Genomic DNA, 72,089 nt, shown 5'->3' on the forward strand with positions numbered 1-72,089 from the left:
AGTCTTGTGCATTATTGGAAGCATTAGATATGCCTGTTAATCATCATCACCATCATCATCCTTTCAATGTATTCCCTGGAATCCACATCCCTCCAAATCTCCTTTCTCATTTTTAAAGGTATTTTAGTTTGTGAACCCTAGGCTTGACCCTAGATTATCACTGACATAAACTGATCTGTGAGATTACTTTTGGCTGAAGAGTCAGATCGAAGTGTGCTTCAAGAAAATGAATTTGTTGGTTCACACAGAATCATTTAAATAATAGATTAAAAAAACTTTTTGGTTCTATTTAATCACTTCCGGACTCTTGCATTTTTTGAAAATTACAGACTGTAAATATGGAGGTTGGTCTCCCATAGTGAGAATGCACAGTGATAACTAGTGCTGTGCCAAAGCCTGTCTTCCAGTTTCTAAAAGATTTTCTTCCCTTGTGGATACATATTGTTTCCTTTTATGATGATGATGATTAAAATTAAAATAACAAACCCTGCACTGATTCATTTCATAGCAAAATGTGATGGACTTTCAAACTCCAGAATTCACGCCATCAGGTGCTGGGGATAAGCATTAGGGAAATGGAAAGACTTGATGTCTATTCTGAAAAAAAATCTGCATTACAGAGGAGGCTTCATGGTGCATGTTGTTTCAATGGCATTTTGTTCCAAAACACTTTACCCTTCACACTGTTTCTATTAAAAATATCCCTGCTTAAATGTACTACTAGTCTCTCAAGTTCAATGGAACTTATTTGAAGTTCAGAGTGTACAGAGTTGCAGCTTTCATAGGTCTGGATACACTGATGATGAACCTAAAGAGAAAAACAACTAGCAGACTTTTAGAAGACATCTGAAGGCAGCCTTGTTTAGGGAAGCTTTTAAAGTTTAATAGACTATTGTATTTTAATATTCTGTTGGCTGCCTTCAGGTGTTGTTGATGTTGTTATTGGAAATATGAGGATTTGAACAATTCTTAAATCAAGTGAAGTGAAAAGATAAAGGAAGAGATGAAAAGTAGGTGTGTCAAAGTCCTATGAAGAACAAAAATGCCCTGATGAATCAAACTTGGAGAAATCAGTGGGGATCTGGCTGGGATCAAACCAAGAACATTCTGCATGCAAAGCCTGCACTTAATGGTGTTAAGCTATAGAAGTCCTCAGAATCCCTGTTGCCTGTAGAGGCACTTATCTGGGCTATATGAAGATAGCAGGAAGTTTAAACTTGTTTCCTGTTTTGTGTGCATGTGTGTGTTTACACTTGAAAGGTGTCAGGACAGACACCTCTGTGAACAACCAAACACCCCAATTAATGTGAAAAAGGCAGGGAGACACATGCACCAGGTAGGGGCAGAACTCTGTGCCTCCAAAATATGTGTGTGGCAGAGAACTCCTTCTGAGCAATCACTGCCAGGGAGCACAGAGGAAAGCCCTTCTCCCACAGCAGCTAGAAAAGGCAAGGAGAGGTGGAGCCCATTGGGATTGCCAATATAGCCACCTTCTGCAGTGATCAAAGACAAACAGCAGGAGAAGTTCATGAAAGCCCCTGCAATCCTCAAATACAAGTTCCTTGTATGTTATTCAGGAGACGTTAGTGATAGGCAACAAGAGGGAGGTAAAATCCTTCACCCAGAGCCCAGCAGCCAAACTGCTCAAAATTAAAGTGGGAAAAGATGGGGGGGGCCCGGGACACTTCACATAATGGACAACTTAAATGTATGGGCAGTGTCATAACAAAACTGTCCAAAGCTGATCAAAAGATCCCCTCCTATTCTGAGGAATTAACCATTCATGACAGATTTGATAAAAGCAAAAAATGGAATTTCAGATTTCATGGCAGATAAGCAAAAACTCTTAAAGAAGTGAAAGTGAATTTTATTGTTTATACTGACCTGTGATAATTTTATTCTGGATACATGCTCGTTTTAGACCTGCCTTACAAATGGAGATTCTGAATCTAAGTCTGATTAACCTTGCACAAAGTGTTTTGAGGTATCAAAGCTTCACAAACCCTGCATAAACATACAAACTCTTGTGAAGAAGGCAGCCTGAGGCAGCAACACTGATGGAAATACCACATATACTGGGATCTTGAAGGACTTTTTAGGAAATCTCCTTGTAGATTGTCCTTCAAGTGATTTTGGCAACAACAACATTATTATTTATACCCCATCCATCTGGCTGGGTTTCCCCAACCACTCTAGGTGGCTCCCAACCAAATATTAAAAACACAAAACAGAATTAAACATTAAAAACATTAAAAACAGATGTCTTTAAAAGGTAATATAGTTGCTTATTTCCTTGACATCTGATGGGAGGGAATTCCACAGGGCAGGTGCCACTACCGAGAGGGCCCACTGCCTGGTTCCCTGTAATCTCAGTTCTCACAGTGAGGGAACCTCCAGATGGTCCTTGGAGATGGACCTTAGTGTACGGGCTGAACAGTGGAGGTGGAGACGCTCCTTCGGGTATACAGGACCAAGACTACTTAGGGCTTTAAAGGTCAGCACCAACATTTTGAATTGTGCTCAGAAGGCCTCCCTGAAAACGCATGGCAATTTGGTCTGCTCAGTGTTGGAATATCATTGATCAGTCTAAGCAAGCCTTATAGATCTCCATCATGAGCCAATGATGGCACAAGGTCTAATAATTGCAACCTCCACTTGTGGTTCGTGGTTGGCATGCAACTTCTGAAACTCCCTTGGTATGGGGAGAAACAGCAGAAATGATTACAATCCATTTGATTATTAGAAGAGAGATAAATGCTACTCCTGAACTGAGGGTTTTTATGACATTCCAAAATAAAATCATATTTACCTTATTATAGTTAATGTCTCAGTTTGTCCTACATAGTAGTGAAAGGAAGAAAGCTGTAATGTGTTTCATTAAAGGGAAGAAAAATAAGTTAAAGAAAAATGTCATCCTGAAAACTGAGTACATAAAAAGAAAATATAAAACCAATTTAAGTAATTATTCCTAGACTTGGAATAATCTATTCACAACTTAAAGATGGGGAAGGACAGGAATACTGTTTGTGAATAAAGCTACAAAGCTAGCAACAGATAGCTTTGTTTTCCATGAATTTATCTAATCCTCTTTTTAAACAATCAATATGACACAAAAGGGGCAATAAATCTCTTGAAAGCAACAATACAAGAAACATGAAAGTTCTTTTGGAGAATTATGATTTATTGGAATTGAACCTTACTAGAAGTAAATAAAATTGCTGGCTAACACTCTTCCAAGAGACACTTTGATACATTATTTCCCAACTTTCATGGCATCATCATTCCTGACTTAATGGAACACATGGTTGATTCAACCATTCAGAGGTCCCATTGCTTTTGTAAGCTGTGAGGGTGTGCCACGCTTCACCAATCAATGAAATTTAAAGGTAATGTCATTTAGATAATTTGGTTATGCTGATTCTTAGTTTCTTCTAGCTAACTGTCCCCTGGTGTTCAGCTCGGGCCTCAGCACAATAACATAGCATTTGGGGGAAAAGATGCAGCCTAATATCCCAAAGCTGGAGGCCAAGATGGAGAAGATCTCCACAGCCAACATATATTTTCCTTTTGTGCTCAGGTAGGATGGGATGAAGGTCAGCCAAACACTGCAAAAGATCAACATACTGAAGGTGATAAACTTGGCTTCATTAAAGCTGTCAGGCAACCTCCGAGCTAGAAAAGCCATGGTAAAGCTGATAATAGCCAAGAAGCCCATGTAGCCCAGTACACAATAAAACATGAGGACTGACCCCTCATTACAGAACAGTACAATTTCCTTCATCATGGTATGCATGTCTAAATCTGGGAATGGGGGAGAGGTTGACAGCCACAAAGTACAAATGGTGGTTTGAAGAAGAAAGCAGGAAAGGACTATGGAGGTGGACAATGGTTTTCCCACCCATCTCCTCATCTTGGATCCTGGCTTGGTGGCCATGAAAGCTAGAACAACAATGCTGGTTTTGGCCAATATGCAAGAAACTGCCACTGAGAAGATCATGCCAAAAGCAGTTTGTCGAAAGAGGCAGGTCAGTGCGTCAGGCTGGCCAATGAATACCAAAACACAAAGGAAGGAAAGCAAGAGGGAGATGAGGAGAGTGTAGGTGAGGTTCCGGTTGTTGGCTTTGACTATGGGAGTATTCCGTTTCTTCAAGAAGATTCCAAGCACCAAAGCAGTGAGAAAAGCAAAGGAAAGAGCCAAAGTGGCCAAAATTATCCCCAAAGCTTCTCCATAAGACAAGAAGGTTATTTGTTTTGGAAGGCATCCATCCTGATCATTGTTTGGATACTGGTCGCCAGGGCATTCAAAACAGTCATCCATGTCTGGAAAGGAAAAGACAGGTTTCTATACATGGAAATCTTCTCTGTCATGCTTGGCAGAAATAATGCATAAAATTGAAAAGCCTTGAATTATGACTCCTAGGTAAGTAAAGGACATAACCTTATATTGAGCAGCCACTTTTGGTTATGATCCCCAACAATTAATATATTGGATCCATGTGAAGGGCTATCATGGCCCTTTCCTGGGCTGTGATCGCTTCCCCCCTGTTAATGGTCGTGCATAGCTGAGAGCACACATGGCCATTGTTAATATATCTGCACTGCCCAATCATCAATTATCAAGGAAGATTCATGGTTCTTGTACTAATTTACAGAGCCTTAAACATTTCAGATCAAGAGTATTGGATAGAACTCTTCTATTCCAGCTTGATAATTGAGATGATCTATAGGAGGATTGCTTGTTGTAGCTTGAGTTATTGGGACCAAGACTTTATTGAAATTAGACCACTTCTATGGTCTAATATAGGAGAATTCAATAGAGAATATAGGAGAATTCAATAGAGAATAAACAGGAATCTTCTACAGTAAACTTTAGAGATATGTTGAATAATTTTATTGCTGTCAAGTTTTTGAAGACAACTAAGAAAATAATATACCCTGTAAGAAATAGCGCTCTCTCTCTCTCTCTCTCTCTCTCTCTCCCTCTCTCTCTCTCTCTGTGTGTGTGTGTGTGTGTTTGTGTATTCTGTATATTCATGACTATCTCCACAGTAATATCAATCCTGATATCATTTTTAAAGAAACCCCAGTACATCTCCTACCCCTCTGGTTTGAGATCTTCCCTTCTGGACATGGATGGCAATCATAGCAGCAAGAAGGTTTCCCTTCCTTCTTGGCCCGGGTGTAACCTAAAGTGCATTTCTCATTACACAAAGAAAGAGGTGGTGTCTGTACAAAAATAAAAGAAGATAATGGTTTCAGTGATTGCATCTTGCTGGCACAACAAAGAAGGCGAAATCTACAGTTCAGAAAAGCATAACAATATAGGAAAATGCCACCTCCAGCCCCTGATAGCACTTTTCATGCAGCTGCAGAATCAATTATACCATTGGTAACACTGCCTTTACCAACACATCTTAAAGAGAAGACTCAAAACACAGTATTTTGGGAAGAAGTTTATATCTATTGAATATAATGATGTGCAAATCAAACTGAATTTGGCAATCAAAATAGAGACTGGGCAGAAAGTTCTCTAAGGCAGGAGGGATCAGGTCACTCCACTCTCCTGGACCTGTTTACAGCCAATGCCTGCACCCTTGGAGTGAAGAATTTGAAGGAATACTTCCTTCTTGTGAGAAGCAGGTAGCAGACTCACTGGCTCAATGTTTTCCCCAGTTTGCATGCCAAGTCAACAGGGCTCACCCAGTGACCCAGTGAAAGCTAATGTAAGGTGATGAAAGTGTGCCCTTCACTCACTACTGCCTCAGCTATTTACCACATCATCTCTTGATTTGTCTTACTTTCCTGGACTAACACCCAGTTAAAACAAATAAATGAAAGCACCACTCCAGCAAATTACTCACACCTGTATGAAGTTGGTGGAAAAGATGAGTCTTGGCCCCGAAATTCTTACAAGCAACTACTGTGAGTGAAAGTATACACAATGTATAATTCTTTTTAAAATTACTATTATTTAGAATATTAGTAACATCGTAATGAATCAATAGTTATTTGGCTTCATCAAACTTCGACTATGCATTTCAGTTCATGAGTTCATGTTCCCAGATGTTTTCAGGCCTGTGTTAATCTGTAATTATTCCCTATCACAGTTGCCATAACTCATTTGGAATGTATATTTTTAGGTTGGTGAAATGACGCCCAGAGAAGAGCAATTTCAATGGATTTTCTAGCCAAGTCTATACTGATCTGAGAAGAGAGCAGATTAAACACTGGGGAAATGACTGGATAAGCTCTAAAATGGAATTTACCTGGTTAAAGCTGCTGGGCCACACAATAGCATCATCATTAATTGTGAGCCCCTTTTCTAGGGGAATCTGTGGGTCCATTTTTCCAACTTTGACTCTAAGAAAGGACTCATTTTGGAATGTGACCCAGTTGATAATATCAAATCCAACTACTAATGCTCCCTTTTGGTCAAAGGAAATCTCTTCTCCGGCACTATTGTTGAAGGAGACACTTCTCAGAAAGTGTTGGAGCTAAATTGGGGGTGGGGAAAGATAATGATGATCTACAAACGAATTCCTTATGACATGAGTGAGATTATATTTCACACCTGAGAGCTTGGTTCATGATTTGTTTAAAAGCTGACACATCATTATATGGAATGACCAGTTGACCTACAGTGCATTATATTAGAGGCTACCATACTCTTTTGCTGTGAAGATTCTTGTGTGTAGGTAAAACTTCTTTCAAACTGTTTAACAGAGTTTGTCTTCTTTCTCTTGGAAACGGTGAACAATGACAAAAGTTGTTTTGAAGATGACTCACCAAAACTGTGAAGTCTCGGTCAAAAGTTCTTTATTCCCCAACTGGGTAAAAGCATCACAGTAACAAAGAATAGTTTTCAACTGTTAAAATAAACAGCAATTAACAGCACACTTTCAAAAAAAATAAATCTATCTTATCTCGAGTATATCGTAAATAACAGGAACAGTCCTCCAGTAGCTTTTACAGGCAGCACCTTTCGGTTAGACGTCTGCGATCAGGCATCTGCAAACTACAGGCTGATACTTCATATTTTTATTGGCACTTGCAGCTGACACAAAATAAGCTCAGAGTGTCACTCCCATATATAAAAGAAAGTTCTGGAACCTTCTAGAAATATCCAGTTGTTTCTGATAGAATGATTCCCCAACACATTAGTATTGTCCCATATAAGTCTCAGTTTCCCAACACACATTCAATCCACTGTCATCTTCAAGCACAGTGATGACTGTGAACATCTGTTCTCTCCATGGCACGCCACCCATTTTGGCTTGTGATGCAGTTTCCCCTAAACTATAGCTACCTACCACACACCTGTTGTCCAAGGCGGGGGGGGGAGGGCAGATACTGATGCAGGTCTTTTGATTTATCTGCTGGTTTGTAATTTGGGATGGTGCTTCAGCTAGGTGAATGATCAAGATCAGTGTGGCATGGCCCAATGGATGACACAAAGGGAAGATGGAAGTGCACCTGTTTTAATCTTCTGAAAGAATGTGTAGCAGGAAAGCTGATAGGGGAATACCAGGTTGGAGCCTGGGATACATTTTTAAAAATGTAAGATAAAGGTAAAGGACCCCTGGACAGCTGAGTCCATTCAAAGGTGACTATGGAGTTGTGGTGCTAATTTTGCTTTCAGGCTGAGGGAGCCGGCATAAAAGGTTTGTGTTGGAGATGGGGATATGATCAGCATGGAATGCTACAGAATGGGCTTGAAAGGAAGGAGACCACAAAGAGAAAGGCATTCCAGGATAGATCATGAAAAGAGAAGTCTGAGAAGGTTGCATGGAGAGGGAGACTGAAGAAAGACAGTAGAGAGAAATCAAGGAACAAGAGACACATTTTGGGACATGCACGATGAGACAAACCTTTAGTTTCCTGCATATATGATGACATGGAGGTACACCGAGCAGGAATACATGTGCTTGGCCTCTGAAGATATAATTTAAAAATATGCAAGAGGAGACCCCACCATTAGCTCAATGTGTATATATTTATATAACTTTTGCATTGATTGAATCAGAGCATTACCTGCCATGTATGTTGGTTTAGCTGGTTCCCCATTATTCCATCTGCCATTGCTCTGTGTTTGAATTTGGAGCATTGCATGGTATGCAAAGCATGTGCCACAGTATATAGAGCATTGTAGACACTGTAGCTTTGTGCAGTCATGCTCATTTCTAAAACAGTCCCAGGAAGGGTGTCAATCTTCTCCTGTCCAGTGCAGAATGTCTCATGGTTCTTATCCAAATGAGTATGGGGGAATGAACAGATGAATGCTTCTTCCCAGAAAATCTTCAGAAACCCATCCTCTCTTTCTATGGTAGGGTTTCTCGTCTGAATAAATTTCTGGAATCCTAAAAGATCCTTTGAGTAAACTGCCAAGGATAGAGCCCCATGGAGGATATCTATTTCCCATCCTCTTTGAATGGGAAATGATGTGAAATCCATCTGTGCAGTCATTATCCAGATTTTTGATGTGGCCTTAAATGGTACATCATCTGCTTCTGCAAGCTTTGGCACCATTCTCATTACCATAATGGTAAAAATTTCACCATGAACCACCACAGCGCTGGCAGTGCTTTCCTTAACAATGCGGATTATTTCAGAACCATCAGCCACCATTTGACTGAACTCTCCAGAAAACTTAACTTGAGGAAATCTTTCTATAAAATCAAAGCAGATGCCACTCTGTGCAAACATGGGGAGAACATTTTGTACAAATCTCTCTCCAGTGTCATCACTCAGAGAAAGCACCCCAATCCACATCCAGCTGAAATGCAGCAGAAGGTGGAGTATCCCATTGTACTGATGTGTCCCATCTGGGGACATCCATTGGGAGAAAAGTGTTTGCACATTGTTTTCCATCATGGGAGAAGAGCCATAGATTAGCTAAAAGGAAGGGCAACAAAAGTTGAGCTAGGTATAAAAGAAAAGTGCTGAAAAAATGTGCTAAGAAGCACCAATTCAACAGAAAATCAAATTTCATTTTTTAAGTAAATTTAAGTTAATTTGATTAGTAGTTATCAGTAGGGATAATCCACCGTTTCATTCCTTTTCGTTAGCATGGAACTGTTAGTATTTGTACTTTATCTTTTAGAAAATGTATTTTACAAAGAATAAATTGTACTGGGGGAAAAAGAACCTATGCAATATAATGTAACATCTGCAAAATCTTGTGGTTCCCATTAAGGTCACAGACATGTTGAATCATTGTCTTGTTGTTTTGTTAACTCCCTTTAAAAGTGTGTGTTTGTGTGTTAGTCTTAGTTAGGAGGGGTGGCAGTTGGAGGTTGGCTGATTGTTTCCACTCTTGTTTTGCTGAGTGTGGAAACTTAAAGAACAGCTACATTATTAGTGCAGGTAATTATACTAATTTTTAATACGGTGTTCAGTGCAGAATTGAGTCCCTTAATTTTCTACTTGCACTGCTATGCTTTCAGACTGCTAGATTGGAAAAAGTTGAGAAAAAGCAATGAGAGCTCACCCTGTCATGGGAAATTGAACAGCCGTTATCTTTTTAACCTTGGTTTTACCTTGTTTCCCCTAGGTATTCCACATAGGTTTGCATATATATTAAAATCCCCTTTTCAGTATCCATGGAAATACATTAAAATATTACCAATGACCTATTCTTTTTTAAATAACTGCTTCAGCCAGTATCAAAATATCCCTGTTCTCTTGAGGCCAAAATTGTTTTATCCTTGAGGTTTGTGATTTATCTCCTATTTTAAAAGATGCTCAAGTACAAGTACCAATATTCAGCCTGAAGGGATATCATCAAAGACTACCATCCTTGCTCTAGGCACACACATCTTACCTGGGGCATCTTGTACCTGCACAGGATGGTGGCCATCTGGAGACCTGAGTCTGAGTTTGATCCCCCAATGACAGCTATTGGAATAGTTTCAGCATCACACTTGTAATTAGGGATAAATCTGCCTTGCCTGGATAGAAGTTCAAGAGAGGCTTGATAGGTCCAACTTGCAATGAAATGGTTGTTATAGATGTGGAAGCCGAGTGTGACATTGGGTAGGATATGTGGATTCTCATTTATCTCCTTCACAGCAAACGTCAAGGCCAGCACATGCTGATAGAGTTGTGTCATTGGCCTGAAAGAAAAGCAAAATATATTGTATAACAGTGCATGCCCAGAAAAATAGATTGTTTGCTCATAGTCCATGGAAATTTGATCAGATTAGATAGATAGATGTGAAAATTTGGATTTCCTGTACATAGCTTTGATCAATGCTTTTTTTTCCTCGTGGTATGCAGGGGTACGCATACCCCTGAACATTTTGTGAATCTAATTTCAGCCTCATTGAGTGGCAGTATTTCAATATGAATAGGAAAATGACAGTACCCCTTAATATTTTTTTTAGAAAAAAATGCACTGGCTTTGATGTTGATAAGTAACAACCTCTTTGCGCAGATACAAGCACAACACTCTGTTTCCCCTGCTATTGTTTCCTGAAAAACTCAGTATCAACATATTTCCCTGTCTATTTGTCAAAAATCACACAATACTGCCAATGAATCCTTTATTGAACAGATTCAATCCAGTGAAATATGTAATGAGCATGGGAGAAATCACAAAAAAAATTACTTTCCCCCACAATTTTATTATTTTATTGTGATCACCAATATGGCAACAGTTTAGGAAAGAGAAAGGTTTCTACCAATACAATGTTATGTTAGTATATGTATATTTTGTGCATATACCACAACAGAATGTGACCTAGGGCCATATTTCAAGTAGGAATGAACTTTATGTTGCAGAATGTAAGTAGTTGTTCCTGCCAACTCTACTATCATTGTTGTTATTACTGTACCTAATGATGATAGTAATAATATATTATACTGTTTAATGTATTGAAAATGCCTGGTCATCCATTCATACAGCCCTGCCCAAAGCTGGTAACAAGGTCAGTTCCAAATCTTAGTGATAAACCATTCATGGCAGGTTTCAGAAATGTCAAATATGGATTCTCAAATTCAAAGTTTCACATGGGTAATAGCTCCAAAACCTTAACAAAGCGAAATTAAATAATATTGTGTCTGCTGTCTAGTGATAATTTCATAATGAGTATGGCAAATTTGACCTACCTAATAAATTGAAATTCTGAATCTAATGTTGGCATAATTTGCACAAAGAATTTTGAGGTACACCTCAAGATCTTCCACCCCACCCCCAATAAGCATCTAAACTACTAAGAATGAGAGAAGTCTAGTAGAAATCATTGCCATCTTCTTAATCATCATATGTCAAATGCAGAAATATACTTATTAAACATATATTTAACATATAAAAACCACAATTCCTTACAAAATGTCATCAAAAAATTCAGGAGAGGGAGGTTTACGGAAGGTTAATATACTTGAAGATATATAAATCTGAGACATGATGCCACCAATGATGAAGTCCCCAGACTGATAATATTGGTGCAGAATTGGAAGTGGATCCATAATAGAACACTGAGCAATAGGAAACTTGCACATTATCATTCAAGTATTCTTGATGAGAAAAGTCTCACTGAAATGCATGTGAAAATGTGGTCCACTTAGGGTAAGGAAATCAGTGATCAGTCTGAGAGAGCCTTGGATCCAGCATGAGCTGTGAATGGTACAGGGTCTGGAGATTGCTTCCTCCAGTTTTGCTTCATAGTTTGCATGTGGCTATTTTCACTCCCCTGGGATGGAGAAGAGAAGCAGAAATGTCTGTGATTAATTTGATGATTACACAAGAGATAATTGCCAGTTATAAGATGAAGTCTTTCTCTCAGATGGCAAAAGAAAATCATGTTTACCTTATCACAGCCAAAGTTTCATCTGGTCCTACTTAGTAGGGGGGGGGGGGTTTATTGGGTCTCAGCATAGAAAAAAGCACGTTAAATAAAATAAGCCAGCCAGAAAACTGAGTCTGTGAAAATAAAATATATCACCAAAAGTGACTTATTGGAGGTAATTGTTCTTGTATGTTGAATAATATTTGCACAATTTAAAGATAGATAGTAATCCATTGTTTGGGAGTTATCAAAGATTTCTAATATTCATTTCCCTTTACAGAGATCTGCCATGAGGCCCACAAAAAATGAAACTTCCGCAAATGAACAGGAGTGTCACTGTGGACCTCTGGAAAGTGACAACCACTTGTCTATTTGGCCTACAAATTGACACAGCCTGGCAGATTGGTGGGGGTGGGGGTCCAATAAACTCTTTATGACTAGCTGCTTTGCTTTCTTTCATTAACTCTAAGCCAGAGGAACATAGTCTGCTTGCTAGTCACCTTTTCCATGCTACATTTGCTGGTGGTATTTGAAACCCAGTCAGATGGGCAGGGTATAAATAATAAATTATTATTATTATTATTATTATTATTATTATTATTATTATTGATTAATTCCTTCATGGTGCTCACTTCTGAGTGTGATAGGCTTCATCTTTCAAATGTGCATAGATTCAGCTCTTCAAGGGCAAGGGGGACATCCAGCTCTTCCAAGACAGAGTCTAGATGTTTTCAATTGCTGTTTGAGAGACTTTGTTTTCCCATGAGGAAGTACAGTTTCTGATAGATCTCTGCCCATCTCTTCATCTGCTTGCTGCAGTCTGTGATGATCTCTCTAGGCAAGGTTTTCAGTGGTGCAGTTTTCCTATTGCTTCTAATGCTGATTCAGTTCCTTTCTATGACAGTGTTGCCTCTCAACAGTGTTGTCCCTGTTGAGTTGAAGAGTCTGACACAGTTTTAAGCAGTAGTCAATGGCACATTACCTCACAATCTGCTAGGCATCACTCCTTTTCTTTCCCAGTGCACACTTGCAGTTCATAAGAACTTTGCACTTTGCAGCGAAAACAAGCTCCATATTCTTAATGCTATCCTCAAACCAATCAGGGATCTGCTGCTCTTTTTTGCTGACATAGCTGTGCTGTTGGCTGCCTCTCTGATGTAGTTTCACCTTGCTTCAATGCACATTAATAGTGCCTGTTGAATGGAATCCCAGAAGCATTCACAAAATTCTCTGGCAGCAACCTGCAATTTACCTCAACTCCCATGTACCACCTTCTCTAGCTCTCAGGCAGCCTTTCTCAATGCTGGGTCCCCATATGTTGTTGGACCACAACTTCCATCATTCCTGACCACTGGTCCAGCTGGTGATCATATCAGTCTACCCAAGCAGTTTCCCACTCATGCATGTGCTGATTTGATAGCCTTCTGGCAACTGCTTACAAGTGGGTTTCTAACATAGCATTTGCTTGTTTGTTTGCATTCTGTATATGCTACTATAAAACAAATAAGTCACTTAGTATTTCATTTATTTATTTTTAATAAGTTAGAAATGACAATGAAATAAATTTCATAGGTGCTCAGTGTCAAGCCAACCCTAGACATTCTTTGAGATTAAATCTACAATTTTACCCCCTATAGTCAATTCCATACTTTTTTTAGCCAGTGATTTGTTGCATGGTTAAATTGTAGCTGAACATGGCTTTGGCAGTACAGTGGTACCTCGGGTTACAGACACTTCAGGTTACAGATGCTTCAGGTTACAGACTGAAAACAGATAACGTAAAATGGGAATGTTTGGAAGTCTTTTTAAAACCTCAACTACTTTTTCTTCATATATGTATGTAACCCAAGGTACCATACCACTATATATATATATATATATATATATATATATATATATATATATATATATATATATATATATATATATATATATATATTTGCTTTCGTAGATTTTCACGGGTACAGGAATGCAGGTTTTGGTGTCCTCGGGTGTCTTCCCGTGTAAAAGTTGGGGTGTCTAGGCGACGTTTCGACGAGGTCTCACTCGTCATCTTCAGGCTGGTGCTTTCGGCTTCTTGTTACTGGAACAGAGCAGGATCTCAGTGTTTGAGTTCCTATAAATACTGTTGAGGGGGTGTGGTGTATAGCCTCCAATGTTCTGGGCAGAGAGGAAGTTCCCAGGCTAGTGTGCCTTTTCTTCTTTTGTTCCTTAATTACTTGAGGGATATCTTGAGTGATTTCTTGAGTGATATCCTGAGTACCACTTAGGTGGGTCATTAGGTGTGGATTAGTTGCTAAAGTCTTTGTGTCTTGACCTCTTGAACTTTGTGAAGAGTTTTTATGAGAAGATGGCTGTACTGCACTTGGTTGTGCTCTGGCTTGGCTTCGTGTATAGGGGCGAGCTGTGGTTTTGTGGCCTGTGTCAGCCAGATCTGTGTAGGGATTGCAGGGGGGTGCAGCATCCGGAGGTGCCACCATGGTTTGGCTACTGGATGGTGTCTGTAATTTATCTGTGGAGAGGGTCTGGGTTTGGGTCTGGTGTGGTTGATTGGTGATGGCGTTCTGTGTGCCTCTGGATCTGGTGTCAGTTTTTGTGGGGAGGGCTAATTTCCAGATGTCTGGCAAGCGGGATGTGTCGTCACGCTTGTTCATGTTGTGAGGGTGTTTCTCTATCTCGATGGCTTCCATGATTATTCTCTTGTGGTGATGTTCCATGTTAAAGAGCAATTTGGAATCTGCAAAATTAATTTCGTGTCCTGTTTCTTTCATGTGTTGGAAAAGAGAGGAAGTTTTTTCTTCTTTTTTGACGGCATTCTTGTGTTCTGCGATACGTGCATTTATTCGTCTGTTTGTTTGTCCAATGTACGTGGCTGGGCAGACTTTGCAGGGTATTTCATAGACCCCTTGGTTTTCCAACTGGATTTTATCCTTGGGGTTTCTGAGGATATTGGCTATTTTTTGGTTGGTGCAAAAGGCTGTTTTGATATTGTGTTTATGGAGGATTTTGCTAATTTTATCTGTAGTGCCCTTGATATAAGGAAGGAGGGCCATGCCATTGTTTTCTTCTGTGTCTTGGTTTTTGGGGGGTGTTTCTTTTTGGATTAGCTTCGTAACCCAAGATATCCCTCAAGTAATTAAGGAACAAAAGAAGAAAAGGCACACTAGCCTGGGAACTTCCTCTCTGCCCAGAACATTGGAGGCTATACACCACACCCCCTCAACAGTATTTATAGGAACTCAAACACTGAGATCCTGCTCTGTTCCAGTAACAAGAAGCCGAAAGCACCAGCCTGAAGATGACGAGTGAGACCTCGTCGAAACGTCGCCTAGACACCCCAACTTTTACACGGGAAGACACCCGAGGACACCAAAACCTGCATATATATATATAATATATATATATATATATATATATATATATATATGCTTTCGTAGATTTTCACGGGTACAGGAATGCAGGTTTTGGTGTCCTCGGGTGTCTTCCCGTGTAAAAGTTGGGGTGTCTAGGCGACGTTTCGACGAGGTCTCACTCGTCATCTTCAGGCTGGTGCTTTCGGCTTCTTGTTACTGGAACAGAGCAGGATCTCAGTGTTTGAGTTCCTATAAATACTGTTGAGGGGGTGTGGTGTATAGCCTCCAATGTTCTGGGCACAATATCAAAACAGCCTTTTGCACCAACCAAAAAATAGCCAATATCCTCAGAAACCCCAAGGATAAAATCCAGTTGGAAAACCAAGGGGTCTATGAAATACCCTGCAAAGTCTGCCCAGCCACGTACATTGGACAAACAAACAGACGAATAAATGCACGTATCGCAGAACACAAGAATGCCGTCAAAAAAGAAGAAAAAACTTCCTCTCTTTTCCAACACATGAAAGAAACAGGACACGAAATTAATTTTGCAGATTCCAAATTGCTCTTTAACATGGAACATCACCACAAGAGAATAATCATGGAAGCCATCGAGATAGAGAAACACCCTCACAACATGAACAAGCGTGACGACACATCCCGCTTGCCAGACATCTGGAAATTAGCCCTCCCCACAAAAACTGACACCAGATCCAGAGGCACACAGAACGCCATCACCAATCAACCACACCAGACCCAAACCCAGACCCTCTCCACAGATAAATTACAGACACCATCCAGTAGCCAAACCATGGTGGCACCTCCGGATGCTGCACCCCCCTGCAATCCCTACACAGATCTGACTGACACAGGCCACAAAACCACAGCTCGCCCCTATACACGAAGCCAAGCCAGAGCACAACTAAGTGCAGTACAGCCATCTTCTCAGAAAAACTCTTCACAAAGTTCAAGAGGTCAAGACACAAAGACTTTAGCAACTAATCCACACCTAATGACCCACCTAAGTGGTACTCAGGATATCACTCAAGAAATCACTCAAGATATCCCTCAAGTAATTAAGGAACAAAAGAAGAAAAGGCACACTAGCCTGGGAACTTCCTCTCTGCCCAGAACATTGGAGGCTATACACCACACCCCCTCAACAGTATTTATAGGAACTCAAACACTGAGATCCTGCTCTGTTCCAGTAACAAGAAGCCGAAAGCACCAGCCTGAAGATGACGAGTGAGACCTCGTCGAAACGTCGCCTAGACACCCCAACTTTTACACGGGAAGACACCCGAGGACACCAAAACCTGCATATATATATATATATATATATTGGTACCTCGGGTTACATATGCTTCAGGTTACATACGCTTCAGGTTACAGACTCCGCTAACCCAGAAATGTTACCTTGGGTTAAGAACTTTGCTTCAGGATGAGAACAAAGATTGCGCAGCGGCAGTGTGGAGGCAGCAGCAGGAGGCCCCATTAGCTAAAGTGGTACCTCAGGTTAAGAACAGTTTCAGGTTAAGAATGGACCTCCAGAATGAATTAAGTTCTTAAGCCGAGGTACCTCTGTAGACATTATTTTTAGCATTTAGCAATGCTTTGTTTTTCCAAAGAAAATGGCCTCACTCTGACTTTCCCTTTGGCATTTGCTCTTTGGAGAAAATTGTAACCAATCCACAACTTTCTGTGCCACTAAAGAACAGAGGTGGCATATGGACCAACATGTTTTCTATCAAAAGGGCCACTCAGGATCCAATCTCTGAATAAGTGATTTTCTCTCCCTGCAATTACTGTATCTAAATCACAAAAAATGGGCACTGCCCAGAGACTGCCCAGAAGGCATCATGAAACAATCAACAAGTAAGCCTGAAAGTGCTTATAAATAATCCCCCTTGGACATAGGAGCATAAGGCAGACAGAGCTTTGTTAGCAGCCTTCCTGATGTTTCTTCTGCCCACCCCTATAATACTGGTCAGATGTCATATCAAAGTGTTTGTAATCTCAGCAGTTAATCAAGATGTTCAGAGTCAATCATTTAATAGTAAAAATACAACTGATAAATTATTCTTCTGCAGCTGTATTGACACACTCAGACATCATTCAACAAAACCTATTTAACTAAGGCAGGTGATATGGATGGGGAAAGGAAGGACTGTATTTAGAGTGAAACTTTGTTGACAGTATGTTGCCACTATTGGTGTTACTGTTTCTGCTTCCTCCCATGGTGTGTAGACTAGATGATGTGACCAATCTTCTCCTTGTTCCCCATGAGTGGTACCTGCCAGGTGACCTCATCATTGGTGCAATTACTTCTCAGATATTTTACGTTTTCACTGAAAGTGATTTCAAGGAGCACCCTTCGCAGAAAATGTTTGAGGTTCCACAGTAAGGATCAATCCCCACTCTTCTGGGCTTCGTCAGTTCACAGGGGAATTGTCTTGATAACTGACAGAAATCCTGTTGGCCAGCTCCTCGTTCTCAATCACATTTTGAATTTTGTGCATTCTGCTAAGCTTTTGGGCAGTACATATGGACTTTATTCCAGTATATTCTCAGGCATTTAGTGTATTCATACTGCTGATATTTCATTGTTGTTGTGTTTATTGAGCTTAATTGCTTTTTTTAGTGTATTGTGTTATGTTTTGAAAGTCAACTAGAAGCTGATTTTTTAGTAGTAAACTAATAGAACATATAATAGGAATGTTTCTATTTTTAGCAAGGAACATAGGAACAAGGAGAGATATCTGAGAGTAACACTTCTTGGAACTAATGAAATTGATTGTAATCTACAAAAGTGTACCCATATTAGGTTTATTAGTCTTCAAGGTGACAGTAGACACTTCATTTCTCTCTCTCTCTCTCTCTCTCTCTCTCTCTCTCTCTCTCTCTCTCTCTGTGTGTGTGTGTGTGCGCGCACTGATTTTTGTGCATCATTCTAAGATATTTTGCAGGATGCTTATTTGTTGCACACACACACACACACACAAACAACTTCATGTTTCTTGAACCCAAGCAGCTAGTAACAAAAAATTGAAGGGGGAAACATAATCACTGGGTGGTATTCAGAGTAGAACCATTGAAATTAATTGCTATCACTCAATAGCCAATCATTAACCAAAACAAGGGAAGAACCTTCTGGTACTTTAAAGATTAAGGATTGTATTCAGACTAAAACTGCCATCTTACATATTACTCATCCATCATCATAGGTCATCTGATTTAAAATTAATAGGCTTGCACTGTAAGTTTCCTCCCACTAAAATGAATGGATCTTTTTTTAAAAAGTCAGATTAAATTATTGGGAATAAATGGGAATAAGTGTAACAAATATGATGCAGTTACAGATAGATAGCCGTGTTGGTCTGCCATTGTCAAAACAATTTTTTTTTCTTCCAGTAGCACCTTAAAGACTAACTAAGTTAGTTCTTGGTATCTGCTTTCGTGTGCATGCACACTTCTTCAGATACACTGAAACAGAAGTTTCCAGACCCTTCTATATAGTGAGAAGGTCGGGAGGGGTATTACTTAGAAGGGTGGTGGGAATGGGTGATTGGCAGATAGCTGTGATGAGCCTGTTGACGACTCTTAACGACTGCAATAGGTCTTACAGGAAAAATATGATGCAGTTCCATATATGCCTACTCCTGAGTAAACCCCACTTGTTTCCAGGGGATTGTGGTTTGCAGCAGAAAGTCAGACTCCAAGAGGTGTCAAAACACTATGCAGAATATGCAGCCTATATTATATGTGTTCTAAGGAGGAAGGTGTCTGTTAGCTCATAAATAATACGTTTATTTCCTGCATTGTAAACTTTACTTCTTAAATGGTAAATTAATTTGCTTTGTTTGCAGAATGCTGACAAAATTCTACCAGCACACCATTGCTGTGGCATTTGCTGTGAGGGAGATCAATGAGAATCCAAAGATCTTACCCAATGTCACACTTGGGTTCCATATCCATGACAGCTACTATGATGCAAGGATGACCTATTGTAGCACTCTAGGTCTGCTCTTCAAGTTGCATAGATTTGTCCCCAACTACAAATGTGACACCCAGAAAAACCTCATAGCCATCATTGGAGGCCTTGGCTCTGACACGTCTTTCCATATGGCAGACATCTTAGACTTGTACAGCATTCCACAGGTAGGAATGTATTGGAGACATGAGAATTTCCATAGATATCACTGTTCCTGTGTCATTTGTCTGCCATCCCTATGCTGCAGATGGAAGCAAAAAATGTTCATATTGAGGGACTCTGAGTTATTGGGGTTTGGGGTTCCATTGATCCCTGAATACAATATCTGAACAACTGTTGATAAAAAGTGGAATTGAAGAAACCACTCCCTCTACAATTCCTGAGGGATGACAATTCCTAGATATGGTATACTGTTTCCATATCTCTAGAAAGTTTAGCTGAAATACTCCTAGTATAATACTCACAGAACCTACAAACAACTCAGGAAATATTTCATGGACAAACAAGCACATTCTCACTTATAACAGCCTTAACACATCTCTAACCTATTTCATCATTTATTTTTAGCTGACATATGGTTCATTGCCTTCAAAGGAGAGCAATAAAAGACAGGTTACTTCTTTGTACCACATGGTACCCAATGAAACCCAAGAGTACATGGGGATTATCACATTACTGAAGCATTTTGGATGGACATGGATTGGACTCTTTACTGTGAATGATAACAGTGGAGAACATTTCTTACGGATAATGCAATCCTTGTTTTACCAGAATGGAATCTGCTCAGCCTTCACACAGCAAATCCCACACGTACCCCATTTCAATGCAGTTGGTGATCTTATTGACCTAGCCTCAAATATTTATATACCATTCACAGATGATAAAGCCAGTACATTTATCATCTATGGAGAATCTTTGACACTGACGTGGCTGACAGTAATTATAGTTATGCGGGATCCTATAAATAATGAAATCATGTCGTTAAGAAAGGTGTGGATCTTGACAACCCAGACTGATTTTGTATTAGCAGGCTTTCAAAGAGAATGGGATCTCCAATTCTTTCAAGGCACCATTGCGTTCTCAAGTCATTCAAAAGAACTTACAGGGTTCAAGCATTTTCTTCAGGTTGCAAAGCCTTACTGGACCTCAGGAAATGGTTTCCTCAAGGACTTCTGGGAGCAAGCATTTGACTGTACATTTCCGACTCTTCATGAGCCAACCAAAGTAAATGAAACATGTACTGGTGAGGAGAGATTGGAGAGCCTTCCTGAGCCACTGTTTGAAATGAGTGTGGCTGGCCACAGCTACAGTATCTACAATGCTGTCTACGTTGTGGCTCATGCTTTGCAAGCCATTTACTCTTCTAGAATGAAGGACCGGATAATGTTGCGCTATAAAAGATTTGAACTTCAAGAGCCACAGCCTTGGCAGGTAACATCATGGAAAGGAAACCTTATTTCAATGAACTAATTTGTGCAAGGCGCTACAACATATGGATAGCCACTCACAACTAACTAATGTAATCATGATGATAATGATAATAATATTGACAATAATAATAATAATAATAATAATAATAATAATAATAATAATAATAATGGATTTGTGCACTGCCTTCCCAAGATGATCATTAAAAAAAAAAGCTACAATGATTTTTAAATTAGAAGAAGAAAAGCAGAGTTAAGGCTTAAAAACAACAGAAAATGAGCACCTAGGCAGAGATCTTTTCATCAGTCTGGAAAATCACATGAAAAAGAAGAATGCCTTGACTCATTTCCAGAAAGTACAGATAATGGACGCTTGTAACTTAACAATAATATTGTTGCATGGCAAGTCCCCTCCCCCATGAGAAATGAAGACACTGGACACATTGTTTAAGGTTAATGGGCATAAAAAGGCCACAACTTTATTGATTACAGAATTGAAAGGTATTGGCCTTAGGCATTGGCTCCTATCGACTACCCGGCATGGAGACCGGGAAGGGTTATCCACAAGCCGTGGGAGTCCTGTTGAAGTACGCCAACTAGGATCCCACGGGTGTCACTGCTTGGGGGCGTGCCGGAGGCCCTTACCTCCCTAGGTTTCGGACAAGGCAACGCCCCCCGGAGTCCTCTACCGGACTACCCTTTTCATTGGAGGAAGGTGATGGCGCTTCCTTCCCCCCATTCATTTGCATAACAATTAACGCCTGCCAATGCCTAACCGCCAATACCACGGAAGTTTTACATTTGCAGCATATATTTTTCCTTGGTCTTTGCAAAATAGCTCTTTTTATGTATTGATTTTTGTTGGATGAAGCTATTTAAACAATATTGGTTAAGGTGCGTTTTTGTAAATGTTCACTATGTTATTATGCTGTGTCTTTTTCTCTTTCAATTAGCTCCACTCTTTTCTTCAAAGAATTTATTTTAATAACTCAGCTGGAGAAACAGTTTCATTTAATGATAAAAGAGAAATAGGGGGTGGATTTGACATCATGAATTTTGTCACATTCCCAAACAAGTCCTTACATCAAGTGAAAGTTGGATGGGTAGATCCTGAAGCTCTTGAAGGAAAAGAATTCATCATTCATGAGGACATGATTGTGTGGTACAATGGTATTCACCAGGTTTGGATTCTAGGGTATTCTTTGGCTTCCCTTCATTTTCCGGATGCGTCATTTGGGTACATGAAAATCCCCTTTTCTGTACAATCATTTCTGTTTCTACTGGATAGGACCATGGAGAATATGAAAGGGGACACAGGCAGCACTGTGGTCTGAACCACTGAGCCTCTTGGGCTTGCCAGTTGGAAGGTCAGCAGTTTGAATCCCCATGACGGGTTGAGCTCCTGTTGCTCCGTTCCAGCTTCTGCCAACCTAGCTGTTCGAAAGCATGCCAGTGCAATAGATAAATAGGTGAAAAGGTAAGGATAAAGGACCCCTGAAAGGTTAAGTCCAGTCAAAGGAAAATACAGGGTGGGGCACTCATCTTGCTGCAAGCCAAGGGAGCCAGAGTTTGTCCAAAGACAGCTTTCTGACTCATTTGGCCAGCATGACTAAACTGCTACCGGTGCATGGAGGAACGTGACAAGTGCCAGAGCACACAGAAATGCTGCTCACCTTCCCACCACAGCAGTATCTATTCATTTACTTGCACTGGTATGCTTTTGAACTGCTAGGTTGGAAGAAGCTGGGACAAAGCAATGGGAGCTCACCCCATCACATGGATTTGAACTGCCAACTTCCTGATTAGCAAGCCCAAGAAGCTCTTTGGTTTAGACAACAGCACCACCTGCGTTCCTAGATAAATAGGTACCACTGTGACGGGAAGGTAAACGGTGTTTCCATGTGCTCCAAAGTGAGATGACCACTGCACCCCATAGGCACCTTGACTGAACTTAACCATCCAGGGGTCCTTTACCTTTACCTTTACCTAGAGAATCTTACTGCCCTCCGCATCCAAAATTCAGATGCAACATTTTGCCTTGCCAAAACAATGCTGTATTTTTGGCAGGTGAAGTGTTGGTGTTGTGTCTTTCTTAAATATGGGAGGGTTCTACAAATTTCAGAACAAAATTGTTATGATGCCACAAGTTGGCCATCACAATTTCTACTGGGTTGTGGTCACCAGAACAAAGCTTTGAATGGGGAAAGAATGTCAGTCCCTTGCATATCCAGGCAGGGCTTGAAGCTACACTTTCTGACATTGTGTGTGGAGAACCTCAGTACCAGAGGCTAATGCAGACCAGATCTGTTTGGTCCTCAAATACCTACCAGGTCATGCCCCCTCTCATTGGTGTATGCATGTGTACTTAGCTGCACTTACGCAGGTAAGCGTTACATTCATTGTCCAATTTTGCAGTTAGTATGAAAGCCCCACATTTTTACGTTTGACTGCTGGAAAAAAGTTCCTTACCCCTGAAGAGGAACAGGGCAATATCAAGGCTATATCCTGATGATGATGATGATGATGATGATAGCCCGCCCATCCAGCTGGGTTTTCCCAGCCACTCTGGGCAGCTCCCAACAGATTAAAATCAGAATAAAACATCAAACATTAAAAACTTCCCTAAACAGGGCTGCCTTCAGATGTCTTCTAAAAGTCAGATAGTTGCTAATTTCCTTGACACCTGATGGGAGGGCGTTCCACCTGGAAGCACCACCGAGAAGGCCCTCTGCCTGTTTCCCTGTAACCTCATATCTCATAGTGAGGGAAATGCCAGAAGGCTGTCAGAGCTGGACCTCAGTGTCGGGGCAGAACGATGCAGGTGGAGAAGCTACTTCAGGTATACTGGACTGATGCTGTTTAGGGTGCATTACTGACCTGAGTATTCAATTTCTTTGTTTGAACAGCAGAACTTTTTATATTATTATTTTTTAAAAAATCTTCTATGTTTGTGGACAGGTGGTGCCTATTTCTGTGTGCAATGACTACTGTCACCCTGGCAATCAGAAGAAAAGGAAGGAAGAGTCAAAATTTTGCTGCTATGATTGTGTCCCATGCCCAGAAGGGAAGATTTCAAACCAGAGTGGTATGTTATGAACATAAAGAAAGAATAAATGTCTGTTAGGCAATGAAGTTATACATCACCTTTTGATATATTGATTTTTGCCTAATTTCATGGTTGGAGTGCCAGAATGTGCCCAAAAGGATGTTATGCAGCTTCCCGTCACTCCCAGTATTCCATTTGTTAATACAACTCTTACATGCTGTACATCACTATAATAGATACATTCTATTCCAATACGCTAACCCTTGAACAAATGGATTCAAATTAATAGGAGCAGTAGCTACCATGTGAGAGGCAGAGAAATTCACCATGAATCTTAAATAAATTGCCACTGGAATGTGAACTTGTTCTATTTTTTCCCCCCTTTCAGATATGGACGACTGTTTCATGTGCCCAGAAGATCAGTATCCAAACAAGAACAAAAACAGATGTGTTGCCAAAACTCTGAACTTTCTTTTTTATGAAGAACCATTAGGGATCAGCTTAGCCTCAATTGCTATTTCTTTTTCTCTAGTCACAACTTTTGTGCTAGCAATATTCATTAAGCATAGAAACACCCCCATTGTCAAAGCAAACAACCGGGACCTCACGTACACTCTCCTCGTCTCCCTCCTACTCTGCTTTCTCTCTTCTTTCCTATTCTTTGGCCAACCTAGCAAAGTGACTTGCTTGCTCCGACAACCAACTTTTGGCATCATCTTCTCAGTGGCCATTTCTTGTGTGTTGGCCAAAACCAACACTGTGGTTGTAGCTTTCATGGCCACCGAACCAGGTTCCAGTATGAGGAAGTGGGTAGGGAAAAGGCTGTCTCATTCCATTGTCCTTTTCTGTTGTGTTATCCAAGTAAGTATTTGTATTGTGTGGTTAGCAACCTCTCCCTCATTCCCTGATGTAGACATGCACTCAGTAACTGAAGAAATCATTCTGCAATGTAATGAGGGGTCCATTGCTATGTTTTATTGTGGCCTGGGATACATGGGTCTCCTGGCTTTTACCAGCTTCATTGTGGCCTTTATAGCCCGCAGGCTACCTGATAGCTTTAATGAAGCCAAGTTTATTACTTTCAGCATGTTGCTATTTTGCAGTGTTTGGTTGTCCTTTATCCCAACTTTTCTGAGCACAAAAGGGAAATACATGGTGGCTGTGGAGATCTTCTCCATCTTGGTCTCCAGTGCTGGGTTATTGGGTTGCATCTTTGCCCCTAAATGCTATATCATTGTTCTGAAGCCAGAACTGAACAGCAGAGAACAACTAAGGAGAAGAAAGAATTAAAGGAACTTTTGATTCTCCCACCTTTTGTATTGTTTGTGTTGTTTCATATGAAGGGTACTGATTTTGGGAAGGGCTTTTGGTTGGTTGTCCAGCCAGAACTTGCCAGAACTCAGTTTGGGCACCTCCCTGGTGGGTGCCATTGCCATTGTAAGGAAACAACAGAGGCATTTATGGTGTGTTCCAGCACCTCTTTTCTAGAAAAATAACACTGAATTTAGGAGAAAATAGATTAATATTAATCAGTGAAATTTATTTAAATGGTCTACTTTGGGTGCCTTCAAGCAAAGTGGTTATTGAGAATTCATTCTTCACAAAGCTTGTGGAGAGGTTATATAATGCCGTTTGTTTATTCAGCATTCACCCTTATTTGGTTGGAGAGAGATTTTATGATTTACCAGCAATTATGACTAGCAATTATTATTCCACGCGTTTGAATGTATCCCCCCCCCCACACACACTCCTTATTCCATTTTTTAAAAGTTTGCTTGTTGCACAAGAGCACTTTAATTCACTTTAATTTCAAAAAGCTAAATTTGCCAGTATGGAATTTATTCCCTCCTTCAAAATAGCAACAGTCTGGAGGGGACTCTGGGCTTTCCATCATTTCTTTTGCTGTTCCCATTCTCTCTCAGCCAGTTTATGAACTGCTAGGTAAAAACCACAAAGCCTCGCTTCCTGTTTCTGGCGGTGAGAAATGGCTGACTCCCACACGATCGGACCCCAGCCCTGCCAGCAATTCAGGGTTGGTATGGGGTAATTAGCCCTGGCAGACTCCCCAGGGTAGGGGAGGACTTTCTCGTAGACCTGCAGATTGTCCAAGATTGTCAGCTTGCATCAAGGTGTAAGTGGCAGGATGCTGCGTCCCAGAGCACAAATCAGCTGGCACTCTCCGAAGTCACTCTCATAAGCCGGAAATATCTGTTTGATAAAATAATTAGATTTGGACAATAAACAGACATAGTCTGGACTCAATTGTGCCGCTTTACTCAGACTTGAAAGACTTGATAAAGATAAAAGAAGAAACAAGATGGCGCTTGTTAATACGACGCAGCATGGAAAAATGAGAATTCCTCCCTTTTTCGAGGGAAGTGGGAAATACCTGCTAGCTGACTTTATCATGACTTGAGACAACAATTTGGAATAACAGACAGTGCATCTGTTTGCAGAATTTCTTCATTATGAGCGAGAGAGAAAGCTAAATGGATGTCTAGCAACCCCGCTTCTAGGGGGGGGGGGGTTGTGTGGTTTCTGGGAAGGCTGATTGATCACCAAATAACTTATTCTGTGGAATACAGTTCATTTACATTGCAATATTGCAAACAGTATGCTTAACAATTTGACAATGGGAAATCGTTGAGTACAGCAACAATATAACAACGTATAAATTTCAAATGACAGGCTTGGATAACAGATCAGATTGGCATGATTTAACTACTTGGGAGTTGATGTGTCATTAAACTTCAAATGATAGACTTGGAGGACAACAACCCGGATTGGAATATTGGAATAAAGACAGGAAAAGCTGCACTGGGAAATAGAGAGTTGAATACACACACACACACACACACACACACACACACACACACAAATAAAGCTGTATTCGATGGATGAAAGGATATATGATTTCTAACATGATTGAGAATTGCACAGCCAGGGATGGGGAACCTTAAAGCAATAAGATCGGAATGTGGAAAATATGAGAACAACAAGAAGGCGGCAGGCATGAAGATATTGGAGATATACTTCAGAGGTCCAGGCTATGGGAAACCCAGAAAAATTAATAATTTGGACTGCAATTCGTTTGTTTTTTTAATCTTAGTTTATTTTTAATTGGATTATGATTATGGATATGTTAATTGGCTGTTTTATTGGAAACCGATAAAAATGATCTAAAACCAAAACAAATGACAAAGCCTGGGCTCCATGATGGATTCTGCAAATTTCCAGTGTAATTTGTTCAGTGTTCTGTGTCACACCCTCAAGTTTATCGTTAATAAAGTAGTGACAGTTTATGTCTCATGAGACTCATTTCCAGGTGTGCTGGCAATATGCATAACTTTTAACTAAGAAAATGTTATTGATAACATTGATAAAGGTTATCCTATTTTCCTGTCAGCCACAATCTCAGTTTGCATTAAAGGAGGTTGTACTAAATGACTCTTGAGGTCTCTCCCAACTCTAAAATTCTATGATGCATACGATGCCCAAGAATAGAAGCCAGCTTCTCCATTTGCTTCCTTTAAAGGGGTCCATATTACAAAAAAGAATATGGCACACTAGAGTAGTTTTTTAAAAAATAAATCTATTATTATTATTATTATTATTATTAATAATAATAATAATAATAATACTACGATACTCTATCTGGAACGTGACTGATGGCATTCCTTAAAATTAAAATTTATTATTGGCCCTCATTTACTCGCTCCCTCAGATTTATTTCTTGGAGGAGAGATAAGGAAATTACCCCCCCCCCCCAAATCAGCCACTCCCAACATGGTCAGTGGTGGGAAATGATGTAAGCTGTATCCCACAGCACCTGGAACCCCACAGGCTCTCCATTCTTGGCAAAAAGAAATTGTAGCTTCACATTTCTTTGATAAAACTGCAGTTGACCAGCCTCTTTTCATCAAAGCCAAAAGTTTCACTCTCAGTTTTCCTTTGGTGTTTGCTCACCATGGAAAAATGTATTTGTCACTTTTTCTGCCCCTACGGAGCAGATGATGGAGGGGGGGGAGTTCAGCATGTTTGTTAGCAAAACTGCTACTTACAGCCAAAGCAATGAAAACGTAATTATCTCACCCAGCAATTATCCAAATCACTATACTTTGTTCACCTCTCTGAAACTTTCCAGGCTTTTCCAATAAGCAAACCTCAAAGTGGTTATAAAGAAACCCCGTGCTATTGGGAGTAGGAAATTGGAACTAGAGGCAGTAAAGGTTCTGTCTGCTCATGTGTCGTATATATATATATATATATATATATATATATATATATATATATGCTTTCGTAGATTTTCACGGGTACAGGAATGCAGGTTTTGGTGTCCTCGGGTGTCTTCCCGTGTAAAAGTTGGGGTGTCTAGGCGACGTTTCGACGAGGTCTCACTCGTCATCTTCAGGCTGGTGCTTTCGGCTTCTTGTTACTGGAACAGAGCAGGATCTCAGTGTTTGAGTTCCTATAAATACTGTTGAGGGGGTGTGGTGTATAGCTGGTGGATACCAGCAAAACAGGGTTACGAAGCTAATCCAAAAAGAAACACCCCCCAAAAACCAAGACACAGAAGAAAACAATGGCATGGCCCTCCTTCCTTATATCAAGGGCACTACAGATAAAATTAGCAAAATCCTCCATAAACACAATATCAAAACAGCCTTTTGCACCAACCAAAAAATAGCCAATATCCTCAGAAACCCCAAGGATAAAATCCAGTTGGAAAACCAAGGGGTCTATGAAATACCCTGCAAAGTCTGCCCAGCCACGTACATTGGACAAACAAACAGACGAATAAATGCACGTATCGCAGAACACAAGAATGCCGTCAAAAAAGAAGAAAAAACTTCCTCTCTTTTCCAACACATGAAAGAAACAGGACACGAAATTAATTTTGCAGATTCCAAATTGCTCTTTAACATGGAACATCACCACAAGAGAATAATCATGGAAGCCATCGAGATAGAGAAACACCCTCACAACATGAACAAGCGTGACGACACATCCCGCTTGCCAGACATCTGGAAATTAGCCCTCCCCACAAAAACTGACACCAGATCCAGAGGCACACAGAACGCTATCACCAATCAACCACACCAGACCCAAACCCAGACCCTCTCCACAGATAAATTACAGACACCATCCAGTAGCCAAACCATGGTGGCACCTCCGGATGCTGCACCCCCCTGCAATCCCTACACAGATCTGGCTGACACAGGCCACAAAACCACAGCTCGCCCCTATACACGAAGCCAAGCCAGAGCACAACTAAGTGCAGTACAGCCATCTTCTCAGAAAAACTCTTCACAAAGTTCAAGAGGTCAAGACACAAAGACTTTAGCAACTAATCCACACCTAATGACCCACCTAAGTGGTACTCAGGATATCACTCAAGAAATCACTCAAGATATCCCTCAAGTAATTAAGGAACAAAAGAAGAAAAGGCACACTAGCCTGGGAACTTCCTCTCTGCCCAGAACATTGGAGGCTATACACCACACCCCCTCAACAGTATTTATAGGAACTCAAACACTGAGATCCTGCTCTGTTCCAGTAACAAGAAGCCGAAAGCACCAGCCTGAAGATGACGAGTGAGACCTCGTCGAAACGTCGCCTAGACACCCCAACTTTTACACGGGAAGACACCCGAGGACACCAAAACCTGCATATATATATATATATATATATATATATATATATATATATATATATATATATATATATATATAATATTGATCAGATTTAGCATCACAGTGTTGGCAGTCTCCGCTAATAGGGTATATAGTTGTAACCCTTTGATTCTCAAATGCTGGTTGTGAACCATTCTTCTAAAGCTGTATTGACAGAGCTAGGAGTTACCCAATGTAGCCTGTTCAAGTCATGCAGCTGCTCTGAATGGAAACAGGAGGAGTGTGCTTAGAGAAAAGTCTGACCACGAGGATGCTGTGGCTATTGATGTTATCTCTTCTCCCTTCTGCTGTGTGCAAAGTAGATACTCTTAGGTGTCTTATGAATTACCCATTCCCTGCTCCACATCAGTGGTACCAACCAGGTGGCTTCATCATCGGTGGGATTGCTTCTCAGATCTTTTATGTCTTCTATGAAGTTTTCTTCAAGGAGCACCCTTCACAGAATATGTTTGATGTTCCATAGTAAGAGCCTTCCCCCCTCTTTGCATCTTTCCTAATCTCCTTTGCTTTTCTGTCATGCTTTTTATATTGCAAACCTGAAGATAGATATTGTCTTAGATATTTTTTCCAGGTGCTGTGGTAGATGTGTAGCTGAAGAGAGGCATTTAAAAAATGCTTGAATCAATACATCTATCACTCCTCAAGGAATCATTTTTAATTATTGACAGAAAATCTTTTGGACAAGCCCCTGGGATTGGTGATCCTGATTTACTTTATAAAGGAATGTCCTTCATTTTGCCTAAATTAAAAATTCCTCCCCTTTAGAGAAATAAATAAAAAGACTTTTAAATATGTAACAATTGATAGCTTTCAGGAGTAGAGTGTCTCCCAAGATTCTGACTGGGGAACCAAGAGAAATGAGAGGGTCAAGAAAAAGATTAATAGCAGGTGATTCAAATCTTAGGCATGCCCTGAGAGAGCATAATTTTTATATGAAGTGAACTGAGTTAATTAGCTTAGAAACATCAATGAAAAGTAAAATAATTTCATGTCAATCTAAATCAATTTGATGTAAAAAAAGGCTTTGTGGCATGTTGATTTCCTATTCCAAAGTTGTACATTTATGAACTTTGCTTGCAGTGTGGTAACAAAATTCTACCAGCACATTCTTGCCTTGGCATTTGCCGTGAAAGAGATAAACGAGAACTCCAAGTTTTGTCCTAATATCACTCTCGGCTTCCACATCTATGACAGCTACTATGATGCCAGAATGACCTATCGTACCACTCTTGACCTGCTCTTCAAATTACATAGATTTGTTCCCAACTACAAATGTGACACCCAGAAAAATCTCATAGCCATCATTGGGGGACTTAGTGCTGACACCTCCTTCCATATGGCTGACACATTAGGCCTCTACAAGATTCCACAGGTAGGATCTATGAAAGGGTATCTCAAAATAAACTCTTGCCTTACCTTTCTGGGAGTCATTATGAACTTTTGAAAGAGGAAGGGTTTATGACTGACATTTAAATCTAAAGAAGTAGTAGTAGTAGTAGTAGTTGTTACAAACTGCAGTGTGTTAAGCTGAGCTGAGCTCTCTGGAACTCTTCCCCATCTGGTTTAAAGCTGGCCTAATACATCTCTGAGCATCCCCCTACAAGAGCCATTTCCTTAGCATTCCATTTCTAACAAATCCATTCTCATCTTCATGTTGGTCATAAGGAGGACACAGTCAAGCCACCCCCAACATGCTTGCTCCTTGAACAAACCTTCTCACAGCCTTCTAACATCCTTCTGTCACATGCACTTTCTACCTCAATTCTTTCAAATTCTTTGCTGCTTCTTCAATATCATCCCTGGCACTTTTCCACTTCCTTCTCTGATAATATCCCTTCCTCGTCTAGTTTAGTTATCTGTCTTTCTTCATTCATTCGTATTTTCAATTCCACCTTTTCCTTTCAGTTACAAAAACCTTGTGGTAGGGAGGTAATTGTTTTGTTTTGTTCTTGTTTATATAATGTGTTTTTATTTGACATTTTTATGCTGGGAATGCCCCGAGATATTTAGATGAAGGGCAATATACAAATAGATACATACATACATACATACTTGGATTTAATTCATAAATTGCTTAAACAAGTGTTTCTTGAATAAACAGGAATCTGCTGCTAACCAATACGTATGTACATTTTCTTTTAGCTCACATATGGTTCATTTCCCCCAGATAAAAATTATGGAAGTCAAGTACCTTCATTTTACCGCATGGTGCCCAATGAAGCCCATCAGCATATGGGGATTATCAGTTTGCTTAAGCATTTCGGATGGACCTGGATTGGGCTCTTCACTGTCGATGATAATAGTGGAGAACATTTCTTGCAGACCCTGGAGCCATTACTTTCCCATAATGGAATCTGTTTAGCCTTCACACAAAGAATCAAACAAACAGCCCGTTTTGATAACTGGGATGAATTTCGTTATATAGTCTTAAATATTTATGTTCATTTAACAGATGACAAAGCCAATGCTTTTATCATGTATGGAGAATCTATGATAATTATATGGCTCAGAAGTATTATATTTCTAAGAGATCCTGAAAATAGGGAAATCTCATCATTTAAAAAGGTGTGGATTGTAACAACTCAGATTGATTTCATATTAACAGGATTTCAAAGGAGCTGGGACCTTCAGATCTTCCAAGGTGCTATTTCCTTCACAGTTCATTCACAAAATCTCCCACAGTTCCAAGAATTTCTTCAGGGAATAAAACTTTACTGGACACAGGGAGATGGCTTTTTCAAGGACTTCTGGGAGCAAGCATTTGATTGTACATTTCCAAATCTCGGTGTGCCAATAGAGGTCAATGACATGTGTACTGGGGAGGAGAGCTTACAGAGTCTTCCAGGGTCTCTATTTGAAATGAGCATGACTGGCCATAGCTACAGCATCTACAAGGCTGTTTATGTTGTGGCTCATGTTTTGCAAGGCATATACTTGACTAGTTTCAAGAAAAGAGCTATGGGAAACAGTGGAATATTAAAATTTCAGGATCTGCAGCCTTGGCAGGTAATGCATTGCAATTGAAGAGTAGCAAAATATAGGACAATTTCAATGAACAGATTAGTAAAAAGTAAAAGGTTGATCACAATTGCCAGAAACAAGTAGCCGCTGAAATGCTATTGCATCTCTAATTCACTGAAAAATATTTAATATCAAACAACTGATTCATGCTTGGTCTTTGTTAGATGATGCTACATAAGTATAGGTAAATAATATCCCTAAAGAATGGTGGCAGAAAATCATGGCATTTTATCAAAAACTCTGTTGTATTATTTTCCATTCATGTATTTCGTCTCTTTCCTTAGCTGCACCATTTTTTGCATGACATTTCATTTAACAACTCAGCTGGAGAAACAGTATCATTTACTGATAAGAGAGAAATGCGAGGTGGATTTGACATTATGAACATGGTCACATTCCCAAATAAGTCTTTCATTCAATTGAAAATAGGATCGGTGAATCCCTATGCTCTTGATGGAAAAGAATTCATTATTCTTGAGGACAAGATTATGTGGCACAAAGGTTTTAAACAGGTCTGGTATCTGGGGCCATTCAGATGTCTTCAGATGGGTCATTCAGGTGTCTCAACATAAGCATCACTGATTTCTTTCATAAATGCATGAAAATAATTTTGGTACCAGCAGGATGCAATTATGAGCTTCCAAAACAAAACTAATCTTTTGTTTTAATAATGTTTACTATGCCACATTTATACATGGCAGTGCTTACATTAGATAGACAAAAAAAAAAGCGGCGAAAATAGTTGATATCCCTTTTAAATGGTAAGTGGGCATAGCACTTTGGAAGGGCACGTTTTAATATCTACGTAGTGCTGTAACTTTCCATTGGTTTGACTTCACCCCAAAGGTCCACTCTTCCATTGTCTCCTGACACAGATCAGTGCTGAAAAAACCCTAACCATTTCTGTATTCCTAAAGTGTTATTACCGCTCACCTAGTCTGGCTTAGAAAAGAGACTTGGGCTATGTTTTCGATGTGTATCAGCATTAGAGACGCACTGCCATATAATGTAGATTGTCTATCATTTGCCGCCGCCCCCCCTTCTTCTTCACCATATGCATTTTTAGGTAAAGTGATCACCATTGTTTAGGCCAAGTAGGTTTTTTCTCTCCTATGATTGTCTTGATGGTTTGGGTGGGGGAGGGATTTTCCAACTTCATTGGAAACCTTACAAGCAATATTGGGTAGGTACAGTTAGTGGAGGCAGTCTGGTAAGTGCTTCTCAGATGAATTCTGGTCCCAGAGACTTTTCCAAAGGCTCTGTGACCTGTGTGGATGACTTTTACATTAACTCGTGTCATTAGCTTGTTGGTGTTGGCCTCAAAGGGTCTGTGAATCATGAATTCCTCACTCTATCATGACAGGCGTAGGAGCTTGATGAAAATTTTACATATTTCCCACACATGGTCTTTTCTCTATGCAATTTTCTCTGTGCCAAAACTCTTCCTGGGTCTTATGGATATACAGTTAATAAAATGACCATGGAACTTTGCTACAATATGGGATTATGGCTGCAAGACTTTTATATGGACAAAGACAGAATGATCCATTATTCTAACAATGGAATAGCTGTTAAAACTAATTATAACATTTCGATTTGAGGATAGAAGTTAATGTTTGTGTACAGAAAGCGGCTTTCTAGGTGTTTTATTGGAGTGGATAAAGTGAATATTGTTTATTTATAGCAGACAGAGGAGGAACCAGAAGTCACTTACATACTGAATTTTATTTCTCTCTCTCGTTTAACCTCTTTTTTATTTCTTTTTCTTTGTTTCTCTTTTTCTCTTTCTTTATCCCTTTCTTCCTCCCACACCTCTTTATGTTTTTATTGTATTCAGATCAAAGTCTTAGTTTGGACAAAAAAGAGAGGGAAAATATTTGATATTAAGTTTTGTATTTTTATCTACAAACCCTCATAAAGTTCATTTAAAAACCCCTCTCCAAAAAAAAAGATAATTTCCTGTTGACAGGTAGTGCCTGTTTCTGCGTGCAATGACTACTGCCACCCTGGTAATCAGAAGAAAAGGAAGGAAGGGCAGGAATTTTGCTGCTACGATTGTGTTCCATGTCCAGAAGGGAAGATTTCAAACCAGAAGGGTAAATGACATTTTTCATCGTACAAAACTAGTAATGATTAATGAGTCATATTGATTTAAAAGAACTTACATACTATTTTATGCATGTAGCCACGCTATCCTTCTTAGAGTGGCATGAACATTTTTTCTGCTGCCTTCCAGAAAGTTTATAAAACCTTTCAAAAATGAATATTAATCAAAATGTTTTAAGCAAGGCTCAATATGTTCAGCTCAAAAGGTAATTCAGATAATATTACATGACCACCAATTACCTTGATTTCGGATGATTGAGATAAACAGGTGCAGGGACTGGACTGAAGGGAACGAGATTGAGGAGGAGGAAAATGGTGGAGGTTGCCCTCCCTTCTCCTGAAACTTCCAGAGGAGAGGAAGGCAGTACAGTGGTACCTCAAGTTACAGACATTTCAGATAACAGACTCCGCTAACCCAGAAATAGTACCTTGGGTTAAGAACTTTGCTTCAGGATGAGAACAGAAATTGCACGGCAGCCACAAGGCAGCAGCAGGAGGCCCCATTAGCTAAAGTGGTACCTCAGGTTAAAAATAGTTCCAGGTTAAGAATGGACCTCCAGAACGAATTAAGTTCTTAACCCGAGGTACCACTGTATTGAATAACACTGGTTGGTTTAGGGAAGTCACAGCTCAGAGACAGATGAACAAAAGACTTGGGAGCTGTTTGAAGAAGAGGCAGGCGAGACAGAGCAGCCAGCTGACACTTCATCACTGGAGAGCATTTCTGACCCTCTTATCCAAGAACTCAGTGTTCATTGGGGGTGCAAGAGCAAAGGACTCAGAGACAGTTAGCTCCTGGCAGCCACCATGAGGGGAAGTGCTGTTGCTAGGAACGGAGGCAGGAGGAGCTCATTTGGAGCAACACCATTAATGGGGATCTGAAGAAGTGTGCATGCACACGAAAGCTCATTCCAAGAACTAACTTAGTTGGTCTTTAAGGTGCTACTGGAAGAAAAAAAAAATGTTTTCATTAATGGGGAGGCAGACTGATTCCTTTGTCTCGCGCTGTGATGATTTAACAAACTCATTAGTAAGAACTCTTTCTTGCTTTTCTCTGATCCTTGGATCCACCGGAGGAGGGAGAGAATTACCTGGACTCTGAGAAAAGGATGATGACTTAGATGTAGGAGGCAAAGGACACTCATGAAAACAATTGGAGTTTGGCCTTATGCTATTTTTTTCAGATATGGACGACTGCTTCAGATGCCCAGAAGATCAGTATGCAAACAAGAACAAAAATGGATGCATCCCCAAGTTAATAACCTTTCTTTCCTATAAGGAACCTTTAGGGATTGGCTTAACATCAGTTGCTGTTCTTTTTGCCCTAATTACAGTTTTGGTGCTGGGAACTTTTATTAAACACAAAGACACTCCCATTGTCAAAGCCAACAACAGGGGTCTCACCTACGCTCTCCTCATTGCCCTCCTATTCTGCTTCTTGTCATCCTTTCTATTCATTGGACACCCTGGCAAAATGACCTGCCTTCTTCGACAGCCCACTTTTGGCATCATTTTCTCCGTGGCTGTTTCTTGTGTGTTGGCCAAAACCATCACTGTAGTTGCAGCTTTCATGGCCAACAAGCCTGGGTCCAAGATGAGGAAGTGGGTGGGGAAAAGACTGAGCAACTGTGTTGTCCTTTCCAGCTCACTCATTCAAGTGAGTATTTGTACTGGGTGGTTGATGACCTCTCCCCCATTCCCTGATCTAGACATGAACTCAGTAACAGAGGAAACCATTGTGCAGTGCAATGAAGGCTCAGTGACCATGTTTTACTGTGTCCTGGGCTACATGGGCCTCCTGGCCATTGCCAGCTTCATTGTGGCATTTGCAGCTCGCAAATTACCAGACAGTTTCAATGAAGCCAAGTTCATTACCTTCAGCATGTTGCTGTTCTGCAGTGTTTGGCTTTCTTTTGTTCCAACCTATCTGAGCACCAAAGGAAAATCCATGGTGGTGGTGGAGATCTTCTCTATCTTGTCCTCCAGTGCTGGATTGCTGGGATGCATCTTTGTCCCCAAATGGTACATCATTGTTCTGAAGCCTGAGCTGAACAGCAGGGAGCAACTAATAAGGAGAAAGATGTAAAGATTTCTCCTCAAGATTGCATCTTAGTTCTTCATTCTATTGTACTCTTATATATTAAGAAGTTTAGTATAAAGTTGTTACTATAAGTACCTCTGGTCTCTAACTCATTTGTGGGAGAAGTACAAGCAATGATTCTTATTGCTGGACCATTCCTGACCATCCACACCCATTTACCCCTCATCTGACTATATCATTGACAGTAAGTGCGGCAAAGGTACCAGTTACTTAAGAGGAATATCCAGGAGCTTAAATGAGTTCCTGATTGTGCATTTGCCGTAAGTAGCAGCAACTGCTAGAGAGATGGATGCAAAGGCACAATTTTGCTGTGGAAGACACTATCTGCTTCAAGAGGATGCATCTGTGGAAATGTGCCTTCAAAAAGACTCATCGCCTGGCATTGCGACACCAAGTGATTGAAAGGTGGAGCCCTCCAGATTCTGATAAACTACAACTCCTTTTATCTCCAGCAGATCTGGCTAGTGGCTAGGGCGAATGGGAGATATAGGTCAGCAAAATTTGGAGGGTCAAATGTTCCCCTCCACCTGCATTATATAACACATAAATGATATTCAGATTAAAACACCTGCATTTAGAATATTTATTTTAGCATTGTTGTTTAATTTATTGTTCAGTGTTCTATGTCACACCCTCAAGTTTATTGTTAATAAAGTTCAGATAGTTTATGTCTCATAAAATTCATTTCCAGGTGTGCTGGCAATATGCGTAACTTTTTTTTAAAAAAAAAATGTTATTGATAACATTGATAAAGGCTATCCTATTTTCCTGTCAGCCACAATCTCAGTTTGCATTAAAGGAGGTTGTACTAAATGACTCTTGAGGTCTCTCCCAACTCTAGAATGCTGTGATGCCCAAGAATGGAAGGCAGCTTCTCCATTTCCTGCTTTTAAATGGGTCCAAATCAAACCAATGGAGACTGGGTGTTTCCTCCTCAAAACATATTGTCCAGAGCAAGACATATTGGTTTGTTGGTTGACAGCAAACCACATCAAACTTGTGGTTTCCTCTATAGGTTTTCTTCCATACTAAGTCACCTCCAGCCACCTTCCCGCAGCTGAACTGCGAAACACATTTAAGCAAGAAAACATATTGAAAACACTTTTGGGAAATTGTAAACTGATTCTATTAATTTAGAAATGCCGCACTAGAGAAACCGCTTTGTGGCATCTTGAGGGTTTCAGTTGAGGATCAAACTGCACATTACACATCAATTCAGAATCCTTGAAACCATTTTTATTGTTATAAATAGCTCTGTGAGAGATCGGTGAACATTTGGATTGGGAACACTCTTCACAGAAAGGGAGTAAACTCTTTTGTCAACCCATGATGATGATGCCAGTGTATTGGGGCAATTTCCCATTCAGATATATTATTATTATTGTCCCATTAAACTTTAATTAGTTTAATGTAAATGCCCAGTGCACTTCCTTCTTTAAAAGTCTCACCACGGCAGAGGATTTCGCGCAGCAGCTAAGAAGGGCAGGAGAGGCAGCATCTTCCCAAAAAAGAGTCCTGGAGCATGCGGTTTGTAAATCAAAAATAAGGTTTATTTACAAAACACCAAAAAACAACCCTGGCGACGAACCACACATCTCAGCAAAACACACACCCAAAAGGGAGAAGGGGAAGAACAAACAAACAGGGGGACTATTTATACAGACTCATGTTCCTGGAAGCCTAATGACCTCCAGCTGCTCAGTGATTAGAGCGTTTCTGCTACTCTTTTAACCCTTTGATAGCAACACCCCCTCTCGCTCGTAACACTGAGCTGTACCAACCTTAATACAAATTTAAACCTGAACAGAAACATTTATGAGATTGCGGACTCAAAGCTTTTGTAAAACCGTCTGCGAGATTTTCTTGGCTTGGACAATACTTTAGTTCAATTAAACCTTGTTTTACACTTTGGCATACATTTTGATAACGGATATCCAAGTGTTTTGTGTGCGCCTTGAATTGACCTGATTTAGCTAGTTTAATACAAGGTTGATTGTCTTCCCACACTCTGATAGGTAGGGAACATTCTCCAAACAATTCTTGTACCAGTTGCTTATAAAATTCCAGTTCTCTACATATATCTGATAACGCATTGAACTCAGATTCAGTTGAACTTAAAGCTATAAGTGATTGTTTTCTTGATCTCCAACCAATTAGTGCATTTCCAAATTTTATCGCCATTCCTGACACTGATTTTCTATCTGGTCCAGCATCTGCCCAACTGCTGTCGGCCCAACATTCAAGTTGTGTGCTGCCCTCTGCTGATAGTTTTAAGCGAAAGCTTTTGGTAGTTTGGAGATACCTTAAAACTCTTTTTACTCCTTGCCAAGCATGCATTGATGGTTTTTCAGCTTGTCTACACAGCATGTTGACAGCATATGTTATATCGGGCCGAGTCCACTGTGCAATGTGGAGTAGACTGCCTATCGCTGACTGGTAAACCCCGGGATTACAGAACTCTGCCTTTTGCTCAGTTTGAGCATCCTTTGTGTAACTTAACTCCATTGGGGTTTTAACACCAGCACAGTTGTTCATTTTAAACCTTTCCAGCAACTGCTGGATTTTAGCTTCTTGGCTAAGCCAATAGTTACCATTTTCATCTTGCTGAATTTTAACTCCTAGATAAACAGATACATTGCCTAGTGATTTTATCTGAAACCTTTCTCCAAGCTTTGTGGCAAATTGTTGTGCAAGTTTATCATCCTTTCCACTGTATAATAAATCGTCAACAAATATCAAAACTGCTTCTTGTTCACATCCCGAGCCTTTTAGATAAAGACACGCATCTGCTGCGCTCTTTCTGAACCCCATGCTCTCTAGAGCATCGTTTAAGCAGGAATTCCAATTACGGGCGGACTGTTTCAACCCATAAATGGATTTGTGTAGGCGCCAGACCTGGTTTGGCTTGTCTCCTTCAAAACCTGGTGGTGGTGTCATATAGACTTCCTCCTGTAAGTCTGCATTTAAATAAGCCACATTGACATCAAAATGAAACAGCTTATTTCCCTTCTTAGCTGAAGAGGCTAGAAGCATTCTTAATGACTCCGATCTTGAAGTAGGGGCATAGATTTGAGAATAGTGAACACCTTTGCGCTGCGAAAACCCTTTTGCAACTAGCCGGGCTTTATATTGCAACTCTTCAGTAGTTGTGGGCTTTAAACGATATACCCATCGACAACCTACAGCTTGTTGCCCTTTCGGAAGCTCTGTACTTGTAAACACGCCGAGGGACTTCATTGAAGCCATCTCTTTTTCCATTGCTTCCTGCCACTTTACGGCTTCTGAGCTTGGAAGCTGTTGTACTTCCATATAGCTTTCTGGCTCACACTGTGCCATATTTACGTATACACTTGTCACCTTAAACCGCTCTGGCGGCTTGCCCTTCGTGGCGCGTTTTGACCTGCGCAATTGCTCCTCTTGTGCCCCCTCTGACCGTTGGCTGTCAGAATCTGTCTCAGACTTTATATCTGGACGCGCCCCTAGGGATAAAGACCTCCGTTTAGATACCTCCCTTGGGCTTGGTGTTGCAGGTGACCTGCTTTGCTTTTGCTGTCTGCTAGGCCTACTGACTGGCGAAGTTGGAGCACTCCTAGATTCTGGCTTTTCTACCTTAGGAGAAGAACCTCGTGCCTGATCAGAATCTGCATCTAAACCATGTGCACCATCCCCTTCTGGTTCATCACTCTCTGGACTTTCTTTCTCAGCATGAATGCCTAAATCATCTCTCAAAATGTCAGGGTTAGCGTGTAAGTGAGTCCATCCGGACTGCTCACAAAAATCAGCGCTCCTACTGAGGACCACTCTTGTAGTATCCCCACCTGGGTCCACAAACCTCCAAGATTTGGCATGTGGTTCGTACCCGCAAAAGATGAGTTTCCTAGCCCTTGGACTTCCCTTTTTCCTTAACGCTTTTGGGATAAGTACATAGGCTTGAGATCCAAACACCCGAAAGTAATTAACTTTGGGCTTCTTCCCATATAAAGCAAAATAAGGCGTAGTATCAATTACCGAATTATATACTCGGTTCAGAATATGAGTAGCCGCCTGCCAGGCTTCCGCCCAGTAACTTTGAGGAAGTTTAGCATCAAACAACATAGAGTTTGCCAACTCTTGCAGAACCCTATTTTTACGTTCGGCCACGCCTCCTTCTTGGGGGGAATAAGGTGTAGACAGACGATGCTTAATTCCCTTTTTCTTAAAGAAATTCTGCAACACAGACCCGGTAAATTCTGACCCTCTGTCTGTCTGAAAAGCAAGTACTCTAGTACCGAATTCAAGTTCTACCGCATGAACCCAATTTTTAACTGTTTCTGCAGTATCTGCTTTTGTTTTGAGAGGAAAAAACCATGTAACCTTTGTTTTGTCATCCGAGAGACACAGTGCATACTTTGAACCTCCCATGCTAGCAACAGGCATTGGGCCACATAGGTCCATATGCACAAGTTGGAATACTTTGTCAGATTTCCTATCTGAACTGGGATAGCTGCATCTATGAACCTTCGCACTTTTGCATGCAGTACAATCCAAATACTTAGTACATTTGTTCAATTTGCACCCTTCTGATAATTCAGGTTGCCTTTTAACATACTGAAAATTAATATGCCCTAAACGGCGGTGCCATAAATGAACACAAGAATTATGGGTAGGCGTGTTCACACAACCAGCATGAACCTGTTCAACTTCATCTGGACTTGTCTCAAAATAATATAACCCATTTCTGCATTCCACCTGCAAAAGAGATACGTTATTCTTTGAAATAGTGCAAACCCCATTTTCAAACACAGTTTTAAACCCATTTCTATCAAGTTCTGACACAGACAAAATACACCCCTTCAGTCCCTTTAGCACGTAGGCATCAATTTCTGTTTGCAAACAATTTAAGAACACTGTGCCTACAGTCTCTAAGGAACGTTTAGTTGAATCTGCCATTGTCACAACTTTAGGGGTTTGCAAATGTCTGCAATTCTGCAAACGTACACTAGATGGCGCCACCAGGTGGTGAGATGCACCACTGTCGATCAACCAGCGTAGATTGCTGCCTTGGCCACGCCCTTGCATCAACGCCATTGCTGAAGCCATGTGCTGTGTGCTGTGGGAGTAGCCACGACCTCCTCCTCTTCTTCGACGTCCCCTGGAACTCCTTGTCTGGTAACTAGGGGTAACGGCCTTGTTGCTGTCTTGACCAGGTTCACGTGTGCAATTCCTGATTAGATGGGAAGGGGAACCACAGCGAAAACAGTGTCTAGCTGCAAAAGCATTTACTGTGTGCTCAAACTCAGCATCAACACTCTTAGGCACAGCATAACTCCCCTTTAAAGACAAACCTCTTTCTCTTTGCCTTTTATCCTGTTCATCCGCAAGCCGAGAAGAAATGTATTCAAGGGTTAATTCAGTTGAAGGCATAGCTTCCAAAGTTAGAGCTAGAGTCTCATAGCTTTTATCAAGAGAAGACAACAATATGTATGACTGCTGCTCCATAGAAAAAGGAATGCCCAGCTGTCTTAGTTGATTAAAGGCAGACACCATTTTGGCAATATGTTCTTTCACACACGCTCCCGGTTGGAGACGTAAATCAAACAAACATCTTGTAGCATGGATCTTGGCCCCCGCAGTGTTTCTGGAATTTAACCGCTGCAGAACCGTCCAGACCTCATGCGTGTTCTTTAACTCAGAAACATAAGGCATTTGCTCTGGTCCCACTGCCAAAACTAGTAGACCTTGGGCTTTCCTGTCGCGTTTCTGTGAAGCTGCTGCTGCTGCTTTGGCTTCTGCAGACGCGTCTGCAGCTGCCTGTAAAGGCGGTGCTTCAGTACAGCTCCACAACTCTTTTGCTTGCAACCAAACCCTTACTCTAGCCTTCCAATCTTGCCAATTTTTCCCATTGAGTCGCGTAAACGGGACAGTAAAACTTTCCTGGGACTCTGCCATCCTCCCTGGGGCTTAGGAACGATACTCACACACCTGTAGACCGTCTCCCAGCTGCTGAGGTGGCTCCTTGAGGAATCAGACGTCTTCCAGCGAGTACAAACTGCGCAGTGCCTCTTTAAAACTTTTCTAGGCACGTTGCAGGACTCAAGCTGCTTTGGAGGCTTTCGTTGTCGGCAACCGCTTCTGTCTTCACTCCAGTCCTTGCATAAATCACTCTGAACTGCTCTCCTTATCTCCTTCTTGACGTACAAACATCCATAACCTGTCCCATTAAACTTTAATTAGTTTAATGTAAATGCCCAGTGCACTTCCTTCTTTAAAAGTCTCACCACGGCAGAGGATTTCGCGCAGCAGCTAAGAAGGGCAGGAGAGGCAGCATCTTCCCAAAAAAGAGTCCTGGAGCATGCGGTTTGTAAATCAAAAATAAGGTTTATTTACAAAACACCAAAAAACAACCCTGGCGACGAACCACACATCTCAGCAAAACACACACCCAAAAGGGAGAAGGGGAAGAACAAACAAACAGGGGGACTATTTATACAGACTCATGTTCCTGGAAGCCTAATGACCTCCAGCTGCTCAGTGATTAGAGCGTTTCTGCTACTCTTTTAACCCTTTGATAGCAACAATTATTATGTATTTTATTTCTATACCGCCTGTCAGGGTTTCGGGGAGAGAAGGGCAGATGGGGGAGGAGACAGAGAGCGAGGGGGAAGAATCCCAGAGAGACGAGGAGGAGGATGACAATGACCAAAGGTCGTCCGTGAGTCTGTCCAGTGAGTCAGAGGACTCCCAAAAGGGAGCCCCCCTGGTCAGACCAAGAGGACCCCAAGGGGGAAGCAATCAGGAGCAGGGGAGCGAGAGGAGAGCCCCCAGTGGAAGTGGGAGATCGGAGCCGGTTTCTCCGCCGGAACGGAGTGAAGGGGGTGGAGTTACCAGTGTGTCAGAGGGAGCAGAGCAAGAAGGAGACAGGGGGAGGAGATCGGAGCAGGGCGCTCTGCCGGAAGGGGCAGAGAGTAGCACCGGGAGCAGTGTAGCGGTTGAGAGAAAGGTCAGGAGCAACGTACACGCGCCAAGTTCAAATGTGGAGGCGCGCGGAAGTGAAGAGAGCCCTGGGGAGGAGCCCGGCCCCAAAGCGCGAAGGAGGGGGGCAGAGGCGTCAGAGGATTCAGCCTCGGGCGAGTCCCGGCGGGAGGGAACCCAGGGGGGCAGAAAGACCCTGCGGAAGAGGAAGGAGAGGAAGAGGTGGTGCAGCACAAGCCTCTTAAACTGGTGTAGAGGCGGTACCGACTCAGAGGGGACTTCAGCGGTCTAACGTTCAGACGTAGAGCCACGGAGATGGAACGTATAGGGAGCAATGATCTTCAATAAAGACTTTTGTAAATAAACTGGATTGGACTTGGGTCTCTTGTGAGCTGGGACCAACGGGTGGCTCTGACACCGCCCTATACCCGAAGGTCTCAGGGTGGTTCACATTAAATCACTTACATAAAATCATAATAGAAAGCAGATTTACTCCATCACCCGCCGTGAAAAAAGTCAGCATGTTAAAAAGGGTCTAGGATGTCAGGTCAGGGTCTAGGATGTCAGGTCAGGCAAAGGCCTGGTTGAAGAGGAAAAGGCCCCTTCTTGTTTTGCCACACTCCTGACTTATTGAGGAGGACGCACATGAAGAAGGGCCTCAGAGGATTATCTCAGGGTCCGGGTAGGTTCATATGGGAAGAGGCGTTCCTTAAGGTATTTTGGTCCTGTGCTGTTTAAGGCTTTATAGGTCACTTTGAATGGGGCCCAGAAACTAATCGGTAGCCAGTGCAGTTGGAGCAGGATCAGTGTAATATGGTCGAACTGTCTAGTTCCGGTGATCAACCTGGCCACTGAGTTCTGCACTAGTTGTAGTTTCCATCTTCAGAGGCAACCCTACGTATTGCAGTAATCTAACTTTGAGATTACCAGGGCATAGACAACAGTAGTTAGGTGATCCCTGTCCAGACAGGGGTGTAGCTGGGCTACCAGCCAAAGCTGATGGAAGGCACTCTGGGCCATTGGGGCCACCTGGGCCTCAAGTGAGAGCAAGGGATCCAGGAATATCCCCAAGCTACAAACCTGCTCCTTCAGAAGTAGTGCATCCCCATCAAAAGCAGCCAATCTCCCACACTTCTGGTCTGAGTAATAACATTTTAGGAATCAGCCCCTGCCTACATGGTCTGTGGTCGGAAATGATGGAAGCTGTATTCCAGCAGCACCTGGAACCCCACAGACTCTCCATTCTGGGCAAAAAGAAATTGTAGCTTCACATTTCTTTGATAAAACTGCAGTTGTCCAGCCTACTTTCATTTCAGGATCAAATCAAATCAAATTTTATTAAACGGTCACAGACCAGATTAACTTGTACAGCTAGTCAGCGAAGCATAACACCGGAAAAAAACAAAGGACAATTTCAATACAGATTAGGCCATAACAGCAATTTAAAATTAGACAGCATAAATAAAATTAAGTATTTGCCTTCGCCTGCATATTGACATTGGAAAGCTCTTGTTTCCTACGCCTAATAGCGGCTACACAGAATTTGGCAACATTGATTGTAATTTCAGGAACCTTATCTTCTACCAAGGCTCTCATACATTGGAGTTCTGGTTCATTTTTAAGCTTTTGTAGAACTGAGGCAATAAAGGTCGGGTGTAGATCCTCGTAGTAACTACAGTGCAGCAATACATGCAGACTTCTTTCCACTTCCGATGAGCCACATGGGCAAACACGTGACTCATATGGTTTGCCCTCATATCTGCCTAGCAGCAGGGCAGAGGGCAGAACGTTGAATCTGGCCAGGGTAAAGGAGTGTCTGTACTTAGGTATTTGTAAATCAGCCAGATAATTTGCGGGTGAAAATCCTCTCCCAAAGTCTCTAATTGTGGCATGTTTATCCATTTTGCCCATATGACATTGCAACTCTATGTCCCTAATGCGTTGAAGCACTTGACTTTTGGCTCTCTCATATCCTGCCGCTATCAAGAGCTGCGGGGAGAATCCCAAGCTTCTTATCTTTTCAAACAAGGAAGCTTTCCAGGTAGAATGAAAGGTGTCTAAGAGTGTTAAAGGAGCCAAACCGGCCGGGGAAAAAATAAGTTTTAACCAATAGTGTATCTTTAGAATCCACAACCACGCGTTAACAGGTGATTGTCCAACTTCTAAGCGGACAGCTATATTAGATACACAGGGGGGATCCCCAATAGACACCGACAGAATTTTGTTTGAAATGCCTCCATAGGCGCAAAATTTTTAAAACTGCAAACCTGGGATCCATAAGTGAGTTGTGGGAGTATTTTTGCAGCAAAAACCTGGGAGGCTGCCGGAACGTATTTACCCCCTTTCCCGTGAAAAAATCTTGTAAGGGCTTTATTGGCCCTTCCTGCGTTGGCAATGGCGTTTTTCATCTGTTGGTGCCACGAGACCCTTTCCTGAAAAGTTATTCCCAGGTATTTGAAAGTTGCTACCTGGTCAATAGGTTGACCGTTTATTCTCCATTTGTGTTTCCTTCTTTTTTTTGAAAACACCATAATTTTAGATTTGCTGTAATTTATTGATAGTTGTTCCGCTTGACAATAATCAGCAAGTGATCTCAAAAGCTTCCTCAAGCCAACGCAGGAAAAGGAGAGTAGGACTGCGTCGTCCGCATACAGAAGCACCGGGAGGGGCAAACCTGCCAGTTTGGGAGGGTGGGCATTTTCTTTCACCATATTTACTGCTAGAGAGTTGATGTAGAAATTAAATAGCGTTGGCACGAGGACACATCCTTGTTTAACCCCATAGTGCGTTTGAATTTCTTTGGTTAGATGGCCTGACCGATCACATCTTACCCTCACCCTGGTGTTTTCGTATAGACCACAAATAAGGCGTAATAAGCGTTTATCTATGTTTGTAGCGCCAAGCTTTTCCCAGAGTCTATCCCTTGGTATTAGATCAAAAGCCGATTTAAAATCGACAAAAGCTGCATATAAAGACCCCCCTTTTCTAGAATATTTGTCTGCCAGGTGTTGAAGGATAAGGGCCTGGTCTATAGTTGAACGCTTTGCTCTAAAGCCAGCTTGAGCTTCTGATAGAATATGCTCTCTTTCCATCCACTCCACTAATTTATCACATAAATGAGCAGCATGCAGTTTACTAATAATATTTAATAGACTGATTGGTCTGTAGTTAGCTGGCTCAGTTCTGTTTCCTTTCTTGAATATTGGAATGATGATGGCTAAACCCCAGTCCTCGGGGATAATAGCCGCTTGATTTATACTAGTGAACAAGGCGGCTAGCACAGGGGCCCACCATTCAACATTTGCCTTAAGAATTTCTGGTGGGATATTATCAGCACCCGGAGCTTTCCCTGATTTAAGAGATTGAATAAGGCCAGTAATTTCTTCTGTGGTCACAGGGGGCCATTCCTTGCCAAATTCACTTGAAGCAGGAAGCAGAGCTGGGACCAGTTGATTTGATGAATATAATGAGAGGAAGTAGGCCTCCCATGCTCCAGCGGGTATAGAGTATTCAATTTCAATTGGGGAGTCTCTCCAGCTTTTTGCAATTGTTTTCCAAAACGTGGCAGAATCTTTCCTTCGAGAGGCCTCCACTAGGCACTGCCATTCCTCCCTTTGTGCCTGGAGCTTACCAGGAAGCGCTTAGTAGAGATGATACCCCCCCTTCAGACCTGGCAAGCTTCCAGACAGGAAAGAGATTGGAATTTGATCCTAAATCCCCAAAAATTGGTACGAACTTCCCGAAGCCTAAGGGCTTCCTTACAGGGAAACAGCGAATAATGAACTTTGTATCTAGCCTAAATGACATACTGCCAGGAATGGTTAATTTTAATGACAACACCTCGGTGGAATATCTACATTATGATGGTCACTCAGTGAGAGCACTGACCACTTTTAGGGATCAGAACCTGGCCAAGTTTATTTTTAGGTCAAGACCTGCCTTCTTAAAAGCACGGATAACAATACTTAGGCTCTTTGAAAATAAGGCTCCTTTGAGCCCCCTTTTGAAAACTAAGCAGGCAAATCTTAGAAAGGGGAAACAACTCTCAAAATTCTGGCCTGACAAACAGAATCCGCAATGCCCTCTGAGCAAAGGTGAGGATTTCTTTACTATGGAAGAAAATATCCTAATTGACCAATTCTGGATGTTCCCACCATTAATACAAACTGACACCTTGGGAAGACTAGACAAGCTAAGAGATAAGCTGACCGAGAGAGCTTCAGGCAATGAGGTTATTAAGGGGGACCAAAAAAAGACCACAACACGTAACCTTCAGATTAAAGTGGAGATTAACTTTCCACCAAGAGAGAATGTGCCACCCTTCAAGGAGAGCACTCCATCACCCCCCCCAAAGGAGAAATATCCCTAAGGTGACCCCACCAGACGTATGGGACAAAATGAGATACCTAGATGAAACAGAAGTGGGCCAAAATCAGGCCGCAACAGAATATCCACAGAAGGAATTTATGCATAATAAAGATCCGGTGTTCACAAACGTGAGCACTTTGCATCCACCTATTGAAATCATAGAGCGGCTGGATAGTCCGCCATACAAAGACGATAGGCAACCGATACATAGAGCGACAAACCCTAAAAGTACGTTAGCTAATAATTGACAAAGACTCGACTGTGATAAAGCCAATCTTAAATTTTTATCATGGAACATTGCTGGTTGTCTCAACAAGGCGACTGACCAATCATTTGTCAATTTTATTCAATATCATGATATAGTCTTCCTGCAAGAGACATGGCTAACAGGAGACTTAGATGTAGATGGTTTTGCCTCATCTTCACTCGCAGGTTCATTTCAGGATCATCTACCACTTCTCTGAGTCATCAAAGTCGAAAGTTTCAGTCTTACTTTTCTTTTGGTGTTTGCTCACCATGGAAAATTGTATTTGTCCCTTTTTCTGCCCCTACGGAGCAGATGATGGAAGGGGGGGCAGTTCAGCATGTTTGTTAGCAAAACTGCTACTTACAGCCAAAGCAATGAAAATGTAATTATCTCACCCAGCAATTATCCAAATCACTATAATTTGCTCACTTCTCTGAACCTTCTCAGGCTTTCTAGGACGCAAGAAATCAGTCAATAAGCAAATCTCAAAGTGGTTATAAAGAAACCGCATGCTATTGAGAGCAGGACACAGGGATAATGCTCATGTGTCTCTCTCTCTCACACACACACACACTCACACACACATATATAAAATATTGATCAGATTTAGCATCACTGTGTTGGCAATCTTGGCTAATAGGGTCTATAGTTGTAACCCTTTGATTCTCAAATGGTGGTTGTGAACAGTTCTTCTAAAGCTGTATTGACAGAGTTAGGAATTACCCAATGTAGCCTGTTCAAGTCATGCAGCTGCTCTGAATGGAAACAGGAGGTGTGTGTTTAGAGAAAAGTCTGACCACTAGGATGCTGTGGCTATTGATGTTATCTCTTCTCCCTCCTGCTGCGTGCAAAGTAGATACTCTTAGGTGTCCCATGAATTATCCATTCCCTGCTCCACATCAGTGGTACCAACCAGGTGGCCTCATCATTGGTGGGATTGCTTCTCAGGTCTATTATGTCTTCAATGAAGTTTCCTTCAAGGAGCACCCTTCACAGAAAATGTTTGATGTTCCATTGTAAGATCCTTTCCCCTCTTTGCATCATTCCAAATCTCCTTTGCTTTTGTGTCAAGTGTTTTAGATTGGAAATCTGAAGACAGATATTGTCTTAGTTATTTTTTCAGGTGCTGTGGTAATCTGGGGAAAAAATTCAAATGATAAGACCAGAGCCATGTCTAAAGTTGTCTTTCAATTTCTCAAAAGTTATCTTCCCACATTAAAGAATCCTATTTTTTTCTGCATTTGCAGGGAACTTTAGTAATTTTTCAAGGTATGGGGTTAAGCTTATCTCATTGTTGTGCAGTGGGCAATATGTGTGTATATATTTTACTTACAAACCTTTTAAAATATATATTTATATATCATTATTTTATAAACAATATCAAAGTAGCTTACATCAGAAATACATAGAACCAAGCAGTAAGCAAAGTTAAAAGCCATATTAAAAAGCTAAATATGTGCATGTTTTTCTTTCTAGTAAACATTTATACAATGCTTTCAAATTGCCTCCTCTGTGGAAGGAGATAACTCATGTTGTTGTTCCCTGAGTTTTAAAATAATGTTGGGAGATGGTGAGTCTGGCTGGTAAGCCCCTGTGATTAGTGGTCTTGCTGATTTTTTTTTATAAAGGAATATCCTTCATTTTGCCTAAATAAACAATTTCCCCCCTTTAGATAAATAAAGAAAAGGACTTTAAAATATGTAGCAATTGACAACTTTCAGGGGTATAGTAGATTCTCTCCCAAGATTCCCTCTGGGGAACCAAGAGAACTGAGAAGTTCAAGAAAGAAATTGATAGCATGTGTTTCAAAGTGTTAGGCATGCTCTGAGAGAGCATAATCTTTATATGAACTGCGCTGAGTTTAATAGCTTAGAAACATCAATGACATTTAAAATAATTTCATGTCAATCTTAATCAGTTTGTGCTAAAAATGGCATTGTGGCAAATTGATCTCATATTCCACAGTTGTACATTAATTATCTTTGCTTACAGTGTAGTAACAAAATTCTACCAGCACATTCTTGCCTTGGCATTTGCCGTGAAAGAGATAAACGAGAACTCCAAGTTTTGTCCTAATTTCACTCTCGGCTTCCACATCTATGATAGCTACTATGATGCCAGAATGACCTATCGTACCACTCTTGACCTGCTCTTCAAATCACATAGATTTGTTCCCAACTACAAATGTGACACCCAGAAAAATCTTATAGCCATCATTGGGGGACTTAGCGCTGACACCTCCTTCCACATGGCTGACACAATTGGCCTCTACAAGATTCCACAGGTAGGATTTCTGAGAAGGTATCACAAAATACACTCTTGCCTTACCATTTTGGGAGTCATTTTGAACTTTAGAAAAAGGAAGGATTTTTCACTGACATTTAAATCTGATTTTTTTTAACTGACGCTACGGTTGTTGTTGTTGTTGTTGTTGTTGTTATAACAGATTTCAGTGCTTTAAGTTGACCTGAGCTTTCTGCAACTCCACCTCATCTGGTTTAAAGTGGGTCTAGTACATCTCTGTGCATCCCCCTTCAAGCGCCATTTCCCTAGCATTTCATTTCTAGAAAATCCATTCCCATCTCCATGTCAGCCATAAGGAGGACACATGCTTGCTCCATGAACAAACCTGGGCCTGGAAATTACAGCTCCCAACCTCACTCCCTGCCAAACTCACTGAAACAAAAGGGAAATCACTGCCTTCTAACATCCTTCTGTCACATGCACTTACGATCTCAATTCTTTCAAAGTGCTTGCTCCTGACTCCATTCATTTACTTTTTCAATTTCCCCCTTTCCTTTCAGTTATAAAACCTTTTGGGAGTGAGTAGGGGCCATTGTTTTGTTTTGTTCTTGTTCTTGTTTATATTTACTATTTTGTGTTTCCCCCCCACATTTCTATGCTGAAAACACCCCAAGATCTTCAGATGAAGGAAAATGCGCTACCTACCTACCTGACTAACTAACTAACTAAGTAACAACCTAACTAACTAACTTATTGGGTTTAACCCATAAATTCCTTAAAATGTATTTTTTTTTAATAAACAGGCATCTGCTGCTAACCAATCTCTTTATCGTACTTACATTTTCTTTTAGCTCACATATGGATCATTTCCCCCAGACAAAAATTATGGAAGTCAAGTACCATTTTACCGCATGGTGCCCAATGAAGCCCATCAGAATATGGGGATTATCAGTTTGCTTAAGCATTTCGGATGGACCTGGATTGGGGTCTTTACTGTCGATGATAATAGCGGAGAACATTTCTTGCAAACCCTGGAGCCATTACTTTCCCATAATGGAATCTGTTTAGCCTTCACACAAAGAATCCCACAAATACCCCGTTTTGATGACTTGGAGGAAGTTCGTGATATAGTCTTAAATATTTATGTTCATTTAACAGATGACAAAGCCAATGCATTTATGATGTATGGAGAATCTATGACAATTATATGGCTCAGAAGTATTCTATTTCTAAGCGATACTGAAAATAGGGAAATATCAACATTTAAAAAGGTGTGGATTATAACAACTCAGATTGATTTCATATCAACAGGATTTCAAAGGAGTTGGGGCCTTCAGATCTTCCAAGGTGCTATTTCGTTCACAATTCATTCACAAAATGTCCCACAGTTCCAAGAATTTCTTCAGGGAATAAAACTTTACTGGACACAGGGAGATGGCTTTTTCAAGGACTTCTGGGAGCAAGCATTTGATTGTACATTTCCAAATCCTGGTGTGCCAATAGAGGTCAATGACATGTGTACTGGGGAGGAAAGGTTGCAGAGTCTTCCAGGGTCTGTATTTGAAATGAGCATGACCGGCCACAGCTACAGTATCTACCAGGCTGTTTACATTGTGGCTCGTGTTTTGCAAGGCATATACTTGACTAGCTTAAAGAAAAGAGCAACAGGAAACAGTGGAATATCAAAATTTCAGGATCTGAAGCCTTGGAAGGTAATGTGTTGCAATTGAAGAGTAGCAAAATATTGGACCATTTCAATGAACAGATTAGTAAAAAGTAAAAGGTAGATCACAATTGCCAGAAACAAGTAGATGCTGAAATGTTATTGCGTGTCTCATTCACTGAAAAATATTTAATATCAAACAACTGATTCATGCTTGGTCTTTGTTAGAAGATGCTACATAAGTATAGGTAAATAATATCCCTAAAGAATGGTGGCAGAAAATCATTGCATTTTATCAAAAACTCTGTTGTGTTATTTTCTTTTCATGTATTTTGTCTCTTTCCATAGCTGCACCATTTTTTCCATGACATTTCATTTAACAACTCAGCTGGAGAAACAGTATCATTTACTGATAAGAGAGAAATGCGAGGTGGATTTGACATAATGAACATGGTCACATTTCCAAATAAGTCCTTCATTCAATTGAAAATAGGATCGGTGAATCCCTATGCTCTTGATGGAAAGGAATTCATCATTCATGAGGACATGATTATGTGGCCCAAAGGTTTTAAACAGGTCTGGTATCTGGGGTCATTCAGATGTCTTCAGATTGGTCATTCAGGTGTCTCAACATAACCATCACTGATTTCTTTCATAAACGCATGAAAATAATTTTGATACCAGCTGGACGCAATTATGAACTTCACAAACAAAACTAATCTTTTGTTTTAATAATGTTTACTATGCCACATTTATACATGGCAGTGCTTACATTAGATAGATAAAAAAACTGAGGCGAAAATAGGTGATATCCCTTTTAAATGGTAAGTGGGCATACTACTTTTGAAGGGCACATTTTAAAATCTAGGTAGTGCTGTAACTTTCCATTAGTTTCACTTCACCCTGAAGGTCCATTCTTCCATTGTCTCCTGTGGCAGATCAGTGATGACAAAACCCTAACCATTTCTGTATTCCTAAAGTGTTATTACCGCTTCCCCAGTCTGGCTTGGAAAAGTGAATTGGGCTATGTTTTCGATGTGTACCAGCATTAGAGACGCACTGTCATATAATGTAGATTGTCTATCATTTGCCTCCCCTCCCCATCCTTCTTCTTCACCATATGCAATTTGAGGTAAAGTCATCACCATCATTGTTTAGGCCAAGTAGGTTTTTTCTCTCCTATGATTGTCTTGATGGTTTGGGTGGGGGATGGATTTTCCAACTTCATTGGAAACCTTACAAGCAATATTGGGTGGGTACAGTTAGTGGAGGCAGTCTGGTAAGTGCTTCTCAGATTAATCCTAGTTCCAGAGACTTTCCCAAAGGCTCTGTGACCTGTGAGGATGACTTTTACATTAATTTGTGCCATTAGTTTGCTGGTGTTGGCCTCAAAGGAGTATGAATCATTAATTGTGGTTGTTTAGTCGTTTAGTTGTGTCCGACTCTTTGTGACCCCATGGACCAGAGCACGCCAGGCACTCCTGTCTTCCACTGCCCCCCGCAGTTTGGTTATGTTGGTAGCTTCGAGAACACTGTCCAACCATCTTGTCCTCTGTCCCCTTTTCCTTGTGCCCTCAATCTTTCCCAACATCAGGGTCTTTTCCAGGGAGTCTTCTCTTCTCATAAGGGGGCCATAGTATTGGAGCCTCAGCTTCAGGATCTGTCCTTCCAGTGAGCACTCAGGGCTGATTTCCTTCAGAATGGATAGGTTTGTTCTTCTTGCAGTCCATGGGACTCTCAAGAGTCTCCTCCAGCACCATAATTCAAAAGCATCAGTTCTTCGCCGATCAGCCTTCTTTATGGTCCAGCTCTCATTTCCATACATTACTACTGGGAAAACCATAGCTTTAACTATACGGACCTTTGTCGGCAAGGTGATGTCTCTGCTTTTTAAGATGCTGCCTAGGTTTGTCATTGCTTTTCTCCCAAGAAGCAGACGTCTTTTAATTTCGTGAATCATGAATACCTCACCCTATCATGACAGGCTTAGGAGCTTATGAAAGTTTTAAATATTTCCCACACATGGTCTTTTCTCTATGCAATTTTCTCTGTGCCAAAACTCCTCCTGGGTCTTATGGACATACAGTTAGAAAATGACTATGGAGAGGGCCACCAGGTGGCGCGTTGGAAGATGGCCGACAATAACATCTCTCTGACCCATACGAGGTAATTAAGGGGCTTCTATGGGAAGTATGCAGTCTTCCTACCCCCCCCCCAGGACATGGGGGGCACTGCCTTGCCAGTGGTGTTCACAATGCACCCCCTGATCCGAGAGAAGGGGGTGCTGAACACTTGGCACGAGCCCTCAGTGAAGACAGATCTTCCTGACGCCGATTCCAATTAGCGCGTGCTGGTTGCTTCAGCTCGGAATTATAATTGGAAACATATGATTGGAATGAAGCTGAAGCACATACATCAAGTAATGTTCGAGAGATAAGACTCCTGATTAATGGATCTCTGTGACCGGGAGTGACAGATGGATAAGTAAATCTTCTGATGAATCAGCTCTAGGAGACTGTATGTTTGGAATGAATGGGGGGGTGGAGGAAAAAAACTTTTTTTTTCCTTTGCACGATGTGGTATTAATAACCCTTCACCCCAGATAGAAATAAGATCATTGCGTTTTTATTAATCACATGCAGGAATTCAAGAACTGTGTGGGATGGATTATAACAGCAGTTTAAAAATGGCGTCTCGCCAAGACAGGCTTGCCGGAGAAAGAAGGACAGGGGGAGGAGAATCAGGATTGTTCGAAAGAGAAGGAATGTTGGAACGCAAGCTTGACCTGACAGAGCCTCCTGATTCATTCGATTTATTTGGCAAGCCTGAGAAAAGTAAAGGACAGACTGAAGATTATTATTTTTTTATGGAAGCGTTGAACAGAGGCTGTCCCTGAGCGATATGATCTTTGAAGAGTACAAAACCCACACAGAGGATGCCTGTTTTCAATCTGCTTGTGAAAATTATCAGAGATAGCAAAGAAAGGAATATACAATAACAACAAGAAGAGAAAGAAAGTAATAAAGGACTATCTGGATTGAACTGGATTGAACTGTCTAATTAAAGCAGTAATATAAGTGAAGTTTGGACTCGTTCAGAGTTTTGGACTCGTGCGGAGCTTGATGTATGGGTACCCCCAACAAAATTTAAAATTTGGCTGTATAATTTGGAACTAATGTGATTTGGATAATGTGATGTGATTGGCCTGTTAATAAAAATTATTTAAAAAAGAAAAAAAGAAAATGACTATGGAACTTTGCTACAATATAGGATTATGGCTGCAAGACTAATATATATGGACAAAGATGGAAGATCCTTTATTCTAACAATGGAATGGGTGTTAAAACTTATGGACCTAGCTGAGATGGCAAAATTGACATGTTTGTGCAGAGAAAAGTCATTCTTAACATTTGTTAAAGGCTGGAAACCTCTCATAGAAATTTTGCGTGAAAAAGAAAAAGAAATAATTACACTTTGATTTGAGGACTGAAGATAATGTTTGTGTACAGAAAGTGGCTTTCTGGGTGTTATATTGGAGTGGATAAAGTGAATATTGCTTATTTATAGCAGACAGAGAAGGAACCAGAAGTCAGTTACATTCTGAATTTTATTTCTCTCTCTCATTTAACCTCTTTTCTATTTCTTTCTCTTTGTTTCTCTCTTTTTCTTTCTTTATCTCATTTTTCCACCCATATCTCTTTATGTTTTTATTGTATTCAGATCAAAGTCTTAGTTTGGACAAAAAAAGAGAGGGAAAATATTCGATATTAAGTTTTGTATTTTTATCTACAAACCCTCATAAAGTTTATTTAAAAACCCCTCTCCCAAAAAATAAGATAATTTCCTGTTGACAGGTGGTGCCTATTTCTGTGTGCAATGACTACTGCCACCCCGGTAATCGGAAGAAAAGGAAGGAAGGGCAGAAATTTTGCTGCTACGATTGTGTTCCATGTCCAGAAGGGAAGATTTCAAACCAGAATGGTAAATGACGTTTTTCATCGTACAAGACTAGTAATGATTAATGAGTCCTATTGATTTAAAAGAACTTAAATACTATGTTGTGCATGTAGCCACACTATCCTCCTTGTTGTTGTTGTTTAGTCGTTTAGTCGTGTCCGGCACTTTGTGACCCCATGGACCAGAGCACGCCAGGCACTCCTGTCTTCCACTGCCTCACGCGGCTTGGTCAGACTCATGTTTGTAGCTTCGAGAACACTGTCCAACCATCTCATCATCTGTTCCCTTTTCCTTGTGCCCTCAATCTTTCCCAATATCAGGGTCTTTTCCAGGGAGTCTTCTCTTCTCATGAAGTGGACAAAGTATTGGGGCCTCAGCTTCAGGATCTGTCCTTCCAGTGAGCACTCAAGGCTGATTTCCTTCAGAATGGATAGGTTTGATCTTCTTGCAGTCCATGGGACTCTCAAGAGTGTCCTCCAGCACCATAATTCAAAAGCATCAATTCTTTGGCAATCAGCCTTCTTTATGGTCCAGCTCTCACTTCCATACATCACTACTGGGAAAACCATAGCTTTAACTATACGGACCTCTGTTGGCAAGGTGATGTCTCTGCTTTTTAAGATGCTGTCAAGGTTTGTCATTGCTTTTCTCCCAAGAAGCAGGTGTCTTTTAATTTCGTGACTGCTGTCACCATCTGCAGTGATCATGGCGCCCAAGAAAGTAAAATCTCTCACTGCCTCCATTTCTTCCCCTTCTATTTGGCAGGAGGTGATGGGCCCAGTGGCCATGATCTTCATTTTTTTGATGTTGAGCTTCAGACCATATTTTGCGCTCTCCTCTTTCATCCTCATTAAAAGGTTCTTTAATTCCTCCTCCCTTTCTGCCATTTGAATATCTGAGGTTGTTGATATTTCTTCCAGTTTGGTTGATTTCTGAATTCCGGCTTGGGATTCATCCAGCCCAGCCTTTCACATGATGAATTCTGCATATAAGTTAAATAAGCAGGGAGACAATACACAGCCTTGACGTACTGCTTTCCCAATTTTGAACCAATCAGTTGTTCCATATCCAGTTCTAACTGTAGCTTCTTGTCCCACATAGAGATTTCTCAGGAGACAGATGAGGTGATCAGGCACTCCCATTTCTTTAAGAACTTGCCATAGTTTGCTGTGGTCGACACAGTCAAAGGCTTTTGGATCGTCAATGAAGCAGAAGTAGATGTCTTTCTGGAACTCTCTAGCTTTCTCCATAATCTATCACATGTTTGCAATTTGGTCTTTGTTTCCTCTGCCTCTTCGAAAAGCTTGCACTTCTGGGAGTTCTCGGTCTACATACTGCTTAAGTCTGGCTTGTAGATTTTTAAGCATAGCCTTGCTAGCGTGTGAAATGAGTGCAATTGTGCAGTAGTTGGAACATTCTTTGGCACTGCTCTTCTTTGGGATTGGGATGTAGACTGATCTTCTCCAATCCTCTGGCCACTGCTGAGTTTTCCAAACTTGCTGGCATATTGAGTGTAGCACCTTAACAGCATCATCTTCTTAAATTTTAAATAGTTCAGCTGGAATATCATCACTTCCACTGGCCTTGTTATTAGCAGGTCTTTCTAAGGCCCATTTGACTTCACTCTCCAGAATGTCTGGCTCAAGGTCAGCAACCACACTACCCGGGGTGTAGTATCCATGAATATTTTTTCTGCTGCCTTCCAGTAACTTTTTATAAAAACTTTCAAAAATGAATATTAATAAAAATGTTTTAAACAAGGCTATAATATGTTCAGCGCAAAAAGGAATTCAGAAAATATTACACGACCACCAATTAGCATAATATCGGAAGATTGCGGTAAACAGGTGCTTGGACTGGACTGAAGCTAACCAGATTGAGGAGGAGGAAAATGGTGGAGTTTGCCCTCACTTCTCCTGAAGCTTCCAGAGGAGAGGAAGGCAGTACAGTGGTACCTCGGGTTACAGACACTTCAGGTTACAGGCGCTTCAGGTTACAGACTTCGCTATCGCTAACCCAGAAATAGTCCCTCAGGTTAAGAACTTTGCTTCAGGATGAGAACAGGAATTGCACGGCGGCCATGCGGCGGCAGCAGGAGGCCCAATTAGTGAAAGTGGTACCTCAGGTTAAGAACAGTTTCAGGTTAACAATGGACCTCCAGAACGAATTACGTTCTTAACCCGAGGTACGACTGTATTGAATAACACTGGTTGGTTTAGGAAAGTCACAGCTCAGAGACAGATGAACAGAAGACTTGGGAGCTTTTGGGAGAAGAGCCAGGTGAGACAGTGCAACCAGCTGACACTTCATCACTGCAGAGCATTTCTGCCCCTCTTCTCCAAGAACTCAGCGTTCATTGAGTGTGCAAGAGCAAAGGACTCAGAGACAGCTACTGGCAGCCACCATGAGGGGAAGTGCTGTTGCTAGGAAGGGAGGCAGGAAGAGCTCGTTTGGAGCAACACCATTAATGGGGGGGCAGACTGATTCCTTTGTCTCGCGCTGTGATGATTTAACAAACTCATTAGTAAGAACTCTTTCTTGCTTTTCTCTGATCCTTGCATTCACCGGAGGTGGGAGAGAATTACCCGGATTGTGACAAGAGGAATGATGACTTAGATGTAAGAGGCAAAGAACACACATGAATTCCAACCGGAGTTTGGCCTTATGCTATTTTTTCAGATATGGATGACTGCTTCAGATGCCCAGAAGATCAGTATGCAAACAAGAACAAAAATGGATGCATTCCCAAGTTAATAAACTTTCTTTCCTATAAGGAACCTTTAGGGATTGGCTTAACATCAGTTGCTGTTCTTAGTTCCCTAATTACAATTTTGGTGCTGGGAACTTTTATTAAACACAAAGACACTCCCATTGTCAAAGCCAACAACAGGGATCTCACCTACGCTCTCCTCATTGCCCTTCTACTCTGCTTCTTGTCATCCTTTCTATTCATTGGACACCCTGGCAAAATGACCTGCCTTCTTCGACAGCCCACTTTTGGCATCATTTTCTCCGTGGCTGTTTCTTGTGTGTTGGCCAAAACCATCACTGTAGTTGCAGCTTTCATGGCCACCAAGCCTGGGTCCAAGATGAGGAAATGGGTGGGAAAAAGACTGAGCAACTCCATTGTCCTTTCCAGTTCACTCATTCAAGTTAGTATTTGTACTGGGTGGTTGATGACCTCTCCCCCATTCCCCGATCTAGACATGCGCTCAGTAAGAGAGGAAACCATTGTGCAGTGCAATGAAGGCTCAGTGACCATGTTTTACTGTGTCCTGGGCTACATGGGCCTCCTGGCCATTGCCAGCTTCATTGTGGCATTTGCAGCTCGCAAATTACCAGACAGTTTCAATGAAGCCAAATTCATTACCTTCAGCATGTTGCTGTTCTGCAGTGTTTGGCTTTCTTTTGTTCCAACCTATCTGAGCACCAAAGGAAAATCCATGGTGGTGGTGGAGATCTTCTCCATCTTGTCCTCCAGTGCTGGACTGCTGGGATGCATCTTTGTCCCCAAATGGTACATCATTGTTCTGAAGCCTGAGCTGAACAGCAGGGAGCAACTAATAAGGAGAAAGATGTAAAGATTTCTCCTCAAGATTGCATCTTAGTTCTTCATTCTATTGTACTCCTATATATTAAGGAGTTTAGTATAAAGTTGTTACTATAAGTACCTCTGGTCTCTAACTCTTTTGTGGGAGAAGTACAAGCATGTACTAAAAAGTTCAGATTTGTGAAATTAAATGTTACGTCAACCTAGCACAGGGGAATGGAATCTCTGGCTGGTGGGCCAAATTTCTTCTAGGAATGATTCTTATTGCCGGACCATTCCTGACCATCCACACCCATTTACCCCTCATCTGACTATATCATTGACAGTAAGTGTGGCAAAGGTACCAGTTATTTCAGAGGAATATCCAGGAGTTTAAATGAGTTTCTGATTGTGCATTTGCCGTAAGTAGCAGCAACTGCTAGAGAGATGGATGCAAAGGCGTATGTAACCTGAAGCATCTGTAACCCGAGGTAGCACTGTAGCTCTGTGAGTGATGGGTGGACATTTGGATTGAAAACACGGAGGAAAGAAAAGGAAAGAAATGAGTAAAATCTTTTGTTTGCCCGTGATGATGATGCCACTATATTGGGATAATTTCTGTTAGGATATTTCCATTCCACCTTAAAAGGGAGCAGGCTTTGTGAGTCACAGAGTCTGCGTATTTCCTGTTCACAGGATGTTTATGTTTTCTGTTGCTTTCGTTTCTCTCTGTGCCTGAGCATACCGAAGCAGGCAGTCATGTTTTTTCTTTGTTCTGACCAACGCTGAATAAACTTCTCAAATATGCTCTCCTGCTGTGCATCTTTCACTGTGTGAATTCTGCTGATAGAGTGTGCATCAGCCCAGGAATGTGGCAAGCTATTTCTGGAGCTCGTGTCGCTAATTGCTGATACTGCGTGTCTACGGGAGATTGATGGACGTCCGAAGGCGACGTGGGGGCCATGATGGACTTTGTCTCCCTGGCAGTATCCCAACAATTTCCCATTCAGATATATTATTATTATTATTATTATTATTATTATTATTATTATTATTATCCTGAAGCTGGCCCCCTTATGAGAAGAGAAGACTCCCTGGAAAAGACCCTGATGTTGGGAAAGATTGAGGGCACAAGGAAAAGGGGACAGAGGACAAGATGGTTGGACAGTGTTTTCGAAGCTACCAACATAACCAAACTGTGGGAGGCAGTGGAAGACAGGAGTGCCTGGCGTGCTCTGGTCCAAGGGGGTCATCAAGAGTCGGACACGACTAATCGACTAAACAACCACAATTCTATAGCGCCCTATACCCGAAGGTCTCAGGGTTTTTCACATTAAAAATCACACACATAAATTCAAAACAGAAAGCAGATTTACTGCACCACCCCCACCCCCACCCCGTGAAAAGAGCCAACCTTTTTAAAAGGGTATAGGACGTCAGATCAGGCAAAGGTCTGGTTGAAGAGGAATGCTTTTGCCTGGTGCCTAAAGATGTAGAGTGAAGGTGCCAGGCTAATTTCCCTGGGGAGAGGATTTCACAGATGGGAAGCCACTGCAGAAAAGGCCCTTTCTTTTGTTGCCACCCTCCTGACCTCTCAAGGAGGAGGCACATGAAGAAGGGCCTCAGAGGATTATCTCAGGGCCCGGGTAGGTTCACATGGGAAGAGTACCTTAAGGTATTCTGGTCCTGAGCCGTTTAAGGCTTTATAGGTGAAAACCAGCACTTTGAATTGGGCCCAGAAACTAATCGGTAGCCAGTGCAGTTGGAGCAGGATCAGTGTAATATGGTTGAACTGTCTAGTTCCGGTGATCAACCTGGCTGCTGAGTTCTGCACTAGTTGTAGTTTCCATCTTCAGAGGCAACCCTACGTATTCCAGTAATCTAACTTTGAGATTACCAGGGCATAGACAACAGTAGTTAGGTGATCCCTGTCCAGATAGGGGTGCAGCTGGGCTACCAGCCAAAGCTGATGGAAGGCACTCCAGGCCATTGGGGCCACCTGGGCCTCAAGTGACAGCAAGGGATCCAGGAATATCCCCAAGCTACGAACCTGCTCCTTCAGAAGAAGTGCATCCCCCATCAAGAGCAGCCAATCTCCCACCCTTCTGGTCTGAGTAATGACACTTTAGGAATCAGCCCCTGCCTACATGGTCTGTGGTCGGAAATGATGGAAGCTGTATTCCAGCAGCACCTGGAACCCCACAGACTCTCCATTCTGGGCAAAAAGAAATTGTAGCTTTACATTTCTTTGATAAAACTGCAGTTGACCAGCCTCCTTTCATTTCAGGATCATCTACTACTTATCTGAGTCATCAAAGCTGAAAGTTGCAGTCTTATTTTTCTTTCGGTGTTTGCTCACCATGGAAAATTGTATTTGTCACTTTTTCTGCCCCTAAGGAGTAGATGATGGAAGGAGGGGGGAATTCAGCATGTTTGTTAGCAAAACTGCTACTTACAGCCAAAGCAATGAAAACGTAATTATCTCACCCAGCAATTATCCAAATCACTATAATTTGCTCACTTCTCTGAACCTTCCCAGGCTTTCTAGGATGCAAGAAATCAGTCAATAAGCAAATCTCAAAGTTGTTATAAAGAAACCGCATGCTATTGAGAGCAGGAAATAGGGATAATGCTCATGTGTCACACACACACACACACACACAAACATACACACAATATTGATCAGATTTAGCATCACGGTGTTGGCAGTCTTGGCTAATAGGGTCTATAGTTGTAACCCTTTGATTCTCAAATGCTGGTTGTGAACCATTCTTCTAAAGCTGTATTGACAGAGTTAGGAATTACCCAATGTAGCCTGTTCAAGTCATGCAGCTGCTCTGAATGGAAACAGGAGGTGTGTGTTTAGAGAAAAGTCTGACCACTAGGATGCTGTGGCTATTGATGTTAGCTCTTCTCCCTCCTGCTGTGTGCAAAGTAGATACTCTTAGGTGTCCCATGAATTATCCATTCCCTGCTCCACATCAGTGGTACCAACCAGGTGGCCTCATCATTGGTGGGATTGCTTCTCAGGTCTATTATGTCTTCAATGAAGTTTCCTTTAAGGAGCACCCTTCACAGAACATGTTTGATGTTCCATTGTAAGAGCCTTTCCCCTCTTTGCATCATTCCAAATCTCCTTTGCTTTTGTGTCATGTGTTTTAGATTGGAAATCTGAAGACAGATATTGTCTTAGTTATTTTTTCAGGTGCTGTGGTAATCTGGGGAAAAAATTCAAATGATAAGACCAAAGCCATGTCTAAAGTTGTCTTTCAATTTCTCAAAAGTTATCTTCCCACATTAAAGAATCCTATTTTTTTCTGCATTTGCAGGGAACTTTAGTAATTTTTCAAGGTATGGGGTTAAGCTTATCTCATTGTTGTGCAGTGGGCAATATGTGTGTATATATTTTACTTACAAACCTTTTTAAATATATATTTATATATCATTATTTTATAAACAATATCAAAGTAGCTTACATCAGAAATACATAAAACCAAGCAGTAAGCAAAGTTAAAAGCCATATTAAAAAGCTAAATATGTGCATGTTTTTCTTTCTAGTAAACATTTATACAATGCTTTCAAATTGCCTCCTCTGTGGAAGGAGATAACTCATGTTGTTGTTCCCTGAGTTTTAAAATAATGTTGGGAGATGGTGAGTCTGGCTGGTAAGCCCCTGTGATTAGTGGTCTTGCTGATTTTTTTTATAAAGGAATATCCTTCATTTTGCCTAAATAAACAATTTCCCCCCTTTAGATAAATAAAGAAAAGGACTTTAAAATATGTAGCAATTTACAACGTTCAGGAGTATAGTAGATTCTCTCCCAAGATTCCGTCTGGGGAACCAAGAGAACTGAGAAGTTCAAGAAAGAAATTGATAGCATGTGTTTCAAAGTGTTAGGCATGCTCTGAGAGAGCATAATCTTTATATGAACTGCACTGAGTTTAATAGCTTAGAAACATCAATGACATTTAAAATAATTTCATGTCAATCTTAATCAGTTTGTGCTAAAAATGGCATTGTGGCAAATTGATATCATATTCTACAGTTGTACATTAATTATCTTTGCTTACAGTGTAGTAACAAAATTCTACCAGCACATTCTTGCCTTGGCATTTGCCGTGAAAGAGATAAACGAGAACTCCAAGTTTTGTCCTAATTTCACTCTCGGCTTCCACATCTATGATAGCTACTATGATGCCAGAATGACCTATCGTACCACTCTTGACCTGCTCTTCAAATCACATAGATTTGTTCCCAACTACAAATGTGACACCCAGAAAAATCTTATAGCCATCATTGGGGGACTTAGCGCTGACACCTCCTTCCACATGGCTGACACAATTGGCCTCTACAAGATTCCACAGGTAGGATTTCTGAGAAGGTATCACAAAATACACTCTTGCCTTACCATTTTGGGAGTCATTTTGAACTTTAGAAAAAGGAAGGATTTTTCACTGACATTTAAATCTGATTTTTTTTAACTGACGCTACGGTTGTTGTTGTTGTTGTTGTTGTTGTTGTTGTTGTTATAACAGATTTCAGTGCTTTAAGTTGACCTGAGCTTTCTGCAACTCCACCTCATCTGGTTTAAAGTGGGTCTAGTACATCTCTGTGCATCCCCCTTCAAGCGCCATTTCCCTAGCATTTCATTTCTAGAAAATCCATTCCCATCTCCATGTCAGCCATAAGGAGGACACATGCTTGCTCCATGAACAAACCTGGGCCTGGAAATTACAGCTCCCAACCTCACTCCCTGCCAAACTCACTGAAACAAAAGGGAAATCACTGCCTTCTAACATCCTTCTGTCACATGCACTTACGATCTCAATTCTTTCAAAGTTGTTGCTCCTTCTTCAACTTCATCCCAAGCATCCTGACCCTTTTTTCCTTCCTGGCCCTTTGTCCCTTCCTTGTCTACTCTTGTTATCTGTCTGCCTCCATTCATTTACTTTTTCAATTTCCCCCTTTCCTTTCAGTTATAAAACCTTTTGGGAGTGAGTAGGGGCCATTGTTTTGTTTTGTTCTTGTTCTTGTTTATATTTGCTATTTTGTGTTTTCCCCCCACATTTCTATGCTGAAAACACCCTGAGATCTTCAGATGAAGGAAAATGCGCTACCTACCTACCTGACTAACTAACTAACTAAGTAACAACCTAACTAACTAACTTATTGGGTTTAACCCATAAATTCCTTAAAATGTATTTTTTTTAATAAACAGGCATCTGCTGCTAACCAATCTCTTTATCGTACTTACATTTTCTTTTAGCTCACATATGGATCATTTCCCCCAGACAAAAATTATGGAAGTCAAGTACCATTTTACCGCATGGTGCCCAATGAAGCCCATCAGAATATGGGGATTATCAGTTTGCTTAAGCATTTTGGATGGATATGGGTCGGGCTCTTCACTGTCAATGATAATAGCGGAGAACATTTCTTGCAGACCCTGGAGCCATTACTTTCCCATAATGGAATCTGTTTAGCCTTCACACAAAGAATCCCACAAATACCCCGTTTTGATGACTTGGAGGAAGTTCGTGATATAGTCTTAAATATTTATGTTCATTTAACAGATGACAAAGCCAATGCATTTATGGTGTATGGAGAATCTATGACAATTATATGGCTCAGAACTATTCTATTTCTAAGCGATACTGAAAATAGGGAAATATCAACATTTAAAAAGGTGTGGATTATAACAACTCAGATTGATTTCATATCAACAGGATTTCAAAGGAGTTGGGGCCTTCAGATCTTCCAAGGTGCTATTTCGTTCACAATTCATTCACAAAATGTCCCACAGTTCCAAGAATTTCTTCAGGGAATAAAACTTTACTGGACACAGGGAGATGGCTTTTTCAAGGACTTCTGGGAGCAAGCATTTGATTGTACATTTCCAAATCCTGGTGTGCCAATAGAGGTCAATGACATGTGTACTGGGGAGGAAAGTTTGCAGAGTCTTCCAGGGTCTGTATTTGAAATGAGCATGACCGGCCACAGCTACAGTATCTACCAGGCTGTTTACATTGTGGCTCGTGTTTTGCAAGGCATATACTTGACTAGCTTAAAGAAAAGAGCAACAGGAAACAGTGGAATATCAAAATTTCAGGATCCGAAGCCTTGGAAGGTAATGTGTTGCAATCGAAGAGTAGCAAAATATTGGACCATTTCAATGAACAGATTAGTAAAAAGTAAAAGGTTGATCACAATTGCCAGAAACAAGTAGATGCTGAAATGTTATTACGTGTCTCATTCACTGAAAAATATTTAATATCAAACAACTGATTCATGCTTGGTCTTTGTTAGAAGATGCTACATAAGTATAGGTAAATAATATCCCTAAAGAATGGTGGCAGAAAATCATTGCATTTTATCAAAAACTCTGTTGTGTTATTTTCTTTTCATGTATTTTGCTTCTTTCCATAGCTGCACCATTTTTTCCATGACATTTCATTTAACAACTCAGCTGGAGAAACAGTAACATTTACTGATAAGAGAGAAATGCGAGGTGGATTTGACATAATGAACATGGTCACATTTCCAAATAAGTCCTTCATTCAATTGAAAATAGGATCGGTGAATCCCTATGCTCTTGATGGAAAGGAATTCATCATTCATGAGGACATGATTATGTGGCCCAAAGGTTTTAAACAGGTCTGGTATCTGGGGTCATTCAGATGTCTTCAGATTGGTCATTCAGGTGTCTCAACATAACCATCACTGATTTCTTTCATAAACGCATGAAAATAATTTCGGTACCAGCTAATGCAATTATGAACTTCCCAAACAAAACTAATCTTTTGTTTTAATGGGTGGGTGGAGGAAAAAACTTTTTTTCCCTTTGCACGATGTGATATTAATAACCCTTCACCCCAGATAGAAATAAGATCATTGCGTTTTTATTAATCACATGCAGGAATTCAAGAACTGTGTGGGATGGATTATAACAGCAGTTAAAAAATGGCGTCTCGCCAAGACAGGCTTGCCGGAGAAAGAAGGACAGGGGGAGGAGAATCAGGATCGTTCGAAAGAGAAGGAATGTTGTAACGCAAGCTTGACCTGACAGAGCCTCCTGATTCATTTGATTTATTTGGCAAGCCTGAGAAAAGTAAAGGACAGACTGAAGATTAAATTTTTTTTATGGAAGCGTTGAACAGAAGCTGTCCCTGAGCGATATGATCTTTGAAGAGTACAAAACCCACACAGAGGATGCCTGTTTTCAATCTGCTTGTGAAAATTATCAGAGATTGCAAAGAAAGGAATATACAATAACAACAAGAAGAGAAAGAAAGTAATAAAGGACTATCTGGATTGAACTGGATAGAACTGTCTAATTAAAGCAGTAATATAAGTGATGTTTGGACTCGTTCGGAGTTTTGGACTCGTGCGGAGCTTGATGTATGGGTACCCCCAACAAAATTTAAAATTTGGCTGTATAATTTGGAACTAATGTGATTTGGATAATGTGATGTGATTGGCCTGTTAATAAAAATTATTTAAAAAAGAAAAAAAGAAAATGACTATGGAACTTTGCTACAATATAGGATTATGGCTGCAAGACCAATATATATGGACAAAGATGGAAGATCCTTTATTCTAACAATGGAATAGGTGTTAAAACTTATGGACCTAGCTGAGATGGCAAAATTGACATGTTTGTGCAGAGAAAAGTCATTCTTAACATTTGTTAAAGGCTGGAAACCTCTCATAGAAATTTTGCGTGAAAAAGAAAAAGGAATAATTACACTTTGATTTGAGGACTGAAGATAATGTTTGTGTACAGAAAGTGGCTTTCTGGGTGTTATATTGGAGTGGATAAAGTGAATATTGCTTATTTATAGCAGACAGAGAAAGAACCAGAAGTCAGTTACATTCTGAATTTTATTTCTCTCTCTCATTTAACCTCTTTTCTATTTCTTTCACTTTCTTTCTTTCTTTCTTTCTTTCTTTCTTTCTTTCTTTCTTTCTTTCTTTCTTTCTTTCTTTCTTTCTTTCTTTCTTTCTTTCTTTCTTTCTTTCTTTTTCCCACCCATATCTCTTTATGTTTTTATTGTATTCAGATTAAAGTCTTAGTTTGGACAAAAAAAGAGAGGGAAAATATTTGATGTTAAGTTTTGTCTTTTTATCTATAAACCCTCATAAAGTTTATTTTAAAACCCCTCTCCCAAAAAATAAGATAATTTCCTGTTGACAGGTGGTGCCTATTTCTGTGTGCAATGACTACTGCCACCCCGGTAATCGGAAGAAAAGGAAGGAAGGGCAGAAATTTTGCTGCTACGATTGTGTTCCATGTCCAGAAGGGAAAATTTCAAACCAGAATGGTAAATGACGTTTTTCATCGTACAAGACTAGTAATGATTAATGAGTCCTATTGATTTAAAAGAACTTAAATAATATGTTGTGCATGTAGCCACACTATCCTCCTTGTTGTTGTTGTTTAGTCGTTTAGTCATGTCCGGCTCTTCGTGACCCCATGGACCAGAGCACGCCAGGCACTCCTGTCTTCCACTGCCTCCCGCAGTTTGGTCAGACTCATGTTTGTAGCTTTGAGAACACTGTCCAACCATCTCGTCATCTGTTCCCTTTTCCTTGTGCCCTCAATCTTTCCCAACATCAGGGTCTTTTCCAGGGAGTCTTCTCTTCTCATGAGGTGGACAAAGTATTGGAGCCTCAGCTTCAGGATCTGTCCTTCCAGTGAGCACTCAGGGCTGATTTCCTTCAGAATGGATAGGTTTGATCTTCTTGCAGTCCATGGGACTCTCAAGAGTGTCCTCCAGCACCATCATTCAAAAGCATCAATTCTTTGGCAATCAGCCTTCTTTATGGTCCAGCTCTCACTTCCATACATCACTACTGGGAAAACCATAGCTTTAACTATACGGACCTCTGTTGGCAAGGTGATGTCTCTGCTTTTTAAGATGCTGTCTAGGTTTGTCATTGCTTTTCTCCCAAGAAGCAGGTGTCTTTTAATTTCATGACTGCTGTCACCATCTGCAGTGATCATGGCGCCCAAGAAAGTAAAATCTCTCACTGCCTCCATTTCTTCCCCTTCTATTTGGCAGGAGGTGATGGGCCCAGTGGCCATGATCTTCATTTTTTTGATGTTGAGCTTCAGACCATATTTTGTGCTCTCCTCTTTCATCCTCATTAAAAGGTTCTTTAATTCCTCTTCCCTTTCTGCCATTTGAATAACTGAGGTTGTTGATATTTCTTCCGGTTTGGTTGATTTCTGAATTCTGGCTTGGGATTCATCCAGCCCAGCCTTTTGCATGATGAATTCTGCATATAAGTTAAATAAGCAGGGAGACAATATACAGCCTTGACATACTCCTTTCCCAATTTTGAACCAATCAGTTGTTCCATATTCAGTTCTAACTGTAGCTTCTTGTCCCACATAGAGATTTCTCAGGAGACAGATGAGGTGATCAGGCACTCCCATTTCTTTAAGAACTTGCCATAGTTTGCTGTGGTCGACACAGTCAAAGGCTTTTGCATAGTCAATGAAGCAGAAGTAGATGTCTTTCTGGAACTCTCTAGCTTTCTCCATAATCTATCACATGTTTGCAATTTGGTCTCTGTTTCCTCTGCCTCTTCGAAATCCAGCTTGCACTTCTGGGAGTTCTCGGTCCACATACTGCTTAAGTCTGGCTTGTAGATTTTTAAGCATAGCCTTGCTAGCATGTGAAATGAGTGCAATTGTGCAGTAGTTGGAGCATTCTTTGGCACTGCCCTTCTTTGGGATTGGGATGTAGACTGATCTTCTCCAATTCTCTGGCCACTGCTGAGTTTTCCAAATTTTCCTGGCATATTGAGTGTAGCACCTTAACAGCATCATCTTTTTAAATTTTAAATAGTTCAGCTGGAATATCATCACTTCCACTGGCCTTGTTATTAGCAGGTCTTTCTAAGGCCCATTTGACTTCACTCTCCAGAATGTCTGGCTCAAGGTCAGCAACCACACTACCCGGGGTGTAGTATCTATGAACATTTTTTCCGCTGCCTTCCAGTAACTTTTTATAAAAACTTTCAAAAATGAATATTAATAAAAATGTTTTAAACAAGGCTATAATATGTTCAGCACAAAAGGGAATTCAGAAAATATTACATGACCACCAATTAGCATAATATCGGAAGATTGCGGTAAACAGGTGCAGGGACTGGACTGAAGGAAACCAGATTGAGGAGGAGGAAAATGGTGGAGGCTGCCCTCTCTTCTCCTGAAGCTTCCAGAGGAGAGGAAGGCAGTACAGTGGTACCTCGGGTTACAGACACTTCAGGTTACAGGCGCTTCAGGTTACAGACTTCGCTAACCCAGAAATAGTCCCTCAGGTTAAGAACTTTGCTTCAGGATGAGAACAGAAATTGCACGGCAGCCATGCGGCGGCAGCAGGAGGCCCAATTAGCGAAAGTGGTACCTCAGGTTAAGAACAGTTTCAGTTTAAGAATGGACCTCCAAAACGAATTAAGTTCTTAACCCGAGGTACCACTGTATTGAATAACACTGGTTGGTTTAGGAAAGTCACAGCTCAGAGACAGATGAACAGAAGACTTGGGAGCTGTTGGGAGAAGAGCCAGGTGAGACAGTTCAGCCAGCTGACACTTCATCACTGCAGAGCATTTCTGACCCGCTGCTCCAAGAACTCAGCGTTCATTGAGTGTGCAAGAGCAAAGGACTCAGAGACAGCTCCTGGCAGGGGAAGTGCTGTTGCTAGGAAGGGAGGCAGGAAGAGCTCATTTGGAGCAACACCATTAATGGGGAGGCAGACTGATTCCTTTGTCTCGCACTGTGATGATTTAACAAACTCATTAGTAAGAACTCTTTCTTGCTTTTCTCTGATCCTTGCATTCACCGGAAGAGGGAGAGAATTACCTGGATTCTGACAAGAGGAATGATAACTTAGATGTAAGAGGCAAAGGACACTCATGAATAGCAATTGGAGTTTGGCCTTATGCTATTTTTTCAGATATGGATGACTGCTTCAGATGCCCAGAAGATCAGTATGCAAACAAGAACAAAAATGGATGCATCCCCAAGTTAATAACCTTTCTTTCCTATAAGGAACCTTTAGGGATTGGCTTAACATCAGTTGCTGTTCTTTTTGCCCTAATTACAGTTCTGGTGCTGGGAACTTTTATCAAACACAAAGACACTCCCATTGTCAAAGCCAACAACAGGGATCTCACCTATGCTCTTCTCATTGCCCTCCTACTCTGCTTCCTCTCATCCTTTCTATTCATTGGATACCCTGGCAAAATGACCTGCCTTCTTCGACAACCCACTTTTGGCATCATCTTCTCAGTGGCTGTTTCTTGTGTGTTGGCCAAAACCATCACTGTAGTTGCAGCTTTCATGGCCACCAAGCCTGGGTCCAAGATGAGGAAGTGGGTGGGAAAAAGACTGAGCAACTGTGTTGTCCTTTCCGGCTCACTCATTCAAGTGAGTATTTGTACTGGGTGGTTGATGACCTCTCCCCCATTCCCTGCTCTAGACATGCACTCACTAACAGAAGAAACCATTGTGCAATGTAATGAAGGCTCAGTGACCATGTTTTACAGTGCCCTCGGCTACATGGGCCTCCTGGCCATTGCCAGCTTCATTGTGGCATTTGCAGCTCGCAAATTACCAGACAGTTTCAATGAAGCCAAGTTCATTACCTTCAGCATGTTGCTGTTCTGCAGTGTTTGGCTTTCTTTTGTTCCAACCTATTTGAGCACCAAAGGAAAATCCATGGTGGTGGTGGAGATCTTCTCTATCTTGTCCTCCAGTGCTGGACTGCTGGGATGCATCTTTGTCCCCAAATGGTACATCATTGTTCTGAAGCCTGAGCTGAACAGCAGGGAGCAACTAATAAGGAGAAAGATGTAAAGATTTCTCCTCAAGATTGCATCTTAGTTCTTCATTCTATTGTACTCTTATATATTAAGGAGTTTAGTATAAAGTTGTTACTATAAGTACCTCTGGTCTCTAACTCTTTTGTGGGAGAAGTACAAGCATGTACTAAAAAGTTCAGATTTGTGAAATTAAATGTTACGTCAACCTAGCACAGGGGAAGGGAATCTCTGGCTGGTGGGCCAAATTTCTTCTAGGAATGATTCTTATTGCTGGACCATTCCTGACCATCCACACCCATTTACCCCTCATCTGACTATATCATTGACAGTAAGTGTGGCAAAGGTACCAGTTTTTTCAGAGGAATATCCAGGAGTTTAAATGAGTTTCTGATTGTGCATTTGCTGTAAGTAGCAGCAACTGCTAGAGAGATGGATGCAAAGGCGTATGTAACCTGAAGCATCTGTAACCCGAGGTAGCACTGTAGCTCTGTGAGTGATGACTGGACATTTGGATTGAAAACACGGAGGAAAGAAAAGGAAAGAAATGGAGTAAACTCTTTTGTCTGCCCGTGATGATGATGCCACTATATTGGGATAATTTCTGTTAGGATATTTCTGTTCCACCTTAAAAGGGAGCAGGCTTTGTGAGTCACAGAGTCTGCGTATTTCCTGTTCACAGGATGTTTATGTTTTCTATTGCTTTTGTTTCTCTCTGTGCCTGAGCATACCGAAGCAGGCAGTCATGTTTTTTCTTTGTTCTGACCAATGCTGAA

The 72,089-nt window shown here is 41.1% G+C and overlaps 1 protein-coding gene and 1 long non-coding RNA gene across 6 annotated transcripts; one reads left to right on the top strand and one right to left on the bottom strand.

Moving 5' to 3' along the window:
* Positions 1-3,421: 3,421 nt before the first annotated feature.
* LOC309356000 (vomeronasal type-2 receptor 26-like) lies at positions 3,422-11,466 on the bottom strand (the record flags this gene model as incomplete). The annotated part of the gene is made up of 7 exons (XM_081887175.1): positions 3,422-4,320; positions 5,100-5,226; positions 6,267-6,456; positions 6,787-6,866; positions 8,032-8,892; positions 9,821-10,112; positions 11,327-11,466. The coding sequence occupies 7 exons, from the start codon at positions 11,464-11,466 to the stop codon at positions 3,422-3,424; spliced, it is 2,589 nt and encodes an 862-aa protein (XP_081743301.1).
* Positions 11,467-19,176: 7,710 nt separating this feature from the next.
* Positions 19,177-58,891, top strand: LOC309355930. 5 transcript variants are annotated; one of them, XR_014162637.1, is made up of 5 exons: positions 19,177-19,297; positions 20,158-20,561; positions 23,516-23,642; positions 55,852-55,978; positions 58,634-58,891. It is a non-coding gene; the product is annotated as an uncharacterized lncRNA (long non-coding RNA). The 5 variants fall into 5 exon arrangements; XR_014162638.1 differs by having other exon boundaries at positions 19,189-19,297; positions 20,161-20,561; XR_014162639.1 differs by lacking the exon at positions 19,177-19,297 and having other exon boundaries at positions 19,844-20,561.
* Positions 58,892-72,089: the final 13,198 nt, after the last annotated feature.

This window comes from Podarcis melisellensis (genome assembly GCF_964234715.1).
Source record: "Podarcis melisellensis genome assembly, chromosome: 13".
NCBI lineage: Eukaryota > Metazoa > Chordata > Lepidosauria > Squamata > Lacertidae > Podarcis > Podarcis melisellensis.